At 37.9% G+C, this 72089-nt stretch overlaps 2 protein-coding genes across 2 annotated transcripts; one reads left to right on the top strand and one right to left on the bottom strand.

Moving 5' to 3' along the window:
• Positions 1–55511: 55511 nt before the first annotated feature.
• Positions 55512–56842, top strand: LOC137731864 (U-box domain-containing protein 26-like). The gene has a single exon (XM_068471110.1). It carries the CDS (start codon positions 55512–55514, stop codon positions 56763–56765), a length of 1254 nt encoding a protein of 417 aa, XP_068327211.1. The 3' UTR covers positions 56766–56842.
• A 2636-nt stretch (positions 56843–59478) lies between these two features.
• On the bottom strand, positions 59479–65297 carry LOC137740924 (ras-related protein RABC1-like). Its single transcript, XM_068480733.1, has 6 exons — positions 65077–65297; positions 64919–64987; positions 63820–63885; positions 60958–61079; positions 60121–60249; positions 59479–59809 (listed from the first exon to the last, which is right to left on the bottom strand). The coding sequence occupies exons 1-6, from the start codon at positions 65219–65221 to the stop codon at positions 59699–59701; spliced, it is 642 nt and encodes a 213-aa protein (XP_068336834.1). The 5' UTR covers positions 65222–65297; the 3' UTR covers positions 59479–59698.
• Positions 65298–72089: the final 6792 nt, after the last annotated feature.

The raw sequence follows: 72089 nt of genomic DNA, 5'->3' as shown, positions 1-72089 counted from the left end.
TAATCATTCACTTATCACTTAACATATCATACACTTATCACTTATCACTCATAATCACCTACAACATCCACCTACTTCACCTACAACATCCACCTACTCACCTACAACATCCACCTACTTCACCTACAACATCCACCTACTTCACCTACAAATGACATAGCCATATGTTCCCTCCACTACTCCTATAAATACCCTTGCATTCATTCATTCAGAAACATCTCATTTTTCATACACAACACACCACAAACACTTCCATCTTCTCCCTAGCCGTGAGTCTCTCCATTTTCTGCACCATTCCCTTCCCTTTCTCCTCCATTTCTTCCATTTCCATAATCCCCCAATCCATTCAACACACCAACAACATCCCTTAGTCCTTGTGCTACAACGAAGACGAAGAGAAGAGGGCCTAAACGTTCATACAATTCACGTTTGAGTTGTTGGAATGTTTACGCGTTTCTTTGATTTCAATGTTTAAATTCAATTCTCTTTGTTTTGTAATATGAGGAATGGAAGAGAAGAGTGCCTAAACGTTCATACAATTCAAGTTTGAGTTGTTGGAATGTTTAGGTGTTTCTTTGATTTCAAAGTTATGAGGAACTAAACCCTTTTTTTTGGCTAGGGGTGATTTCAATACCATGATTATTTATGTGATATGAATTGATGAATTCCGGTTATGAACTCTTGATTCGTGAATGCAATTGGCTTAACTATTTGATGATTAACTTATTTGTGTTTGTTGATTGAGGGTCGATACTTAATTAGCATGCATGAATATGTGGCTAAAGTTTAAGAAGGTTTCACATAATCGTTACTAACTTATACTTGAAAGTAGTAAAGGTCGCTTGTCACGATCGCGTTAAGTTTAATTCTTAGCATGAGTAACATGATGTCATAGTTGCAAATGCTTTGTCAATGCTTATGGTTTTCATTATTCTTAATGATCTTCGATTGTATCTCTATTATGATGACATGTAGGGAACTTTTGAGAATGTTTTGGGTTGTCGAATGATGCCATCCAATCCAATAATATAAGGAAAATCTGAGGGTTAACTAGTGATGTCACGGTTAATTTGGGGCATTGTCGTTCATAATTCAATGAAGGAATAACTGGAAATTGATTCATATGCATAAATATCATGTGTAGAGAAAGAACCCTTAGCTAGCTTCCCATCCATTCATTTCCGTCAAATCCATATTTACAATTTGTTTTGTTTCCAAGTATTCATTTTAGTTTAAATTCGTCCAAATCCAATTCCCCCCTATTTCGTTGAAATCTTAGTCTTAATCTTTCTTATTTTTAGTTTTGCTTTCTGCGAGCATTAAATAGTGTTTTATATTGTGTTTTTATGTTTTTAAGTCAATTTAGAAGGTTTTAGCAAGCCCTCCTAATCCCCGGTCTAGAACGATCCCTCACTTATCCATTCTACTACAATTGTCAAACGAGGGTTTAATTTGAGTGTCAAGTAATTCTCACATCAAATTTTGGCGTCGTTGCTAATCCCTTGGTTCTTTTCTTTTTTTTTTGGTTTAGTTGTTTTCGTTTTAGTTTCTAACTTAGTGTTGTTTTCTTTGTTTGTTGTTACTTTTGATATTTGATTTAGTTCTCTTTCTTTGATTTTAGGTACTAGAGAAGTAAGATATGGATTTTGCTAGCATTCAAGCTCAATTGGCAAATCTTACTTCTAAATTGTTGCCGTATGCCGAAAGGACCACAATGCAGAGTGTCCCTACATTTGGTGCTTCATATAGGCAAGGATTTCAAGCCAATCAATGTCCACAAAGAGATTGGAGGGATCATTCAAACTCTATATGGTGGGAAGATCAACAAGTTCAACGTGAAGCATATTGGCAACCATATGAGGAGTTCTATTCAAGACCTATGCAGCCACCACAACTTCATATGCAATATGCTCAATTAAATTCAAGTTCGCCAATAGATTATATTCAAATTCTTAATGAAATAAATTCTTTGGCGCAGGGGTCACAAAATCAAGCCAAGGAGGCTCAACAAGAAGCATATTGGCAACCATATGAGGAGTTCAATACAACACCTATGCAGCCACCACAACCTCCCCCACAACAATTCCAATCAAGTTCAAGTATGTCCATGGATAATGATAAAAATTTTCAATTACTAACCTCTTTGACGCAGGACGAACAAAATCAAGACAAGAAGTTGGGTAAATTGGACGAGCAATTTGGGCAGATTATGGAGTTCATGAAACAAATTCAAGAGCAAAGTGAACTTTCCAACTCAACTATTGAAAACTCGAAGGAAGATTTTGAAATCCATAATGCTATCACTTTGGGAAGTGCTATGGAGGTTGGAGCTGACCTAAAAATGTCCAAACATAGCCTAGAAGTGGATGAAGAGCTGCTAATTGAGGAGGAGGAAGAAGACATGCACACGGCAAGGGTAGAACAACCCTTGCCGCAGCCCCCTAAGCCCTCTAAACCACCCACCACCAGTAAGGACGTCCCAATTCCATGTTATTCTGATGTTATTCCACCCAATGTCCCTTTTCCTAGCGGGTTTTTGATTCCCAACCAAGAAGAGAGTAAAAAGGACATCGTGGAAGCCTTCCCAAAGGAGCAAAATGCTATTCAAATTCTTGGTGCAACACAGCAAGTTTTAGATGGTGTTGAATTCTTCAAAGGACTTTGTACACCAAGAAGAATGATTCAAGAGAAGGTAGTGGCTGGAGAAGATGTAGAAGGCATCAAAGAGGACATATTTGAAACCACAATTCCCAAGGAAGTTGGATTTTATGACACGGGACAAGTCATAACTTTCGAAGGGGTGTTTATTCTGGAGTTCATTTTGGAGCACACAGGTAAGCCGCCTCCCCGAATTTCAATTTTCTTTTATACTAACATGTGGTTAATGATTCAGGCACCCAATCTGGAATTTAAACTATTACCGGATCATTTCAAGTATCACCGCCCATTCAAAGATAAATTCCATGCCGTTTGATTTTATTTATGTAAAAAAAAAAAAAAAAAAAAAAAAAAAAAAAAAGATACTAAACATGGAGAAAGGTGGAGCTTCACAAAGGTTGTTTACGTGAAGCCCCACTACGAGGTGCAGAAGCGGAAGGCGCAGAAGCGGGAGGCATCGGAGCGGAAGCCATCGGAGCGGGAGGCATCGGAGCTAGAGCATTCCAGGCCTCAATACTTGGCCAAGCGCTGGATGACCCAGGAAAAAGGTGCCTCTGGAGATAAGACGCAAGCCTTTGACGGTCATTGTGAATTCGACCCTCAGATTCTTGCAGCTCATCAAGCTTCCTCTTCATGCCCGCCGAATAGTTATTTGCAAGCACATGCAAACTTCTATTCTTGTACTTAAGCTGTTTGATTTCCTGCTTAAGACTTTCCACCTCTGCCATCAACGATTCCACTTGGCGGGACCGAGCAAGCAAGCGTTGGCCCATGTTGGACACAGAGCTCGCACACTGAACACTAAGTACGAGGGACTCTTGAACGGCCAACTCATCGGACCGTCCTGACAGCAGCCTACTATCTTTTGGAGTGAGGAGGTTCCTAGCTACTATCGTAGCTGTTGTGGCGTCCTGCATCACAGAGTCTTCACCTGAAAGAGGACCGTTAGAAGATAAAAAAGAAGGACGCCATACATTACCTTGACGGGGCGCAACCGGATCGCTGCTGAGACTCAAATCTAAGCTAAGGTTCGATGAGTTTGCCATTTTTTTCAAAAGTGTTCAAAGAGAATGGGTGGATGGAGTTAAATTTCGAAGGGCCGGAGACGATTTTCAAGAATGGGAGATCTTCAGAGTGTGTATGTTGGCGGTGATCGATAGCTCTATAAAAAGCCAAGGCGACGCGTCCACCGGTTCAAAGAGCCGAATTTTCCGGCGTAAGTTAGGCGACGCTCCCTCGGCTTTTCAGAAAACGCGTTCAACTTTGTCAAAAGATTTCTGACAAAGCTGAAAACACGTGGAGGCCATCATCGCAACTACACATCTTTAGCCGACAAGCGCAAAGTTCGGCGACGCTTTCTCTGCTTTTCAGAAAACGCGTGCAGCTTTGTCAAAAGGAGCCGCATCCGCACTACTACGTGTCGTTCAGAAAGCAAAGGGGCGTCGTTCAGAAATCGAAGGGGCGCCTACTCAGAAATCGAAGGGGCGCCTGCTCAGAAATCGAAGAGGCGTATTCAAAGATCGAAGAGGCGCCACTATTTCAAAAAGCCGGAATTGCGGGATCAAAACGTTTGTCGACAAGGGTAAAAAGTACCACCACTTGATATTATCTCTATATATGTCGACCTTCGTCTTTTATGGCAGGGCAAACCTGAAGAAAATGCCCAACTCTCCCTCACCTCTGAGGGCGCACTCCCAGCAAAGCCTTTCGAAATACTCAATTCTTTCTTCTTCCCCAAAGATGATACCAGATGCCTGGAGTACAGATGACCCAGGAGGAAACAGCACAACAAATACATGTGCTGATTCATTCACCGCTTCTTCAAAAGCAAAGGTATCTCATATCATCAAGGTCAAAAGCAAAAGTATCTCATATCATGCTCTTTCCCTGTCTTTTTCTTTGTCCTTGTTCTTACTCGCATGGCAAAGTAAAAGAAGCAATCAGCCGGCACTTGGAGTCAGTCTTCCGATCTGGAGCCAACTGCCTGGAATCTATTCCTGATTGCTTACCTAGCGTTGCTCTCGAGTAGTCATCTTCAACGGTTGATACACTTCCAGAGAAGGGACCACTTCTGCAAAGGGGAGCGAGTAAGGCAAGTGAAAATGATACATTGAAGCATGTGGAGACAAACTTAGGCTGAGTTATCCTCCAACCCTTTTCAATACGAATTGGAAAGATTGAACAAAGAAACAGACCAAAGGAGTAAGCTCAGACCTTCGGAGGAGACCAAAAGAACCATCCTGCTGCCCAGTTCAAGAAGTAGCACAAAGGAAAATCAACGATGGGCAGAAACCAGTTCAAGAGTAAGCCTGTGGAATCACAAAGATCAAAGCCTCAATGCAATTACCAAGGAGAAGATGGAATTTACACTCTATAACCAGATTTGCGTCTCTAAACTCTTCTCTTTGTTAATTACATTATGCCATGTTTAATATGTTTAGTTGCTTTTTGTGTGTTTACTTATGTTTTGTGTGAATCTATGCTTAAAACATTGAGGACAATGTTTGATTTAAGTGTGGGGGGGTAACTAAACTAAAGTGTTTTGATAACTAAACTAAAGTGTTTTGATGCAAATTCGTAGGGTTTTATCCACCATAACTTCTAATGTTGTTCCTTGCTGTTTTAAGGTGTTTTTAAGTTGTTTTAGAGTGTTTTAGTGTGTTTTGTTTTATAATTCGAAAATCCCATAAAAATTTGAAAAATTGTTTTGAAAAACCCAAAAAGAGTTGTTTTAAAAGTCGTTTTTGTGTGTTTGTGTCTTAGGGTACCTTCCAACACAATGATAAGGATTTGGTTTATAATTGCATGACGGTTAGAAAGAGTTATAAACATAGAGAAAAGTTTGATTTACTCTTGGTATATGCTTGGTTATGGTTATAATGTATGACTTCACATGCAGTCATAAAAGAAAAATTCGTTTTTGTAACATGCTTGAAGGAAGAAACTCAAACAAACGCTACATCCCTGTGAGACTCGAGCCATTACTTTCTTTGGAGAGTTATTTTCTGTGATTCTTTAATTTCTAAAGTTGTTGCATGATCTCATTATTCCTTGCTTGGTTGCTACTTAGAATGCAATTGTATCATGATAGAACTAAATGCTAGAACTCATGCCCATTTCATTCAAAGCATGTTATTGATTTGCATAACACATATTCAAGAAGAAGTTGTGTAGTGACCACCACCATAGCCAAATAGCCTTACTTCCCATACTTCGTTTATGTTGTAAGTTTTAACCCCGTTGAGCCTTGTTTAGCCTTTATTCTTTGTTTACCCACATTTTCCTCACCTAGCCTAGTTTAGGACAATCCCCACCCTTGTTCTTAAAAGATAGTGAGCATGACTTAATTGAATTCCTTTTGAGTTACATTATGAAAGAAAATAAGTGTGGGGGAGAGAATGTTTAAGTGTTTATGTTTTGAGATTCAAAAGAAAAGAAAAAAAGAAAAAAAAAAAAAAGAGAAAAGAAAGAAAAAAGAAAAAAGAGTTTAAAAAAAAAAAATAAAAAATAAAAAAATGAAAGAATAAGTGATTGAAGAAAGGTTCCAAAACACCAATTCTGGGCGTAAATTGTCTAAATTCTCCCTTTTTGTTCAAAAGTTGAGTTTTCATTCAAAAGTGAATTCTAAGTTGATTCAAATGCTTTGCTCACTATTTCTTTAAAAACCTTTGTTTTCCATATCCCTTCTTTGTTATCCACATACCCCAAGCCCCGTTACAACCCTTGACTTCTATCTTGAGTGTTGTGTATTTCAATTTGTGGAGTTTGAACTTGGTATGAGCATATGGTATCACTGGTCCTCACGTCTAAGTAGTAGCATTCCATTCATGAGATCATATCTAAACATGCTTATTAACTCCAGAAATTGCTTCCTTTGAAATACATATATGTGAGTGTTCGTTTTTATGATTACATCAATCTTCTCACATATACCTAGTGTAGGGTGTGTAGTCAGAAAATCTGTGTGAAAAACGAGAGTACATCTAGTAAGAAATTGAGGGAATTCTCTAAGGCATGTTACTACATTCAAAACATGGTTTTAAATGCTTAATTGTGAACTAGTATGTGGTGACCATGAGTAAGAATGTACTTAAGTGTAAAGATGGCTCAAATCTGTGAGAATAATGATTTTTAATTTGTCATGTGCATTGAAAGTCCCTGATACGATTGTTGGAAGGTGTAGGTTGTGTTTTGTTCTTTTTGTTTTGTTTTTCTGTTTTGCTCGAGGACTAGCAAAAGCTAAGTGTGGGGGTATTTGATATGAGCATATTTATGCGACTTAAATGGCTTGTTCTCGTACATTTACGTTATGTTTCTTTAGTTATTTTAGTTCTTTATGCTTCTTTTGTGTGTTTTCAGGTTCTAAGGGCAAAGTATGCAAAAGGATGCCTTTTGGAGCCTTTTGGAGCAAATTAGAGATTGGAATGGATATCATATGCTTGGAGCCAAAAGGATGGACGAAATTGAAGACTTGAAGTAGGAAAGTTAAATCCTAAAAAGACCTCATGTTTGAGCATCATTGAAAACTCCTACGCATTTTAGAACACAAAAAAAAACAACATTCCTAGCAACCTTAGGACATTGTCGTGTGTTTCCTTGTGTCTCCCTTCCTTGCCATGCAAGGAAGGGCTTTGTTCCCTATTTTAAATACTTAAACACTACCACTTATCATTCACCACTTATCATATCATACATTCATTTATCACTTATCATAATCATTCACTTATCACTTAACATATCATACACTTATCACTTATCACTCATAATCACCTACAACATCCACCTACTTCACCTACAACATCCACCTACTCACCTACAACATCCACCTACTTCACCTACAACATCCACCTACTTCACCTACAAATGACATAGCCATATGTTCCCTCCACTACTCCTATAAATACCCTTGCATTCATTCATTCAGAAACATCTCATTTTTCATACACAACACACCACAAACACTTCCATCTTCTCCCTAGCCGTGAGTCTCTCCATTTTCTGCACCATTCCCTTCCCTTTCTCCTCCATTTCTTCCATTTCCATAATCCCCCAATCCATTCAACACACCAACAACATCCCTTAGTCCTTGTGCTACAACGAAGACGAAGAGAAGAGGGCCTAAACGTTCATACAATTCACGTTTGAGTTGTTGGAATGTTTACGCGTTTCTTTGATTTCAATGTTTAAATTCAATTCTCTTTGTTTTGTAATATGAGGAATGGAAGAGAAGAGTGCCTAAACGTTCATACAATTCAAGTTTGAGTTGTTGGAATGTTTAGGTGTTTCTTTGATTTCAAAGTTATGAGGAACTAAACCCTTTTTTTTGGCTAGGGGTGATTTCAATACCATGATTATTTATGTGATATGAATTGATGAATTCCGGTTATGAACTCTTGATTCGTGAATGCAATTGGCTTAACTATTTGATGATTAACTTATTTGTGTTTGTTGATTGAGGGTCGATACTTAATTAGCATGCATGAATATGTGGCTAAAGTTTAAGAAGGTTTCACATAATCGTTACTAACTTATACTTGAAAGTAGTAAAGGTCGCTTGTCACGATCGCGTTAAGTTTAATTCTTAGCATGAGTAACATGATGTCATAGTTGCAAATGCTTTGTCAATGCTTATGGTTTTCATTATTCTTAATGATCTTCGATTGTATCTCTATTATGATGACATGTAGGGAACTTTTGAGAATGTTTTGGGTTGTCGAATGATGCCATCCAATCCAATAATATAAGGAAAATCTGAGGGTTAACTAGTGATGTCACGGTTAATTTGGGGCATTGTCGTTCATAATTCAATGAAGGAATAACTGGAAATTGATTCATATGCATAAATATCATGTGTAGAGAAAGAACCCTTAGCTAGCTTCCCATCCATTCATTTCCGTCAAATCCATATTTACAATTTGTTTTGTTTCCAAGTATTCATTTTAGTTTAAATTCGTCCAAATCCAATTCCCCCCTATTTCGTTGAAATCTTAGTCTTAATCTTTCTTATTTTTAGTTTTGCTTTCTGCGAGCATTAAATAGTGTTTTATATTGTGTTTTTATGTTTTTAAGTCAATTTAGAAGGTTTTAGCAAGCCCTCCTAATCCCCGGTCTAGAACGATCCCTCACTTATCCATTCTACTACAATTGTCAAACGAGGGTTTAATTTGAGTGTCAAGTAATTCTCACATCAATCGACCAGATGCTCGAAAGGTTAGCCGGTCATGCCTTTTACTGTTTTCTTGATGGATACTCTGGATATAACCAAATTGTGATAGCCCCGGATGATCAAGAGAAGACCACATTCACATGTCCCTTTGGAACATTTGCTTATCGTCGCATGCCATTTGGCTTATGCAACGCACCGGCCACTTTCCAAAGGTGTATGGTAAGTATATTTTCCGATTTTGTTGAAAAGATCATTGAGGTTTTCATGGATGATTTCAGTGTGTTTGGGAGTTCATTTGATAATTGCTTGGATAATCTAACCTTAATTTTGAAACGATGTGTTGAAACTAACCTTGTCTTGAATTGGGAGAAATGTCACTTTATGGTGAAACAAGGTATAGTTTTAGGACATATTGTTTCAGAAAAAGGAATTGAAGTAGATAAATCGAAAATAGACCTTGTACGTCACTTACCCTCTCCTACTTCGGTTAGAGAGGTACGTTCGTTTCTTGGCCATGCAGGGTTCTATAGGCGTTTTATCAAGGACTTCTCCAAGATGTCCAACCCTCTTTGCCGATTGCTTCAAAAAGATGTGCCATTCAAGTTTGATGAAGAGTGTAATTCGGCATTTAACCAACTCAAGGAGAAGCTAGTCTCGGCCCCCATTATTGTACCTCCAGATTGGAGCCTTCCGTTCGAGCTCATGTGCAATGCATCCGACTATGCATTAGGAGCTGTCCTAGGACAAAGAAGAGACAAGCGGCCGCATGTCATATACTATGCGTCTCGGACTCTAAATGATGCCCAATTGAACTACTCCACGACGGAAAAAGAACTTCTAGCTGTGGTTTTTGCTTTAGATAAATTCCGATCATATTTAATTGGTACTAAAGTAATCGTTTATTCTGATCATGCAGCTTTGAGGTACTTGATCACGAAAAAGGAAGCAAAGCCGAGGCTTATCCGTTGGATTCTTCTTCTTCAAGAATTTGATATTGAAATCCGGGATAAGAAAGGAAGCGAGAATGTAGTGGCTGACCATTTAAGCCGAATGATCCACGAGGAGCATGAACATGCCATACCTATCCCTGAAACTTTTCTCGATGAGCAGCTGCTATCCATTGAGGTAAGTGAACCATGGTATGCAGATTTAGTGAATTACTTGGTGGCTAAACAATTTCCAAATGAACTAAACAAGCACCAACGTGATAAGCTTAAAAATGATGCACGTTTCTATGTTTGGGATGACCCTTATTTGTGGAAGTATTGCTCAGATCAAATTGTACGTAGATGTGTGCATGATTCTGAATTTCACTCAATTCTAAGCTTTTGTCACACATATGCATGTGGTGGTCATTTTGGCACACAACGCACTGCCCTCAAGGTTCTAGAGTGTGGTTTTTATTGGCCGACTATATTTAGGGATGCTAGAACCTTTTGTATGTCTTGTGATCGTTGCCAACGAATGGGTAACATAGGTACCAAGGACCAAATGCCACAAACCCCTGTCTTTAATGTTGAAATTTTTGATGTTTGGGGCATTGATTTCATGGGCCCTTTCCCTCCATCTTATGGTTTCACTTATATCTTGCTAGCCGTTGATTATGTTTCTAAATGGGTGGAAGCAAAAGCCACCCGTACTAACGATTCTAAGGTGGTTGCAGATTTTGTGAAAACTAACATTTTTGCTAGGTTTGGAATGCCGAGAGTAATCATAAGTGATGGAGGGTCTCACTTTTGCAATCGGACCATTGAGGCGTTGCTAAGAAAGTACCATGTCAACCATAAGGTCTCCACACCTTACCATCCTCAAACAAATGGCCAAGCCGAGGTGTCTAACCGAGAAATCAAACAAATTTTGGAGAAGACCGTTGGACCAACAAGGAGGGATTGGAGCTTACGTTTAGATGATGCACTGTGGGCATATCGTACGGCATACAAAACACCCATTGGGATGTCACCTTTTCGGCTCGTCTATGGTAAGCCATGTCATTTGCCCGTAGAGTTAGAGCACAAGGCACATTGGGCCGTGAAGACTTTCAACATGGACATAGATGCAGCGGGAGTTCATAGGAAGCTCCAATTGAATGAACTTGAGGAGATTCGGAATGAAGCCTATGAGAATGCCCGGATGTACAAAGCCAAGACCAAAGCATTCCATGATAAAATGATTCGAACCAAGACCTTCACAGTTGGGCAGAAAGTGTTACTTTTCAACTCTCGCCTACGTTTGTTTCCTGGTAAGTTGCGTTCTAAATGGATTGGCCCGTTTGTTGTTACTAACGTTTTACCTTATGGTGCAGTCCACATAAAAAGCTTAAGGAATGGCGTAGAGTTCAAGGTGAACGGGCATCGGTTGAAGCCATATTACGAGCAAAGTGTGGGGCAAGTGGTGGAAGACATTCATTTCCATTCCGTGGGCTCAAATGAAGATTGAAGAGAGTAACCGTCCGGCTGCAAGACGTAAAAGAAAGCGCTACTTGGGAGGCAACCCATGCATTCAACAAAGGAAGACTTAGAAAGCACTCCAATTCCAGATTCCTAAAAACTCTTCTCTTTGTTGCTATTTCGTTTCTGCCTTGTTAGGTTGTTTAGTTATTGTTGTTTGTTTATTAATTGTGTGAGTCTATGATTGTAACATTGAGAAAATGTTTGATTTATTGATAGGCACTGCTAAACAAAGAAAGATGGTGCTTCACAAAGGTTGTTTGCTTGAGGCCCCACTACGTGGCTTTACTCTTGAAGCGGAAGGCGTAGGAACAGAAGGCATCGGAGCAGAAGGCGTAGGAACAGAAGGCATCGGAGCGGAAGGCGTCGGAGCGGGAGGCATCGAAGATAGAGCATTCCAGGCCTCAATACTTGGCCAAGCGCTGGATGAGCCAGGAAAAAGGTGCCTCTGGAGGAAAGACGAAAACCTTTGACGGTCACTGTGAATCCGACCTTCAGACTCTTGCAGCTCATCAAGCTTCCTCTTCATGCCCGTCGAATAGTTGTTTGCAAGCACGTGCAAACTTCTATTCTCATACTTCAGCTGCTGGATCTCCTGCTTGAGACTTTCCACCTCTGCCATCAATGATTCCACCTGACGGGAGCGGGCAAGCAGGCGTTGGCCCATGTTGGACACAGAACTCGCACACTGAACACTAAGTGCGAGGGACTCTTGAACGGCCAACTCATCGGACCGTCCTGACAGCAGCCTACTATCTTTCGGAGTGAGGAGGTTCCTAGCTACTATTGTAGCTGTTGTGGCGTCCTGCATCACGGAGTCTTCACCTGTGAGAGGACCATTAGAAGAAAAGAAAGAAGGGCGCCATACGTTACCTTGACGCGGCGCGCCCGTATCACTGCAAAGGCTCAATTCCAAGCTAATGTTCGATGAGTTTGCCATTTTTCAAAAGTGTTCAAGGAGAAGGGATGGAGTTAAATTTCAAAGGGCCGGAGTCGATTTTCAAGAATGGGAAATCTTCAGAGTGTGTTTGTTGTGGTGATCGATAGCTCAATAAAAAAGCCAAGGCGACGCGTCCACCAATTCAAAAAGCCGGAATTTCCGGCATAATTTAGGCGACGCTTTCTCGGCTTTTCAGAAGGCGCGTTCAACTTTGTCAAAAGATTTCTTCTTTTCAGACAACACGTGGCGGCCATCATCACAACTACACATCTTTAGCCGACAAGCGCAAAGTTCGGCGACGCTTTCTCTGCTTTTCAGAAGACGCGTGCAGCTTTGTCAAAAGGAGCCGCATCTGCACTACCACGTGTCGCTCAGAAATCGAAGGGGCGCCTGCTCAGAAATCGAATAGGCGTATTCAAAAATCGAAGAGGCGCCACTATTTCAAAAAAGCCAGAGTTGCGGGATCAAAACGTTTGTCGACAAAGGTAAAAAGTACCACCACTTGCTATTATCTCTATATATGTCGACCTTCTTCTTTTATGGCAGGGCAAACCTGAAGAAAATGCCCAACTCTCCCTCACCTCTGAGGGTGCACTCCCAGCAAAGCCTTTCGAAATACTAAATTCTTTCTTCTTCCCCAAAGATGATACCAGATGTCTGGAGTACAGATGACCCAGGAGGAAACATCACAACAAATACATGTGCTGATTCATTCACCGCTTCTTCAAAAGCAAAGGTATCTCATATCATCAAGGTCAAAAGCAAAAGTATCTCATATCATGCTCTTTCCCTGTCTTTTTCTTTGTCCTTGTTCTTACTCGCATGGCAAAGTAAAAGAAGCAATCAGCCGGCACTTGGAGTCAGTCTTCCGATCTGGAGCCAACTGCCTGGAACCTATTCCTGATTGCTTACCTAGCGTTGCTCTCGAGTAGTCATCTTCAACGGTTGATACACTTCCAGAGAAGGGACCACTCCTGCACAGATTGAACAAAGAAACAGATAAAAGGGATAAGCTCAGACCTTCGGGGGAGACCAAAAGAACCATCCTGCTGCCCAGTTCAAGAAGTAGCACAAAGGAAAATCAACGATGGGCAGAAACCAGTTCAAGAGTAAGCCTGTGGAATCATCAAGATCAAGCCTCAATGCAATCAACAAAGAGAAGATGGAATTTACACTCCATAACCAGATTTGCGTCCCTAAACTCTTCTCTTTGTTAATTACATTTTGCCATGTTTAGTATGTTTAAGTGCTTTTTGTGTATTTACTTATGCTTTGTGTGAATCTATGCTTAAAACATTGAGGACAATGTTTGATTTAAGTGTGGGGGGGTAACTAAGTATATTTGATGCAAATTCGTGGGATTTTATCACCTATCACTTCACATGTTGTTTCTCACTGTTTTAAAACTGTTTTAGTGTGTTTTGTCTTAAAAATTCGAAAATCCCATAAAAATTTGAAAAAATTGTTTTGAAAAACCCAAAAAGAGTTGTTTTAAAGTTGTTTTTGTGTGTGTGTTTGTGTCTTAGGATACCTTCCAACACAATGATAAGGATTTGGTTTGTAATTGCATGACTGTTAAAAAGAGTTATAAACATAGAGAAAAGTTTGATTTACTCTTGGTATATGCTTGGTTATGGTTATAATGTATGACTTCACATGCAATCATAAAAGAAAATTTAGTTTTTGTAACATGCCTGAAGGAAGGAACTCAAACAAAGGCTACAACCCTGAGAGACTTGAGCCTATAACGTTCTTTGGAGAGTATAATCTGTGATTTCTTGTTTTCTAAAATCGTTGCATGATCTCATTATTCTTTGCTTGGTTACTACTTAGAAGGCGTTTCATCATATAGTTCCAAATGCTAGAACTCATGCCCATTTCATTCAAAGCATGTTATTGATTTGCATAACATATATCAAGATGAAGTTGTGCAGTTGCCACCATAGCCAAATAGCCTCGCTTCCCATATTTCGTATATGTTGTAAGTTTTACCCCCGTTGAGCCATGTTAACCCATGTTCTTTGTTAACCCACTTTATCTTCACCTAACCTAGAATATGACCGTCCTTATCCTTGTTCTTAAAAGATAGTGAGCATGACTTAAATAAATTCCTTTTGAGTTACATTATGCAAGAAAATAAGTGTGGGGGAAGGAATGCTTGTTCTTAAGTATGTTTTGAGTTTCAAAAAAAAAAAAAAAAAAACAAAAAAAAAAATTGAGTGATTGAAGAAAGGGCTCAAAACACCAATTCTGGCCCTAAATTGTCTCCCTTTTTGTTCCAAAGTTGAGTTTTCATTCAAAAGTGAATTCTAAGTTGATTCAATTGCCTTGCTCACTATTTCTTTAAGAACCTTTGTTTTCCATATCCCTTCGTTGTTATCCACACGCCCCAAGCCCCATTACAACCCGTGACTTCAATCTTGAGTGTTATGTGTTTCAATTTGTGGAGTTTGAACTTGGTATGAGCATATGGTGTCACTGGTTCTCGCGTCTAAGTAGTAGCATTCCATTCATGAGATCATATCTAAACTTGATTATTAACTCCAGAAATTGCGTTCTTTGTGATACATATATGTGAGTGTCGTTTTCATGTTTACATCAATCTTCTCACATATGACTAGATTAGGGTGTGTAGTTAGAAAATCTGAGTAAAAATTGAGTGCATATTTTAAATGCTTAATTGCGAACTAGTATGTGGTAACTATGATTAAGAATGTACTTAAGGGTAAAGATGGCTAAATTCTGTGGGAATAATAATTTTTAACTTGTCATGTGCATTGGAAATCCCTGAAACGATTGTTGGAAGGTGTAGGTTGTGTTTTACGTGTTTAGTGTCGTTTTGTTTATTTGTTTTTATTCTGTTTTGCTCGAGGACTAGCAAAAGATAAGTGTGGGGGAGTTTGATAGGAGCATATTCATGCGACTTAAATGGCTTGTTCTCGTGCATTTACGTTATGTTTCTCTAGTTATTTTAGTCCTTTATGCTTCTTTTGTGTGTTTTCAGGTTCTAAGGGCTTAGGGAGCAAGAAAGTGCATTTTGAGGCTATTTGGAGCATTTTTGTGCATGAATTGGATAGCTTAATCATGGAGCAAAGAGGATGGACGAAATTGAAGCCTTGTATGCTCTTTGGGGACATCAAACAAAGGGCCTAGCCCAAATCAAACAAATCCTTTGAGCCATGGAAAACCTCTAGCCCAATCAAACACATTATGCCATACAAACCAACCTATTTTAGGCCCATTCTATGTACTTAAACCCTAGCCCTTTAAACTAGTTCATTTATCACTTATCAAACCATCCACTTATCACTCACCACATATCATTCACTTATCACTTAACATATCATTCATTTATTTCACTTCCATACTCCTCTTAATTCCACATGCATTCTCACACATGCACATCATTCACTCACATTTCCACCATTCATTCTTTATTCCACAAACAAGTCACATGCATTCACACATCAACAAAACAACTTCAATGCCGTGGGTTCCCATTTCCTTTCCAAACATCTCACATGCATTTCCACCTTCCTACTTCATCATTTCACCACATTCTCCCTCTTTAACTCACATGCATTCATCATAATTCACAACACAAAACAGCCAACACATGCACCAAAACCTTCAATGCCGTGAGTTCTCTTTGAAATTCCAGCATCTTCACATGCTTTTCTAGCTTTCCCTTTCATTTCCACCACTCATTCTTCATCATTTCAGCCACCTACATGCATTAATTATTAATATCTTCATCATTGCATCCAGAAAATGAGCAAGAAAGCTTCCCAAACACATGCATACACACACTATTTTCAGCACACACATGCAATTCCAACATCAATGCCGTGCACTCCATTTGCTTTCCAGATTTTCACATGTGTCCTAGCTGTTTTCTCATCATTCCTCCACACAAACACATTAAACAAACAGCCATTTACACCTCCACTCCTCCTATAAATACCCTTGCATTCATTCATTTGGGGAGGATCTCATTTTCATACACAACACACCACAAACACTTCCATCTTCTCCCTAGCCGTGAGTCTCTCCATTTTCTGCACCATTCCCTTCCCTTTCTCCTCTATTTCTTCCATTTCCATAATCCCCCAATCCATTCAACACACCAACAACATCCCTTAGTCCTTGTGCTACAACGAAGACGAAGAGAAGAGGGCCTAAACGTTCATACAATTCACGTTTGAGTTGTTGGAATGTTTACGCGTTTCTTTGATTTCAATGTTTAAATTCAATTCTCTTTGTTTTGTAATATGAGGAATGGAAGAGAAGAGTGCCTAAACGTTCATACAATTCAAGTTTGAGTTGTTGGAATGTTTAGGTGTTTCTTTGATTTCAAAGATATGAGGAACTAAACCCTTTTTGGCTAGGGGTGATTTCAATACCATGATTATTTATGTGATATGAATTGATGAATTCCGGTTATGAACTCTTGATTCGTGAATGCAATTGGCTTAACTATTTGATGATTAACTTATTTGTGTTTGTTGATTGAGGGTCGACACTTAATTAGCATGCATGAATATGTGGCTAAAGTTTAAGGAGGTTTCACATAATCATTACTAACTTATACTTGAAAGTAGTAAAGGTCGCTTGTCACGATCGCGTTAAGTTTAATTCTTAGCATGAGTAACATGATGTCATAGTTGCAAATGCTTTGTCAATGCTTATGGTTTTCATTATTCTTAATGATCTTCGATTGTATCTCTATTATGATGACATGTAGGGAACTTTTGAGAATGTTTTGGGTTGTCGAATGATGCCATCCAATCCAATAATATAAGGAAAATCTGAGGGTTAACTAGTGATGTCACGGTTAATTTGGGGCATTGTCGTTCATAATTCAATGAAGGAATAACTGGAAATTTATTCATATGCATAAATATCATGTGTAGAGAAAGAACCCTTAGCTAGCTTCCCATCCATTCATTTCCGTCAAATCCATATTTACAATTTGTTTTGTTTCCAAGTATTCATTTTAGTTTAAATTCGTCCAAATCCAATTCCCCCCTATTTCGTTGAAGTCTTAGTCTTAATCTTTCTTATTTTTAGTTTTGCTTTCTTCGAGCATTAAATAGTGTTTTATATTGTGTTTTTATGTTTTTAAGTCAATTTAGAAGGTTTTAGCAAGCCCTCCTAATCCCCGGTCTAGAACGATCCCTCACTTATCCATTCTACTACAATTGTCAAACGAGGGTTTAATTTGAGTGTCAAGTAATTTTCGCATCAATCGGCATAGTGGCTGCGCAATCTTGGAGAAATCCTTTATGAAACGCCTATAAAAACCTGCATGACCAAGAAACGAACGAACCTCTCTAACCGAAGTTGGAGAGGGTAAGTGACGAACAAGGTCTACCTTAGATTTATCTACTTCAATGCCTTTTCAGAAATAATATGTCCTAGAACAATACCTTGCTTAACCATGAAGTGACATTTTTCCCAATTAAGCACAAGATTTGTTTCAACACAACGCTTCAAAATTAAGGTCAGATTATGTAAACAATGATCAAAAGAATCCCCAAACACACTAAAGTCATCCATGAATATTTCAATAATCTTTTCAACATAATCAGAAAATATGCTAACCATACACCTTTGGAACGTGGCAGGAGCATTGCACAAGCCGAATGGCATGCGTCGATATGCAAACGTTCCAAAGGGACAAGTAAAAATGGTCTTCTCTTGATCATCCGGGGCAATAACAATTTGATTATAACCAGAATATCCATCAAGAAAACAATAAAATAAATGACCCGCTAACCTCTCAAGCATTTGATCTAGGAACGGCAATAGGAAGTGGTCCTTCCTTGTGGTGGCGTTTATCTTCCTATAATCAGTGCATACACGCCAACCAGCTTGGATTCGGGTGGGCACCAGCTCGTTCTCCGCATTCTTCACAACCGTCTGGTGCGGGATTTATACGCACACAAATTAAACCCTCTTTTTGTCGATTTGTAGTATAAGTATAAGTAGGGATCGTTCTGGACCGGGGATTAGGAGGGATTGTTAATCACTTGGATTTGACTCAAAAACTTAAAAACACAGTTTAAAACACTAAACTAGACTCAAAGAATACAAAACTAAACTTTAAAACACTAAGACAAACCAAAGACTCAAAATGCTTTAAAACATAAAATAAATTGATTTCTAACTAAATTGGACAATAAAGTAAAGGGGGATTGAGTTTTGACGAAATTAAACTAAATGAACAAATTGCAATTAAAACAGAATGTAAATATGAAATTGATGAAATGGAATGAATGGATGCTAGCCAAGGGGTTCATCTCCACACATGTTACACTTGCATAATAAAATGATTTCCAATTGCATTTCAATAAACCATGAATTCTCAATGCTCCAAGTTAATTAGATCCGCTTAAATTAACCTTCAAATCTTCCTAACGTTATTGAATTGGATGATTGCATACGACAACCCAAAACATTCCCCACAAGTCCCCTACATGATTGCATAATAGAGATACAAGCAAGAATCATTACGCTCTATGAAAATTATAAGTGTTGACGAGGCATTCGTTACTATGGAATACACATGAAACTTATGCCAAGAATTCGTTTAACGCGATTGTTTATAAGCAACCTCCACTACTTGTGAATATAAGTTCGTAACTATTAGGTGAAACTCACTTATATTCTAGCGTCATATTCATGCATGAAAATTAAGTGTGCACTCTCAATAAACATACATAAATAAGTTATCAATTAAACGGTTAAACGAATTGAATCCACAACTTATGAAACGCAATTAGAAGTAATCAAATCAAAATGCAAGCATAAACATATATTTCGAATCCCTCCCTAGCCAAGGGGGGTTTAGTTCCTCATACGTACAAAACAAAGAGAATTGAAATTAAACATTGAATTCGAAGGAAAAGAAACACCTAAACATTCCAACAACTCAAACTTGAATTGTATGAACGTTTAGGCCCGCTTCTCTTCCTCTTTGTTGTAGCACAAGGTCTAAGGTGAGTTGTTGGTGTGTTGAATGGATTGGGGAATTATGGAAATGGATGAGGAGTGGTGTTTGGATTATAAGGGAATGGGAGCTCACGGCAAGGAAGAATGGATGTGTTTGTGGTGTGTTGTGTATGAAAATGAGATGTTTTTAGGTAATGGGAATGCAAGGGTTTTTATAGGAGGAATGGAGGTGTATATGGCTGTTTGTTTAGGATGCATGTGGCTAGTTAATGATGGAAAAACAGCTAGGAAAGCATGTGAAAGCTGGAACTGCATGTGGCAAGGTGTGTGTATGTGCTGGAATGGTGTGTGAAGGCCACGGCATTGAGTTTTCTTGCTGATTTTCTGGCTGCATGATGAAGGGTTAATAAATAATGCATGTAGGTGGCTGCAATGATGAAGAGTGAGAGCTGGAATGGTATGAAATGCACGGCAAAGATGTTAATGGTGCTGAAAATGCATGTGAATGCATGCTGGAATTGCATGTGAATGCTGGAAATGGGAGTGTCCCTCAATGCACGGCTTTGGGGGAAGTTTTTGATTATTTAAAATGTGGATGCATGATGAAGAGTGAATAAATAATGCATGTAGGGTTAGCTAGGTTGGAAAGGTGTGGAAGATGGCTGGAATGCACGGGTTAGGCTTTGTTTTCTGGTGGAAATGAATGTGAAAGCCACGGGTTGGATTGTGTGATGGTGTGTGTATGTGCTGGAGAGTTGCATGTGCTTTAATGATTAAAGAGTGAGGGGATTGTGGAGATGCACGACTCTAAAGGTTTGTGGATGCTGGAATTGAATGTGCAAAGCTGGAAAATGAAGGTAGGCCACGACATGGAATTGTTGTATGGTATGGATGGTTCTTTGCATGGCAAAGGATAGTGTGATGGTGTGTGTATGGGAATGACAGCTAGGGGGAGGAATATATGCATGATGATGGCTGAATTATATAATGAAAAGTGAATGATTAATGCTCTAGTGCTTAGGACAAAGGTGCGGCTAGGATATAGGAAAGGTTTAAATATCCTAAAACTAAAGGGATAGGAAAAGTTTAAATGTCCTAAAACTAAAGGGAGCAAGGTTCCAACACTTTGGTCTTCAATTAGGTCTTCAATTTCGTCCAACACTTTGGCTCCAAGCATAAGCTATCCATCCTTAGCCCAAAAGTGCTCCAAAAGTCTCCAAAATGCATCTTTTTGCTCCTTTAGCCCTTTGGACCTACAAACACACGAAAATAGCTTAAAGTACTAAAATAACTAAAGAAACATAACGTAAATGCACGAGAACAAGCCATTTAAGTCGCATGAATATGCTCCTATCACCGTCACTCCAGATTTCTTGGGAACACATTGGATAGGTGAAACCCAACGGCTATTGGAGATGGGGTAAATCACTCCACAATCAAGGAGTTTGATTATCTCCTTCTTCACTACTTCCATCATCGGAGGGTTGAGACGGCGTTGAGCCTCTCTAGTTGGTTTGGCCCCCTCCTCAAGAAATATGTGATGCATACACGTGGCGGGACTAATACCTTTTATATCGGCCAAGGTCCACCCTAGGGCAGATTTGAACTCCTTCAAAACACGCACTAATTTCTCTTCTTCTTGTGCCGTGAGTGATGAAGAAATAATGGCAGGTAAGGTCTCCTCTTCCCCCAAGAAAATGTACTTCAAATGGCTAGGTAGTGGTTTGAGATCAAGGGTAGGTGCCTGAACTATGGATGGAAGCAACTTGTTAGTCGAAATGGGAATTGACTCAAAGTTAGAAAACTTACCCTCGTGCTTAGGCAATGACTCAAGGGCAGCAACCAACTCGATACACTCTTCACTAGGATGCACGGCATGCAATGGAGTGTGTATGCCGTGGCCTAGCAACAATCCCCCTCCCTTGTTTTGAGTTCCATGCTTTTTGTAATGACGTTTTCAAGCGCATCGGCGTTCAAATCCTCAAGGTATCCCTGCGCCAAAGAGTCAATTATATCAATGGAGAAACATGAATGATCCTCACTATGATACTTAATAGAATCAGAAAGACTAAAATTCACAACTTCCCCATCAAATTCCATGGACAAGGTTCCATTGAACACATAGATTTTCGTCCGAGCCGTCTTCATGAATGGTCGTCCAAGGAGGATTGGCAACGTAGGGGCATGGTCAGATTCATCCATCTCGAGCACATAGAAGTCTGCCGGAAAGATTAAATGATTTACCTGCACTAACACATCTTCCAAAACTCCCTTTGGATAGGTGAAATTGCTAGGAGGTTTTTCTCCACACATGGCATACTTGCATACAAAATAATCTCCAGTTGCTTATTCAATGAATTTATGAACCTCAACACCCCAAGTTAATTAGGTACGCTTAAATTAACTCTCAGATTTCCCTTAGGTCATTGAATTGAATGGGATTAGCGCATTGCAATCAAATTATTCCTTAAAAGTTTTCTATATGAAAGCACATGATAGAAAGACAATCAAAGATCATTAGGTTCTATGGAAATCATAGGTGTTGACGAGGTATTCGTAACTATGAAAGCGCATGATAGTTATGCCAAGAATTCACTTATCATAATTGTGACCAACAATCTTAACTACTCATTAATATAAGTTCCCAACGATTAGGTGAAGTTCCCTCATACCCTAGCATCATGTTTATGCATGCAAATTAAGCGTGCACTCTCAATTCATATACATAAGCAAGTTTTAATTAAAACAGATAAGCAAATTGAATTCATCATTCATGAAATCACAACTAAAAGTAATCAAATCATCATGCAAATATAACCATGGTTTCGAAATTCCCCCCTAGCCAAAGGGGGGATTAGTTCCTCATGCTTGCACAACAAAAAGTATTGAATTTAAACATTGAAATCATAAGAAAGAATACACCTAAATGCTCAGCAATTCCAAGATGGATTCGATGCACAGATTGGCTCCTCTTCCTCCTCCTTGCTGCGGCACAAAGTGTGGGTGCTGGAATTGGTGGTTTTGGATGGTGTTTCCTTGTTTAGAGGAATGGAGGATGGTTGATTATGGTGGGGAAGGGTGCGGCAGATGTGTATGGATGTGTAGGGAGATGTATGGAGGCTTAGAATGGAGAATGGAGGTGCGGCACAAGGGTTTTCTGTCTAGCATAAGGGTGGTAAAGCCTTCTAGAAAGGTTGGGGCGCCACTTTTCTAGGGTTTCTAGAAAGAATAGGTTTTGTGGCAGATTTGGGCCTTCTAGACTAGGGTGCTTCTAGAAATAGGTTCTAGAATGATCCATCTAGGTCCCCATGCAATTAGGAGTAAGACATGATAAGGTTTGGATAGGATAAGATGAGATAAGGTTTGGATAATGTTTTGGATAATTGGATAATGTTGGATAAGGTTGGATAATGTTTTGGATAATGTTTCCTCTTTTCTTGCACTTTCCTTATCCACTTTGTCCTTAGCTTAGTTCCTTCCTCTTCTTATCACATTTCCACCTTCTTGAAGTCCAAATTCGTCCATCCATGTTAGCCCACATGCAAGCTCACCAAATAGTGTCCAAAATAGCTCCAAAATGCACCAAAATGCACTTTCTTGATACTTTAACCCATAGGACCTACAAACACACGAAATTGAGTTGTAACACGACATTAACTAAGAAATAATAGCACAAATGCACTAGAATAAGCTAGTTAAGTCGCCTAAATATGCTCCTATCAAATTCCCCCACACTTATCTTTTGCTAGTCCTCGAGCAAAACAAATAAACAAAAGAAACAAAACATAACTCTAAACCTTCCAACGTTGCCTCAGGGATTTCCAATGAAACATAACATGTTAAAGATCACTACTCACATAGATTTAAGCAATCCTTACCCTCGAGCATACTTAATCATAGTCACCATTCACTAGCTCACATTTAATCAATTAAAACAACATTTTGAATGTAGTAACATGCCTTAGAGAATTCCCTCAATTCCTTACTAGGTGTACTCTCAATTTTCACACAGATTTTCTAACTACACTCCCTACACTAGGTATATGTGAGAAGATTGATGTAAACATGTAGACGAGCACTCACATATGTTATAACAAGGAAAGCATTTTCTGGAATTAATAATATGTATATATATGATCTCATGAATAGAATGCCACTACTTAGACGCGAGAACCAGGGATACCATATGCTCAAACCCACTTTAAACTCCACATATTGAAACACATAACAATCAAGATAGAAGTCAAAGGGTTGTAACGTGGCTAGGGTATTGGCTAACAACGAAAGGTGAAGGATAAACAAACATTCTTAAAGCAATAGTGAGCAAAGTATTGAATTAGGCACTTAGAATTCCCTTTAGAACGCGGAAGTCAACTTTGAACACCCAAGGGGAAGTCACACAACACTTAGGGCCATATTCAAACTTTTTGGACCCTTTCTTCAACAATCACACTAGTGAGTTCATTCTCACTTATTCTCACTCCTTTTCTTTCTTTTCTTCTTCTTTTTCTTCTTTTTCACAATTTTTTTTTCTTTTCATTTTTTTTTCTCGTGCCACTTTTAAGACTTTGGCACACACATACTCACAAAATCCCTTCCCCCACACTTGTTTTCTGCACAAATGTCACTCAAAAGGAATTCCTTCTAAGTTATGCTCCACTATACTTCAAGAACAAGGGTATGGAAAGTCCTATTCTAGGCTAGGTAAGGGTGATGTGGTTAACAAAGAAAATAGGCTAAATAAGGCTCAAAGGGCTAATCCTACAATACAAATGACAAGGGTGGATTCGGCTATTTGGCTGTGGTGGTGACTACTACACAACTTCATCTTGTTATTTGTTATGCTAATCAATTTCATGCTTTGAATAAAACGGGTATGAGTTCTAGTATTTGGAACTATAGTGATGAAACGCATTCTAAGTAGCAACCAAGCAAAGAATAATGAGATCATGCAACGACTTTAGAAAACAAGAATGCACAGATTAATAACTCTCCAAATAAACGTTTAGGCTCAAGTCTCTCAGGGATGTAGCGTTTGTTTGAGTTCCTTCCTTCAAGCATGTTACAAAAACTGATTTTATCCCTTGTGATTACATGTGAATTCGTAAACTATAACTACAACCAAGCATAAACCAAGGAGCAAATCAAACTTCCATCATTGTTTGTAACTCTCTTTAACAGTCATGCATTAAAAACCAAATCCTCATCATTGTGTTGGAAGGTACCCTAAGACATAAACAAACACACAAAAACAACTCTTTTTGGCTTTTTCAAAACACTTTTTTCGATTTTTTTCAAATTTTCGGATTTTTACTTCAACACACACCAAAACAGCTAAAAACGCACTAAAAACACTTAAAAACAGTGAGAAACAACATTGGAAGTGATAGGTGATAGAATCCCACGAATTTTTGCATAAAAACACGTGTTTACCCCCCCCCCCCCCCACACTTAAATCAAACATTGTCCTCAATGTTGCACACAAAGACTCACATAAAAGCAAACAAATAATAAGCAACTAAGCATGATAAAATAAACAGCAAGGAGAAGGGTTTAGAAACGCAAATCTAGGTTTGGAATGGAAGTTCCATCTTCTCCTTGTCGAATACATGGGTTGCCTCCCAAGAAGCACTTGCTTTAATGTCTTCCAGCCGGACGAATACATGGGTTGCCTCCCAAGAAGCGCTTGCTTTAACGTCTTCCAGCCGGACGAATACGCCATGCTAGGCTTCACTAGTAGTACCCACGGCATGGAGGGGTACATCATCCACCACATGCTCCTCGAAGTTCTCGTAGTAAGGCTTTAGTCGATGGCCATTCACCTTGAACTCTTGTCCTGTTTTCAAGCTTTGAACTTGGACTGCACCATAAGGAAAGACATTAGTAATAACAAACGGGCCAACCCACTTAGAACGCAACTTACTAGGAAACAAGCGAAGGCGGGAATTAAAGAGTAGCACTTTCTGCCCAATGGAGAATGATTTTCCTTGAATCATCTTATCATGGAAAGCCTTGGTCTTCTCCTTGTAAATTCGAGCGTTTTCATACGCCTCGTTCCTAATCTCTTCTAATTCATTCAATTGGAGCTTCCTGTGAATTCCAGCGGCATCAATGTCCATGTTGAATGTCTTGATGGCCCAATGCGCCTTGTGCTCCAATTCCACGGGATGATGGCATGGTTTGCCATAAATGAGCCGAAATGGGGACATGCCCAGGGGGGTCTTGTATGCCGTGCGATATGCCCACAACGCATTCTCCAATCGTACACTCCAATCCTTCCTTGTAGGGCCCACGGTTTTTTCTAGAATTTGCTTAATCTCCCTATTGGAAACCTCGGCTTGCCCATTGGTCTGAGGATGATAAGGTGTTGAAACCTTATGCGTGACGTTGTACTTCTTGAGCAAAGCCTCAATGGTTCGATTGCAAAAGTGAGATCCTCCATCACTTATGATCACTCGTGGCATTCCAAACCTTGCAAATAGGTTAGTTCTAATGAAATCTGCAACCACTCGAGAATCATTAGTTTGGGTGGCTTTTGCTTCCACCCATTTCGACACATAATCCATAGCAAGTAAGATATACAAGAAACCATGTGAGGAAGGAAAAGGACCCATAAAATCAATACCCCAAACATCAAAAATTTCAACAGGGAGTATAACATTTTGCGGCATTTGATCCTTTGCACTAATGTTGCCCATTCTTTGGCAACGATCACAAGACATACAAAAGGTTCTAGCATCCTTAAATAAAGTTGGCCAATAGAATCCACATTCTAAAACCTTAAGGGCTGTGCGTTGTGTCCCAAAGTGTCCCCCACATGCATAAGTGTGACAAAATGTTAAAATAGAAGTGAATTCCATGTCATGCACACACTTACGTATAATCTGATCCGAGCAATATTTCCACAAGTATGGATCATCCCAAACATAAAACCTAGCATCTTTTTTCAATTTATCACGTTGGTGTCTATTTAAAGTGTTAGGAACTTGTTTAGTCACCAAATAATTTACCAAATTCGCATACCAAGGCTCACTTACCTTAATGGATAACAATTGCTCGTCGGGAAAGGTTTCTACAATAGGGTACGGCTCCTCCTCATGTGTCATGCGGCTTAGGTGGTCAGCCACCACATTTTCACTTCCCTTTTTGTCCTTGATTTCGATGTCAAACTCTTGAAGAAGTAGCATCCATCGAATTAGCTGCGGTTTGGCTTCTTTCTTCGTGAACAAGTACTTTAAAGCTGCATGATCAGTGAAAATAATAACCTTAGTACCAAGTAAATATGATCGAAATTTATCTAAAGCAAAGACAATGGCAAGAAGTTCTTTTTCAGTAGTTGAATAGTTCAATTGAGCGTCATTCAACGTCCGAGATGCGTAGTAGATGACATGCTGCTTCTTGTCCTTCCTTTGGCCCAAAACAGCTCCTAACGTGTAGTCGGATGCATCACACATTAGCTCGAAAGGAAGGCTCCAATCCGGTGGCACAATGATGGGTGCCGTGGTTAGCATGTCCTTAAGGAGTTGGAAGGCTGCCGTGCATTCCTTGGTGAAGTTGAAAGGTGCATCTTTTTGTAGGAGGCGGCATAAAGGTTGGGAGACCTTCGAGAAATCCTTGATGAACCTCCTATAAAAACCTGCATGTCCAAGGAACGAACAAACCTCTCTAACCGAAGTAGGAGAGGGTAAGTGACGCACAAGATCTATTTTTGATTTATCTACCTCAATACCTTTTTCAGAAATAATATGACCTAAAACTATGCCTTGTTTCACCATGAAATGACATTTCTCCCAATTTAACACAAGGTTAGTTTCAATGCATCGTTTTAAAATCAAACTAAGATTATTCAAACAACCATCAAATGAATCATCAAAAACGCTGAAATCATCCATAAAAACTTCAATAATTTTCTCAACATAATCTGAAAATATGCTCATCATGCATCTTTGAAATGTGGCAGGTGCATTACATAAAACCCTCTTTTGACAATTGTAGTATATGTATAAGTAGGGATCGTTCTAAACCGGGGATTAGGAGGGATTGCTAAATCACTTGGAAACTAACTCAAAAACGTAAAACAAAGGTTAAAACATTAAACTAGACTCAAAGAATGCAAAACTAAACAATAAAAACACTAAAACAAACCAAAACACTCAAAACAGCACCAAAACACTCAAAACTGCCGTAAAAACACTTTCAGGGCAGTTTTGAGCACTTTCACTAATTTGGACGAATTTGGGTAATAACTTGAATCAAAACACTTAGAAACACAAACTAAGACACTTTCTAACTAAATTGGACACTAAAGTAAAGGGGGATTTAGTTTTTGATGAAATTAAATAAAATGCACAGATTGTAATTAAAACAGATTGTAAAGATGAATTTGATGAAAATATGGATGGAATGCTAGCTAGAAGGTTCTTCGCCACACATGTCACACTTGCATACAAGATGATTTTCAGTTGGTCTTTCGATGAATTATGAAACTCAACACCCAGGGTTAATTAGGTCCGCTTAAATTAACCTTCAAGTTCTCCTTAAGTTAATGAATTGAATGGGACAGCGCATACACAATTCAAAACATTCTCCAAAAGTCCTTTACGTGAAAAGCACAATAAAGATACAATCAAAGATCATTAAGCAACATGAAAACTATAAGTGTTGACGAGGCATTCGTTACTATGATGAGCATGAAACTAGTGCCAAGAATTCATTTAACGCGATTGTTTATAAGCAACCTCCACTACTTATGAATATAAGTTTGTAACTATTAGGTGAAACTCACTTATATTCTAGCGTCATATTCATGCATGAAAACTAAGCGTGCACTCCCAATAAACATACACAAATAAGTTATCAATCAAACAGTTAAACGAATTGAATCCACAACTCATGAAATTCCAACCAAAGGTAATCAATTCATATTGCAAGCATAAACATAGTTTCCAATCACCCCCTAGCTAACTAGGGATTTAGCCTCTCATGTTCACAGAAAGAGAAATAAAATTGAAATTAAACATAAAGAACAAAAGATTGATTACACCTAGAACGCCCAACGAATCCACTTGAATTTCTGCTCATTTAAGCTCCTCTTTCTCCTTTCTTCTTGCTGCGGTAGAGAGGTTTTATGGTGTTTTTGGATGGTTTTCTGGGTTATAGATGGGTTTAGGGTGGTATGGTGGTGCGGCAAGGAGGTGGGAAGGTGTATGGAGGTTGGGAATGGAGTGGGGAATGGATGGAGTGGCTGCGGCAAGGTTGGATAATGGCTGGAATGGAGGGGGAAGGCTGCGGCAGAGAAGAATAGGGTGAATGGTGGCTGCGGCTGATAGGTTTTTGAATGAATGGTTGAATGATAATTAAACCTAGGGTGCGGCATTAGATGTAGAATATATAGGGTTTCAGAAAATAAAACCCTAAGTTATTTTGGTTAATTAAAATTAAGTTAAAAGCTTCTAGAATTAGGAAATAAAATCAGAAATTAAAAGGGACATGGCTGCAAGGTGCGGCTAGGGTTTAGTTTAGGAAGGGAAATAGGGTTTAAGTGCATAACTTTGGACCTAAATACCCCTCCTTGCATGGCAAGGGAAGGAAAGAAGGGGAAAGGCACGACAAGGGCTTTAAAGTGGGCTAGGGCCTTTGTTTTGTGTCCTAAAGTGCATACAAGGCCTTCAAAGTGGCTAGAAAATACGGACGTTTAAGATTAGGAAAGGTTACCAAAACGGGAAACCTAGGGTTAACTTTCCTACTTCAAGTAGGAAACCTTATTTGAGTAGGAATCCTCGTTTGAGTAGGAATTCATCGTTGGAGTAGGAATTCATAGTTTCTTCAAGTCTTCAACTCATTCATTCCTCTTTTGCTCCAAAAGACTCCAATTTGCATCTTCTTGCACACTTTGGCCTTATAATCTGAAAATACACAAAAGTGACTTTAAACACTAAAATAACTAAGGAAACACAACATAAATGCACAAGAACAAGCTAAATAAGTCGCATGAATATGCTCCTATCAAAGTATGCCATGTGTGGAGAAAAATCTCCTAGCTATCCCATCATCCACTTAATTCCATCAAATTCGTCCAAATCTGCATAGCTTAATTTCTTGCTTTGTTTGTTTGATTTTCATCCAAAACCAAATCCCCATGTGTTTTAGAGTGTCTAATTAGTTCAAATATGTTTTAGATTGTGTTTTTAAGAGTTTTGAGTCAAGTTAGAACCAAATTTCGTCCAAGTTGTGTTTAGAGTCAAAACTGTCCAGTTTGTGTTCTTAGGCAGTTTTGAGTGTTTTTAGCTTATTTTGAGTTGTCCAAGCATTAAATGAACATCAATCTGGTGGTGATGAAGATGAAGAGCCTTAAAGAAAGCTTGTTGTGCATATTTCCATTAGGTTCTTGAGCTTTACGAATATGAAGAGCCTTACACTCCTCCCAAGCCATATGTTCCACCAATTCCTTTTCCAGGGAGATTTGTCAAACAAAAGCATGATGAGCCACCCATAGATGTGTTTGAAGAAATTATGCCAAACAAGTGTTTGAAGCTCTTCCTCTATCTTTTAATTCAATTGATTGTTTTTTAAAATCTGTGTCAGATTCTTCATGTTGTTTTACATCTTTACAGGTGCCATCTTTGGAGTCTTTTGGAGATGATTTGCTGCCTTATCAAGAGAAAAACAAATTGAAGTTGGATGACGAATCATTACTGCCCATTCACCATAGGAAAGAAGATTCAGAGCTAGATGATGAGATTGCTGCCTTGAACGAATTTCATTCATCCATTGAAATCATTACTCCTGCCACATCTTTAACAATTTTCGAGGATATGCTTCTTCGCAAGGAGAGACGAAAACACCATCATAATCAAGTCTTTGCGGAAATTCAACACACTATATTCAAAATCCCTCAAAAGAAACCACTTCTTCCGACCAAGGTTCCGAGGTACCTTGACATCCTGCCACCCTAGGCATTCATCTATCATGGTACCATGTCTCGCCTAGACATTGAATAAAGCGCTTGCTAGGAGGCAACCTAGTTGAGTTTGTGTTCTTTCCTTTTATTTTGGGTCTTTTAGTTTTTGTTTTATTTCATTCCATGCTTACTCTGCCTTCCTGCATTGCTTTCATTCATTTTTTTTTTTTTTTTACACATAAAGGACAATGCTTAGTTTAGGTTTGGGGGTGTTGGATTGAAATTTTCTATTTGCTTTTAGTTTTGGCTAAAGTTTGCTTTTGCTTTCTAATGTGAATGTATATGGTGGCTGGTATACAATCTGGCTATGGTGCTGTCATGAAAAGTTCCATATCATAATTTTTGTAGTTCACAAAGTTATTACTCTTGAATTATGGTGATTAAAGTATCATGCTCAAATTATTGAAGAAGAATAGTGAAGACTACCCTAATGAGTTATTTTGAGCCTATTTGCTTCTTTGAGAGGGTTTAAAGTGTTTCTACTCCTATCTTTTTCTTTCAATTTCATTTTAAATGATCTCATTATTTCTCTTCGATTGAATGATAAGAATAATCATATGTTGTAGATACCATGTGCTTGTTATCACTTATGAATGAACTCATCGAGACGATGTTAGGCTATGCATGTTTTAACAACTAAAATGCCTAATTCCTATCCCTTCGTGTGCTCCATTCACCCTTGTTGCAACCAAACACTTTTAGCCTAGTTCATTCATCACCTACACCAAACTCTACCCATCTTAGCCCATTACAGCCATACTTTATAGTTTGGGGAATACCAAAGTGATGAAGACAAAGATAGTTTGAGCTCTAGACCAAGAATGTGGTGTGTATCGAGGTAACATGTGCTGGAATTGCAAAGCAAGAAGAAAAAAAGGTTTTTTTTTTTTTAAAAAAAAGAAAAGAAAAGAAAAAAATGAATAAAGAAGATGCAATTTCCAAATCCTTCACTATCACACGTGTGTCCTGGACGCCAAGAACAAACAACGAAGATACAAGAGGAGAGAGATTGCTAGTTTCACAACAAAGACAATTTAGCATGTCCCAAGCTCTAGTGTTTCCTGTCCATTCTTTCGTAGCCCCTACCCTAAGCCTTACATTACAACCTTGTGAAAGACCGAGCTTATCTTTAGGGATATATTCATAGGTGCTGGTAAGTATGTTTGCTGTCTATATTCTTAGTATTTGATTCCTTTCATGAGATTTGTTCAGAAAATTGTGTTGTTATTTCATGTTTCATATGTGAGAATGTTGATTCCCTTTACGTAACTTTACTCATATATGTTTGATGAGAGACTAAACCTTTGGATCTAAGTGAAAATTTGAGCGACAATCTGTGAGAATTAGAGTTGATGCGAATTTTATCTTCCGTCTTTGAGTATGGTGCTTTTGAAGTCATGAGTCATGGAGTAATACTTTTACACTACACACATGATATGATTCTTTGAAGTGGCAGTGTTTTGTTTGATGGTATGACTAAGCATTCATTGGTTCTTATTAGTTTGTTTCAAGTGAGTTTTAACCAATTTATTTGTCGAGTTTGTAGATGTTTGTGGGCGTCATTGCAGTGAACCTTCAGGAGACACAATTCCTCCAACTAGGGACACCTAGAGGTTTAAAGGCTTGTTGCACATGCTCAGTGCAATCATTTTGCCAGCAAAAGTGGTCTCATTAGATTTTTCTTTGTTTTGTTTGTTTTCAGTTTTAGTTTTGCTCAAAGACTAGCAAAAACCAGGTTTGGGGGTATTTGATAACTCATATATTTGATACATTTATACCATTCATTCCTAGTCCCTTTGTGATATTTTTGAGTTAAACTAGTTGCATTTTACCCTCTTTTGTGTTAGTGTGTAGCTAATCATATTTTGGAGCTCAGTTGAGGACAAATGAGGAAAAATGGTGCTAAAAGTGGAGAATTGAATAAGGATGCTGGTGTAGACAAAGAATTAAAAGTGAAAATTGAATATGGTGATGAATATGGCTCTTTATAAGACCAATAACAGCAAAAAAAAGTGGAAATTAAATGCCCAATTACTGGGATGTATTGGCAATCTGTAACAGCCTCTTTAACCTTATAAAACTAAGAGTTTCAGCCACTTTTACATAAGCTTCCCCTTCAGGTTGCCCAGAGCTCTCTCTCTTCTCTTTCTTTGACCTTTCTTCCAGAAACAAAGGCCTATGTCCATTCACCATCCGCAACCACCAAAGAAACCACGCAGCCGCGCTGTTCTTGGAGAAGTTCAACATCAGAATTGCTTCAAGGGGGTTTCTTCTCTATTTGATTTATTTTCACTTATGTTGTGTATTTCCAATTTCATCTTTGTGAACATGATGCGTAACTAAATTCATAACTAGGGATTTCGATGTAGCTTTGCACAATTGACCCATGCTTTTATGTTAAAGTATTCAATTCATCAATTTTTCTCTTGTTTCATTCACTGAATCGTTTGTTAAATTTGTTTGTTAATTTTAATGATTGATCACCATTAAGATTTCTTACATATCATTTGATCAAATTATAGTAAACATCATGCTTAATCTTGGTAGACATGTGAATGAATGAAGAGAATGCTATGCAAACATCCTGCCATGTATTTTCTTTGGTTCTGTAACGTTTTCTTGCATGCTAAAGACTCTTAATTTGGAACCAAAGTTGAACATCTCAATGAGGTTGTAGATTAGGAGAATTTGATCAAAACCACACATCATATGGCTGATCATATATATGTAAAACAAACTCTGGAAACAGTTGGTAATTGGATACAGTTTAATTTTATAGACATGGAATTGCTTTTGTAATAGTGAACTCGAAATCCCTGGACCAATCCTCATCATTTCTCAATCAACTTATCATTCATTCTTACATTTTTCTTGCATTTCTAGTTATTCTCATTCACTGCACACAACCTACATTTATAGAGGTCTAATCAGTCTCTGTGGTTCGACACCCTTACTTGTGCCATTATACTAACCATATATTGCACTTGGAAGGAACACAACAGGTACTTGTAGTGTGTCATATGTATTTAGTTTCTTTAAGTTCCAAAGGTTATCAAATGCACACTCATTTTTTCCCTTGAATGCCGAAAACAGTCCAAGTACAATTTATAAGAAAAATTGTGTACTTTTCCAATCACATATTCTTATGGACCTAGTACAGTGTTATATGTATTTATTTGCTTAATTTCCAATGGATGTCAAACACACGCTCATTTTTCCAACGAATGGCTAAAATAGTCCAAATACACTTTTAAGGAAAAATGTGTAGTTTTGACACCCAATAAGCTTTTGATCTTTGGAGTACACATTCGTACGGTCTTAGTAGTGTGTTATACATATTTATTTGCTTAAGTTCCAAAGGGTGTCAAACGCACACTTGTTTTTCTCATGAATGCTGAAAACAGTCCAAATACACTTTCGTAAGAAAAACTGCGTACTTTTTGACACCCAACAAGCTTTTAATGTTTTGAGTGCACATTATTAAGGTCCTATTAGTGTGTTATATGTATTAATTTGCTTGACTTCCAAATGGTGTCAAAGGAATGCTAAATTTTTCCCCAAATGTTGAAAATCGTCCACATACACTTGATAAGGAAAAACTGTGTACATTTGACACCCAATAAGCTTTTGATCTTTTGAGTACAAATTCTTTTGGTCCTAGTAGTGTGTTATATGTACTTATTTGCTTAAGTCTCAAGGGGTGTCAAACGCACGCTCGTTTTTTTGCCATGAATGCCAAAAACATTCCAAATACAATTTATTAGGAAAAACTATGTACTTTTGACACCCAATAAGCTTTTGATGTTTTGAGTACACATTCCTATGGGCTTAGTTGTGTGTTATACATTTTTATTTGCTTAAGTTCCAAACCGTGTCAAACGCATGCTCGTTTTTTCCCATGAATGCTAAAAACAGTCCAAATATACTTTATTAGGAAAAATTGTGTACTTTTGATACCAAACAAGCATTTGATCTTTCGATTACACATTCTTATGGTCTTACTTGTTTGTTTTATGTATTTATTTACTTAAGTTCCAAAGGGTGTCGAACGCATGCTTTTTTTCCCATTAATGCTGAAAACTGTCCAAATGCACTTTGTAAGGAAAAACTGTGTACTTTTTAGACCAAATAAGCGTTTGATATTTTGAGTACACACTATTATAGTCCTAGATGTGTGTTATATGCATTTATTTGCTTAAGTTCCAAAGGGTGTCAACACACATTCTCGTTTTTTTCCCAAGAATGCCTAAGACAATCCAAATACACTTTATAAGGAAAAAACTGTGTAGTTTTGGCACCGAATAAGTTTTTAATATTTTGAGTACACATTCTTATGGTCCTAGAGGTGTGTTATATGCATTTATTTTCTTAAGTTCCATGGGATGTCAACACGCACGCGCATTTTTTCCCAACAATGCCTATAACAAACAATGTGACATCCCACATCGCCCAGGGGAGTGATCCTTATATGTATATTCCCATCTCTACCTAGCACGAGGCCTTTTGGGAACTCACTGGCTTCAGATTCCATCGGAACTCCCAAGTTAAGCGAATAACGTGCAAGAGCATTCCCAGGATGGGTGACCTACTGGGAAGTTCTCATGTGAGTTCCCAGAAACAAAACCGTAAGGGTGTGGTGGGGGCCCAAAGCGGACAATATCGTGCTACGGTGAAGTTGAGCCCGGGATGTGGTGGGGGCTTGGGTCGGGATGTGACAATTTTGTATTAGAGCATAAGTTAGGCAGTATTGTGTTCATCACACGCGTGATGTGAGCATTCTTGGTTTTGTGTCTAATGTTCAAATCTTGCCACCTCGTCGAATACGGAAAAATATGTTAACTTTTCTTCAGTTTTGGGCAGTTTTGTGGTCTTGACGACATTTTAGAAAATCATTTTGGTGTTTGTCATTAAAATTAAAACGAAGTTATTCCATGTGGAAGAAATGTGTAGATTTGAGGCAAGTTGATGGCCTAAGTTAATGTATTGATAACCGTGTATCATCGGAGATTTTACCAACCAACTCCATCATCATTATTCCGTTGTTAGAATTGATCCTTCTGAGATTGCGAAATTACTTTTGGTCCCTGGTAGTTTAATATTTTGTGATGTTACATTTCGATCATCAAGAAATCTTATTGGATTATTCTTAAATTTTACCTCTCTATTTTTGGCTTGGGACAACGTCAAAATTGTTTAGTTTTTTTTTTTTAATTTTTTTTTTATCATAATTCATCACTTTTGAAATTGTTCGACTTTTTGATATTAGTCTGCATCAGCTCTGTTCGTACCCTCAACTTCACCTCCTGGTATTAAAGGTAATTGGGTTGATTAGAGTCACTAGTCTGTTTCCCATATCATTTCGGACAGGGACAAACTGTCCAGGAGGACCACTTAGACATTGAAATTCTACATTTGGTCCAGATATCTTGTACTCTAGATTTCGTGAACTTGTTTTGACCCTCAAATTCTTGAGTATTCTTTTAACCTTCTCGACATAGTTTCTCGCTCGGTTAGTGAGGAATTCATGATAGATTGACTTAGCGGGTGCTTAAGCCACTTCATATCGATGCTAGCAGGAACCATTGAAATATAATCTTATTGCGAGTTTAGCAAACTTATAAAAAAGTATTCTAAACAACTTTGAGTTGTGGGAACGTGAACGCCGAAACACTTTTAGCAGCTGAAATGGTGCACCTTGGGATAATATGGTATCGTGATCGATTTATGAGTTAGACAAGACATATCCCGGCCCAGTCCCCCACCACATCTAGGGCTCGACTCCACCATAGCACGATATTGTCCGCTTTTGGCCCCTACCACACCCTCACGCTTTTGTTTCTGGGAACTCACATGAGAACTTCCCAATAGGTCACCCATCCTGGGAATGCTCTCACGTGCTACTCGCTTAACTTCAGAGTTCCGGTGGAATCCGAAGCCAGTGAGTTCATAAAAAGCCTCCTGCTAGGTAGAGATAGGAATATACATATAAGGATCACTCCCCTTGGCAATGTGCGATGTCACAATCCACCCTCCTTAGGGGCCTGACATCCTCGTCGGCACACACGCGGCCAGGGTTAGGCTCTGATACCAAATTGTCACATCTCGGCCTAAGCCCCCATCAAATCCCAGGCTCGACTCCATCGTAGCATGATATTGTTTGCTTTGGGCCCCTACCACACCCTTATAGTTTTGTTTCTAGGAACTCAGTTGAGAACTTCCCAGTGGGTCACCCATCCTGGGAATGCTCTCGCACGCTACTTGCTTAACTTCGGAGTTCTGATGGAATCCAAAGCCAGTGAGTTCCCAAAAGGCCTCGTGCTAGGTAGAGATGGAAATATACATATAAGGATCACTCCCCTGGGCGATGTGGGATGTCACAATCCACCCCCTTAGGGGCCCGACATCCTCGTCGGCATAGGGGCCCGACATCCTCGTCGGCACACACGTGGCCATGGTTAGGCTCTGATACCAAATTGACACATCCCGGCCCAAGCCCCCACCACATCCCAGGCTTGACTCCATCGTAGCACAATATTGTCCGCTTTGGGCCCCTACCACACCCTCACGGTTTTGTTTCTGGGAACTCACATGAGAACTTCCTAATGGGTCACCCATCCTGGGATATATACATATAAGGATCACTCCCCTGGGCAATGTGGGATATCACAAACAAAATACACTTTATAAGGAAAAATTGTGTACTTTTGACACCAAATAAGCTCTTGATCTTTTGAGTACACATTCTTGTGGTCCTAGTAGTGTGTTATATGTATTTATTTGCGTAAGTTCCAAAGGGTGTCAACACACACGCTCTTTTTTTCCCAAGAATGCCTAAAACTGTCAAAATATAATTTATGAGGAAAAAACTGTGTAGTTTTGACACCGAATAAGCTTTTGATCATTTGACTACACGTTCTTATGGTTGTAGTAGTGTGTTATATGTATTTACTTGCTTAAGTTCCAAAGGGTGTCAACACGCACGCTTGTTTTTTCACAAGAATTCCTAGAAAAAACCAAATACACTTTATAAGGAAAAATTGTGCACTTTTGACACCATAAAAGCTTTTGATCTTTTCTAGTAAACATTCTTATGGTCTTAGTACTGTCTTATATGTATTTATTTTCTTGAGTTCCAAAAGTTGGAAAACGCACACTCGTTTTTTCCCAAGAATGCTGAAAATAGTGCAAATACACTTTATTTTGCACTTTTGTTAGCTTTTGAACTTTTGAGTACACATCCTTATGGTCCTAGTAGAGTGTTACATGTATTTAGTTTCTTATGTTCCAAATGGTGTAAAACGCACGCTCATTTAATCACATGAATGCCGAAAACAGTCCAAATACACTATATAAGGAAATACAATGTACTTTTGACCCCAAATAAGCTTTTGATCTTTTAAGTCTTCATATGGATCTAGCATTGTGTTCTATATATTTATTTTCTTAAGTTCCAAAGGGTGTCGAACGCGCGCTCGTTTTTTTCCAAAGAATGCTGAAAACAATGCAAATACACTTTATAAAGAAAAACTAGGTACTTTTGACATCAAATAAGCTTTTGATCATTTGAATACACAATCTTATGGCCCTAATAGTGTGTTATATGTATTTATTTATTTACTTTCCAAAGGTTATCAAATGCACGCTCATTTTTTCCCAGGAATGCCAAAAACAGTCAAAATACGCTTTATGAGGAAAAGTTGTGCACTTTTGACACCTAATAAGGTATTGATAATTTGGAAACACATTCTTATGGTCCTAGTAGTGTGCTATATTTTTTTAAATGCTTAAGTTCTAAATGATGCTGAACGCACGTTCGTTTTTTTCTTGTGAATGGCGACGACAGTCCAAGTGCACTGCATGAAGAAAAACTTTGTACTTTTGCCACCAAATAAGCTTTCGATATTTTGAATACATGTTCTTATGGTCCTTTTAAAGTGTTATATGTATTTATTTGTTTAATTTTCAAAGGGTGTCAAACGCACGCTCGTTTCTTCCCAAGAATGTAGTAAACATTCCAAATACACTTTATAAGGAAAAACTGTGTACTCTTGACACCAAATAAGTTTTTTGTCTTTTGTGTACACATTCTTATGGTCCTAGTAGTGTGTTATATGTTTTTATTTGCTTAAATTCCAATGGGTGTGAAACGCGCACTCGTTTTTTTTCCCAAGAATGCCAAAAACAATCCAAATACACTTTATAAGGAAAAAAATGTGTACTTTTGACCCCTAATAAGCTTTTGATCTTTTTAGTACACATTCTTATGGTCCTGGTAGTGTTTTATATATTTATTTTCTTAAGTTCGAAAGGGTGTCAAACGAACGCTTATTTTTTCCCAAGAATGCCGAAGACACTCCAAATACACTTTATAAAGGAAAAACTGTGTACTTTTGACACCAAAAAAGCTTTTGATCTTTTCAATACACATTCTTATGGTCCCTGTACTGTGTTATATGTATTTATTTGCTTAAGTTCCATAAGGTGTCAAACGCACGCTTGTTTTTTTCTCAAAAATGCCGAAAGCAGTCCAAATACACTTTATAAGGAAAAAAAACTGTGTACTTTTGACAGCAAATAAGTTTTTGATCTTTTGAGTACACATTCCTATGGTCCTACTTGTCCGTTATATGTATTTATTTGCTTAATTTCCAAAGGGTGTCAAATGCACGCTCTTCTTTTCCCAAGAAAGCTGAAAATATCCCAAGTACACTTTGTAAGGAAAAATATGTGTACTTTCTACTCCAAATAAGCCTTTGAACTTTTGAGTACACATTCGCGTGGTCCCACTAGTGTGTTATATGTATTTGTTTATTTAAGTTCCAAAGGATGTCAAACACATCCTCGTTTTTTCCCAAGATTGCTGAAAACAGTCTAAATACAATTTATAAGGAAAAAACGTGTACTATTGACACCAAATAAACTTTTGATCTTTTGAGTACACATTCTTATGGTCCTAGTAGTGTGTTATATGTAGCTATTTTCTTAAATTCCCAAAGTTGTCAAACGCACGGTCGTTTTTTTTCCAAGAATGCCGAAAATAGTCCAAATACACTTTATACGGAAAAAATTGTGTACTTTTTACATCAAATAAGCTTTTGATATTTTGAATGCACATTATTCTGGTCTTAGTAGTGTGTTATTGGTCTTTATTTGCTAATAAGGCTTTGATATTTTGTGTACACATTCTTATGGTCCTAGTAGTGTGCTATATGTTTTTATTTGCTTAAGTTCCAAATGGTGTCGCACGCATGCTTGTTTTTTTTCCCATGAATGGTGAAGACAGTCTAAATACATTTTTTGAAGAAAAACTGTGTACTTTTGACACCAAATAAGCTTTTGATCTTTTGAATACACAGTTTTATAGTGCTAGTAGTGTTTTATATGTATTTATTTGATTATGTTCCATAGGGTGTCAAACACATAACTGTTTGATCACATGAATGCCGAAAATAGTCCAATTATACTTAAGAAAAAACTGTGTACTTTTGACACCAAATAAGCTTTTGATTTTTTTAGTACACATTCTTATGGCCTTAGTAGTGTGTTATATGTATTTATTTGTTTAAGTTCCAAAGGGTATCAACACACGCTCGTTTGTTTCCCAAGATGTTCCAAAAGAAATTCCCAAATGTTTTGCGTTCGTCAATCTCCATCGTGAAAGAAAATGAATCCTTTTTCTTGATAGGAGCATATTTATGCGACTTTGTTATCTTATTTCTTTGCATTTACTTAGTTAATTTTCATTTATTATCGTAATTTGAGTTATTTTCGTATTATTGTAGGTCCAATTGGTAAAGATGACAATAAATGGCAAAAAGGAGCAATTTGGAGTAGTTTTGGACTTGGATTGGATAGCATACGTGGAGTGCATATGGGCTGGACGTTTTTGGTGTTTAAATGGTGCTAGACATGTGTTAAAATCTGGAGAAATTAAAGTTGAGGCTTAGAAGACAAGGAATTACACAAGAAAAAGGAATCCTAGTTGGAGAGGAACATTATCTTATCCAACCTTATCCAAACTTATCTCATCTTATCCAGTCTTATCTTATCTTATATAACCTTATCCAACATTATCTCATCTTATTTCCAGCTACAAAAAGAGTCTTTATCCTATTCTAAATACTTCCCATCTGATTCTAGGAGTCATAATCCATTCAAACACCCTAATCCTTTTTCTCCTTGGATTCAGCCGTGCCCTTTGCCCTATATAAACAAGTTGTGCAGCAAATATTAAAGGGGGAGAGTGTGCCGCAACCTGCCATTCAACCATTGGAGTTTTCAGAGTTTTTTCTATCCTTATTTTATTTTCAATGTTTATTTTAGATTGTTTTTCAGTTATGTTGAACATGTGTAACTAAATTTGTTTTTAGCTAGAGGTGAATTCAAAGCCATGATCATATGTTTTATATAAATTGATTACATCCATTTATTGTTTCATAAAACATGAATGCGATTTACGTATCTATTTTATAGAAAACTTATTCTTGTATGTTTATTAAGGATGCATACTTAGTTTGCATGCAAGGATTTGATGCTAGAATATAAGGGAATTTCACCTAATCGTTATGAACTTATATTTGCAAGTAGTAAAAGTCACTAGTCATGATTGAGTTAAGTAAATTCTTGGCAGGAGTATCATGTTTTTCATAGTTACGAATGCTTTGTCAATGCTTATGATTTTCACAGAACTTAATGATCTTTGATATGTATCTCTACCATGTTGTTCATATAGGGAACTTGATAAGAATAATTTGATTGCGTCGATGAGTCTAATTGAATGAAATTAGGAAAATCTGAGAGTTAATTAGTGCTGTTCACGATTAATTTGGGGCATTGTCATTCATGGTTTATAGGAATAATAACTGGAAATTGATTTTATGCATATGTTTCATGTGTGGAGAACAATCCTCTAGCTAGCCTTTCACCTATGTCTCGTACAAGACCCAATTTTTGTGCTAATTCACTTTGTTTCTGCAATTTAGTTGTTTCAGTGCAAAATTTGTCCAAAAACTCCCTTAGTTCTTATTTGTGTTAGTTTCGCCTAGTTTACAGTTTTTAAGTCCAGTTTGTGTTGCTTAGCATCCCTTTTAGTCCCTGGTTTAGAACGATCCTTACGTACTCGTACTACAATTGTCTAAAAAGGGTTTAATTTGTGTGTTAGTTTCTACCACATCATTTCTCTTTCTCATCCTCCAAATGGTCTTTCAACATTTCCGCACCCGATTAGATGAGCTCAATTATTGTTCAAAAGGATACATATCCTTGGGATGCAACCAATATTTCCAATTCCTCCACTTTGTACCCCCAATATAGCCACTTGTTATAAATATTGGTCTGCGTGCCTTGTTCAATCATCGCCTTCTTTGCCTCTGAAACTCGACGGTGTGATCTAAATCAGTGTGATGCACTTGACATAGGGTGGTTGTGTGCTTCATTGAAATATGTTACAACAAACTTTTCACAACCACTGCCCTTATTCAGTGCAAGTTTCACCTTGCACTCAGTTCTAGCATCTCCCCCCTTTTCCTTTCTTATTAGGTTTGGGATTACCATCCTCCTTCTTCTTCCCTTGTTTGCAATAAACAAATTATTTCCTTAACCAACATTTACTGTCGATGGACTTTCTACTACTGTGCTCCTGAATCCCTAACACCGTTGCAAGTGCGATTGTTTAAAAGGTATATACCCTTCATATAACGAATTAAACTCCATTCTCAATTTGGGTTTCAACTTTTCGTCTACTCTTAGTACCACAATTCAACTCTCTCTGCACCTAATTCATTCATGCATCTATATCCTCTTTCTCAACAACAATTTCTTCTACTTCTAACTCATCCTGCATTGAATTATACTTCAATGCCTACTTGTAACAAAGTTACACAAGTACAGCACAACTTATCACAACCCAGCACAACTTTTACACATATATATCTAAAATCCAATTTCACGATTTCAACCAAATCCACTGGTAACCACCCACCATTATGGATTCAAATCATGAATTTTAAAAAAGCCACACTAGAATGGAAATGGATTATAACATAGGTTCTACATTTATTCAAAGATACACCTTTACGATCTGGGTTTCTTCAAAGGTTGTGAATGAACTAACCGTGTCAACTACAATCCAAGCACAGCTTCAATCCGCAATTCATTGAGCGTTCAAAGACACCCTTCAACACCTCCCTCTATGTGCCTCTCTTCCTCGCCCACCCCCCCCCCCCTAAATACAACCTTCTATCTTCGACAAAAAAATACCCACTGAACAAACAAAAAACAATATTTACAGGTATGGGATTTATCGTCTCCCAATCAATCCACACTGCCCTCTTCACCACCTCTGTCTCTCTACCTTTCTTTTCCTATGGAGACAACCCTAATCACCCTCTCCCTCACCGTAAAACACACCCACTGAACAAAATCAAAAAATTAAAGCTATAGGATTACCAGGTCGCAGCTGCATTCCAGTTTCAATCCACCTCAAATCTGTTCCAAACTCCAACTCCTTTCTTTCCTTCTTCAACGCAATCAACAACCATTTTCCTTCTTGCTCCCTGTTTGCCTCCCTCAAACAAAAGATACCAACTCAATAAAAAACATTTAAAAGTTTTTAATTGCACTGGGTCACAACAACCTGGTTCTACTCGTGAGCTCGTTCCTTCTCAGCAGTTACATCGTTGCCCCACGTTTCGTCCGCACCTTAGAATCTCCCAAACCATAATTGCAAACGGCAAGGCAATACGACAAAAAAAGAAAGAAAGATAGAAACGACAAGACCAACAAACCAAAAGGACACAAGGCAACAAACCAGCAAGAATAATATATCTATATAAGAGCAATGGTTAATATTCTAACCAAACTAAAAAAAGATAAAGTTGAAGCTCATTGTAGCTTAATATTCTAACCAAAATAAAAAAAGATAAAGTTGAAGCTCATCTTAATAACCAATTAATGGTTAATATATATAGTTAGTTCCATAGATTACGTTTGCCCTTCGGCTATTATAGATGCTAATTTAATCTTATTAATTTTGACGTTTGGGATTGTTTGTTATTATATTTATTTATGTAAACATGATCAAGGATGTCTAGTCTACTGTTAGTGGAATTTGAATGAACTGTCCTAAATTCTAATGGCAGACAAGATAATGTTCAAAACCCAACATTTTCTTTTAATTTGAATTGTATCTTTGTTTCTTGGCTCTCTCCCCCTCTCTCTACAACTTTTTCCCCAACATTTACCTACTGTAGTCTCTAGTGTTGGGGGACTCTTATATATACACCCACATTGTCTATATAATGTTAGTTAATTACCCTTATGTTAGGTGTACTAGCTGATAATCCACCAGCATTGCAAAGCCTAAGAACTTCATAGTCAAATAACTTATCCTTGATTGGTGCGGACATTGACAAAGAAAATTTTGTTATAGTAGTGTGCTCTCTTTTTACACCCAATTTTAAATCTCTTCTTTCATCATACTGGTTTGGATTGATTAATTAATTAAAATAATTTAGGATATTGCATTCCAGATTGTGAGGTTTATCAAGTCTACACCAAGTCAATGCTTGTTTTTCCCCATCAAATAATGAGTTAACTTTGAAAGCTTTTTGTGATTCTGATTGGACCGGATCGCTAATGACCCGTCGTTCTACAACCAGGAATTGTATATTTTTGGGAAATTCATTGATTTCATGGAGAACTAATAGGCAGAAGCCAGTCTCTCCATCTAGCGCCGAACCCAAGTATTGAGCAATGAAGGGCACGTTTTGTGAACTCACTTTGTTGCGGTTTCCATTAACATATTTGGATATAGCTATTTCAGGACCTACTATTATGTATTGTGATAATCAAGCAGCAATACACATTGCATCCAATCTAGTTTTTCATGATAGAACATATCACATGGAGATGAATTATCATTTGTTCGAGATAAACTTTTGGATGGTTCCGTTACAACTCAGCATATTGGCACTTCTCAGCAATTGACGGACATGTTTACAAAGGCGATGAGAAAAGAAAAATTCTAACATTCACTCTCCAACTTAAGAGGGAGTATTAAAAAGAGGGCGTGTTGGGGTTCGAGCAAATCATATTTTAAGGGTTAATAAATCTAATTCGACTTCCATTTATGTGTTGTAGTTCCCATACTCCGTGACCCGACAATCATGAAACGGGGGAAGGGGGAAGGCCTACCTGCTGAAAGAATTTGACTAATTAGAATTAGAACAAGAGCAATGTTTGCTAGAAAGTTTGGCTAGTCAAGAGTCAAAGCATAGAGCCACTAAATGGATTCATTATACAGGAGTAAAATTCTCCCTCCTCACGCTTTTTGTTTACCTTTTTTTTTTTTTTATTAAAAAGTTAATATAAAATGTTGACGTAATTTAATCGTAAACATTTAAATAGAATGAGACTTAAAAGAAGAAAAAATACGAGAGGATAGAATCCAGATCCTTCTCCATTTCACGTCTAAGGAATCCAGTAATAACTAATAAGAATGATTATAAATTATGAATGCATGCCCATGTAGGCATTCAAAATTAAGTGATATTCTACTACCCTGCGAGTGGGAAATTAATTAGCTTCCACTGCCACGTATATTAGAGAGCTTTCATACAATTTCTTGATAACATGACAGTTTAAACAGTCGTTATAGCACTTAGTACTATGGTCTAATGGTATTCTTCTTCATTTGCAAGTGAGAGGTCTTAAGTTCGATTATCGCCAAAGGCAAAATTGAACCGCATTATTATGGCAAGCCCATTGTAAGACTTAACCCACTCTCCCACCCTTGTTGTGTTCCTTCCTAGTGCAAAAATATGGTTAGTATAATGGCACAAGTAAGGGTGTCGAACCGCAGGAACTGATTGCACCTCTATAAATTACTAACTTTGAAAGAACCCTAACTAAAGAATGAAAGTAACCAATTGAGAATAGTTTTTGTGCTGTAAGGTTAATTAAATTAAAATGCAAGAATGTAGCAGCAAATAATATATTGATGTAGAAGCAATGAAGATGAGGCCAGAGATTCAAATTCACCATTACAAAACCAATTCCATGTTTATAAAGTTATGTCGTATTCAACTACCAACCTATTTCCTGAGTTCGTTTTACATATATATGATCAGCCATATGATGTGTGGTTTTGATCAAATTCTCCTAATCTGCAACCTAATTGGGATTTCAACTTCGGTTCCTAATTAAGAGTCTTTAGCATGCAAGAAAACGTTAAAGAACCAAAGAAAATACATGGAAGGATGTTTGCATAGCATTCTCTTCGTTCATTCACATGTCTACCAAGATTAAGCATGATGTTTACTCTAATCTTGATTCAATGATCTGTAGTTAACCCTAATGGTGATCAAACATTAAAATCAACAAACAAATTTAACAATCGATTTAATGAATGAAACAGGAAGCAGATTGATAAACTGAATACTGAACTTAAAAGCATGGATCAATTTTACAAGGCTACATTGAAATCCCTAGCTATGAACTTAGTTACACATCATGTTCACAGAAATTAAAACGAAAATGCAGAACATGAGTGAAAATAAATTCAGGAGAGGAAACCCCTGAAGCAATTCTGATGTAGAACTTCTCCAAGAACAGACTTTTGTGATGAATATTCAGTAGTGGTGGAACTATATGGAACGGCTAGGGTTTTTTCTTAGAAGTGAATGAAAAGTGAGGAAAAATAGGTCATCAGAATTGTGTAATTCGCCTAGACTAAAAAGGGCTTGTAAAAGTGGCTAGAAGGCAAGTTTTTATGGGGTACAAAAAGCTGGAAGATATTCCAAAGTGATCCCAACAACTTGATAGGAGCATATTTATGCGACTTTGTTAGCCTGTTTCTTTGCATTTAGTAAGTTAGTTTCTATTTATTAGAGTGTTTTAAGCCATTTTCGTGTGTTTGTAGGTCCAAATGGCAAAAGTGGCAAGAAAAGGCAATTTAGAGCATTTTAGAGCAGTTTTGGGCTTGGAATGGATAACACATGCATGGAGAAAGGTGGATGGACGTTTTTTAAGATCAAAAGAAGATAAGGAATCAGCTAAAGAGAAGGAACATTATTCAAAACCTTATCCAGTCCTATTTTATCTCAACCTTACCCAATCTTATCTTATCTAACATTATCCAAACTAATCTTATCCTATCCTACCTTATTTCCAACTGCATGGGGGAATTATTTTCACATTAGAACACCTAATATCAGAATTCTAGAAGCCTAAAAAGGTGCCACACCACCCTCTCCTTATTCTCCCTGGTTTCTGCCATGAAATTAGCCTTTTCCTTGTGGGATTGGAGTGTGTAATCCGTCTCCAACACAACCTTGCCGCATAATTACCCACATCTGCCGCATAATTGAGAAGGGGCCTTAGAGAGAAATTCAGAGAAATTAAACACTTTGTGCTGCAACTTTGTAAGGAATGAGAGCTTGGAATCGTGCCTGCCATCCAAAGCCTTTGGGATTGCTGAAGCATTTCTAGGTGTATTCTATCCTTAGTTTTAGTCCAATGTTTGTTTTAATTTGGTTTTCAGTTATGATGAACATGAGGAACTAATTTCGTTTTAGCTAGAGGTGAATTCAAAGCCATGAACATATATGTGATATGAAGTAATTACATCCAGTTATTGTTTCATAAATCGTGAATGCAATTTACTTAACTGTTTGATTGATAACTTATTCTTGTATATTGATTAAGGATGCACACTTAGTTTGCATGCATGAATTTGATGCTAAAATATAAGGGAATTTCACCTAATAGTTATGAACTTATATTAACAAGTAGTGGAGGTTGCTAGTCGTGATCATGTTAAGTAAATTCCTGGTAGAAGTATCATGCAGTTCATAGTTACGAATGCCATGTCAATGCTTATGATTTTCATAGAACTTAATGATCTTTGATATGTATCTCTATCATGCAGTTCATATAGGGAACTTGATAAGAATAATTTGATTGCATCGTTGAGTCCAATTCAATGAATTTAGGAAAATATGATGGTTAATTTGTGCAGTTCACGGTTAACTTGGGGCATTGTCATTCATGGTTTATAGGAATAATAACTGGAAATTGATTTGTATGCATATGCATCATGTGTGGAGAAGAACCCTCTAGCTAGCCTTTCACCCCTTAAGTCACCTTAATTTCGTGCAACCTTTACTTAGTTCTGCAACTTATTAGTTTTAAGTCAATTTTCGTCCAAACAAACCCCCCTTCATGTTTTGAGTCAATTTAGTTAGATTTTAGTCCAAATCACCCCTTAGTGCTTATTTTGAGTTATTTGAGTCAGTTTAGTTTGTTTTGAGTCAATTTAGGTTAGTTTTATGTTTTTTAGTCTAATTAGTGTAGATTAGCATCCCTCCTAATCCCCGGCCTAGAACGATTCCTACTTACGCATACTACAATTGTCTAAAAGAGGGTTTAAGTTTGTGTGCTATTTTATATCACATCAAATTTTAGCGCCGTTGCTGAGGATTAGCAAAATTGCTAATCTCCCCTTTGTTTCTGTTTTTGCTTTTCTTGTGTTTTTTATTTTGTTTTGTTTTGTTTACTTTGTTTGAGGTACTAGTTTATGACTTGATGTTCTCAACCTATTCGTGCACATATATTGGAGTTTGACGACGATTTTGAACGAACTTTGAGAAGGAAGAGGAAGCAACCAGAACCCAATCCATCTAGTTCTAGCTCGGAACCCGAGTTTGAAGAAGAAGAGGAAGAGGAACAAGACATGGCTGTGCACAATCGAACATTCAAGGAACTTTCAGCCTCAGGATTGGACAATGCCGTCCCTCTTTGCATTTAATACCCTAGAGCAGCTCAAGGCAAGACCGATGAGTTTGAATTGAAGTCTAGTTTGCTGCATCACATTGCCAAATACCATGGGTTGTCCATGGAAGATCCAAACAAGCATCTTAAGGAATTTGAAGTGGTGTGCTCGAGCATGACACCAATCAACGTGGATGGGAATATTTTGAAGATGAAAGCCTTTCCATTCTCTCTTATGGACAAGGCTAAAGATTGGCTCTTTGAATTGGCACCTGGAACCGTCACTTTTTTGGGAAAGCACGAAGAGAGCATTCTTAGAGAAATTCTTCCCAACTTCGAGAGTCATTCTTTTAAGGAAGAGAATTAGCGGAATTCAACAAAGCCAAGGAGAATTCTTTCCAGCGTATTATGAGCGTTTCAAGACTCTATTTGCATTATGCCCATAACATCAAATGAAGGAAGGACTTTTAATTCAATATTTCTACGAAAGACTTCTTCCAATTGAGAGACAAATGTTAGATGCCTCGGCAGGAGGTGCCATGGTTGATAAAACACCAGTTGATGCAAAGATCTTAATTGCAAATCGAGGCTTGAATGCACAACAATACGAAGGAGTTGGACAGAGAGACCCCCCACGGCAACACCAAGTTAATGAGGTAAGTTCAATGGCCGAAATTCAATCTCAATTGGCAAATCTCACTGTTCTTGTGTCACAGGTTGTTGAAGGATCCAAAATGCAAGGAACAAGCACTTGTGGCGTGTGCTCTATGCAAGGACACCCTTCTAATCAATGCCCTCAATTGATAGAGAGTGGGGGATGGGAAAGTGACAATGCCATTGGTTATCAAGGCCAAAATCAGCCAAAATATGATCCATACTCCAACAATTACAATCCGAGCTGGAGAAATCACCCAAACATGAAGTGGAGGGAGCCTCAACAACCTCAACAACAAGGCGGATTTAGACAGCCACCCCCCGTGATATTTCAAAGGCCATTCGCACCAACACAACCTCAACCACAATCTACCCAACCAAATTCAGGTTCGTCAATGGATAACGATACAATTCTTCAAATACTAACTTCGTTGACGCAGGGATTACAAAATCAAGCCAAAGAGATGGGTGAGGTGAAGAAGCAAATTGGGCAGATGGCAGAATTCATGGGACAGTTTAGAGAACAAGGAAGACTGCCTAGTTCAACCATTGTCAATCCAAAGGTAGGTTTTGAAATCGCCAACACCATCACTTTGAAAAGTGGCAAGGAGATTGGAAAAATTTAAAAAACATCAAAACCAACCCAAGAGGAGGACAAAAAGTTGTTGCAACAAGAAGAAAGGGTCACGGCAAGGGAAGAACACCCCTTGCCGCAGCCCCTTAAGCACCCTATGCCGTCTAACTCAACTAAGGTAGGTCCAAATTCAATTCCTTCTAATGTTATTCCACCAAATGTGTGTTTCCCTAGCAGGTTTATGCAATCTAGGAATGAAGAGAATGAAGAAGACATTCTAGAGACCTTCAGGAAGGTGCAAGTCAATATCCCGCTCCTTGATGCGATAAAGTAAATTCCGAAGTATGCTAAGTTTTTGAAGAAACTTTGTACAACGAAGAAACGAATTCGGGAGAAAGAGGTGGTACATGTAAGTGAAAATGTCTTTGCAATGTTGCAAAGGAAGCTGCCACCTAAATGCAAAAATCCAAGTAGTTTCACTATCCCTTGTGTAATTGGTAATACAAGGTTTGAACATGCTATGCTAGATTTAGGTGCTTCCATTAATGTCATGCCATATTCTGTTTATACATCTATGAATCTAGGAGAGCTTAAAAATGATGGAGTTATTATCCAATTAGCCGATCGTTCTAATGCATATCTGAAAGGAGTTTTGGAAGATGTTTTGGTGCAAGTTAACCATTTGATCTTTCCAGCCGATTTCTATGTGCTTGAGATGGAAGATTCAGCCCACTCTCCACCATTGCCAATCTTACTTGGACGACCTTTCATAAAAACAGCCTAAACCAAGATTGATGTAGCCAAGGGAGCGTTAACTATGGAGTTTGGTGGCGATATGATTAAATTCAATGTTTCTGAATCTGTTAAGAATCCTAATGATGTTCGTTCTTGTTTTGCCATAGATGTGATTAAAAATTTAGGGCAACAACGTTCAGCAGCACCAATCAAGAAGGATGTATCTAGAACCACCATCGAAGAGGGAATTGGAGTGGAGCCAAAGAACACGCCATTACCTTCAAAATACCCAATCTGGTCGAGAGCATCCCTAGTGAATTTGTTGACAGTGCTGCTACTTTTGAGCCTTCGTCGCAGTATATTGGTGAACCACCTATTCCAATTCCAATTCCCATTTCAAGTAATAGGTTGTTACCTTCTTTGGTGTAGGTACCCAATCGAATCCAACGTGGTGGGATAGTTTACGTTGACTTTTGGAAACGTAATGCCAAAATCAAGAAGGATCAATATCCCCTGCCGTTCATAGATCCAATGCATGAGTATTTTAAGGAGCATGTCGTGGAGGATATACCCCTCCATGTTGTGGACCTTAATGGAGTTTAAAAGGAATTATCGTCCGGCTAGAAGACGTTAAAGCAAGCACTTCTTAGGAGGCAACCCATGCGTTCAAATAGAGAAGACCTAGGAATCTTCGGCTCCAAAACCAGATTTCCGTTCCTTAACCATACTCTTTATTGCTTTTACTTTGCCATAATTGTCATGTTTGTTAGTTATGTTGTTTGATTGTTTGCGTGTGAGTCTATGTTTGAAACATTGAGGACAATGTTTGGTTTAAGTGTGGGGGGGGGGGGTAAACAAAGTGTTTTTCATGAATGTTCGTTAGATTTTATCACCTATCACTTCTAAGGTTGTTACTCACTGTGTTTTGAAAGGAAAATACGAAAATTTGAAGTGTTTTAATGTGTTTTGAAAGGAAAATTTGAAAATTTGAAAAAAAAAAAAAACAAAAAAAATCGAAAAAAGTTTTGAAAAACCCAAAAAGAGTCGTTTTTGTGTGTTTGTGTCTTAGGGTGCCTTCCAACACAATGATGAGGATTTGGTTTTTAATTGCATGATTGTTAAAGAAAGTTACAAACATGGGTGGAAGTTTGATATGCTCTTTGGTTTATGCTTAGTTGTAGTTGACGTTTGCGAAAAGAAAAAAAAATCAGTTTTTGTAACATGCTTAAAGGAAGGAACTCAAACTAATGCTACAACCCTGAGAAACTTGAGGCTATTCTTTGTTTGGAGAGTTATTAATTTTGATATTCTTGTTTTCTAAAGTCGTTGCATGATCTCATTATTTCTTTGCTTGGTTGCTACTTAGAATGCTTTTTCATCATTTTAGTTCCAAATACTAGAACTCATGCCTGTTTCATTCAAAGCATAAAATTGATTGCATAACAAATAACAAGATGAAGTTGTTTAGTTAAAACAGAGCCAAAAAGCCTTGTCCCTTTGCATTTGTATTGTAGGTTTAACCCCTTTGAGCCTTATTTAGCCTATTTTTCTTTGTTAGCTTGCATTATCCCTACTTAGCCTAGTATAGGACTATCCATACCCTTGTTCTTAAAGAATAGTGGAGCATGACTTGTTGGGAATTCCTTGTGATCTACAATTTGTAAAAAAACAAGTGTGGGGGAAGAATTTGTCTTTATGAATTGGTGAAGTAGTACGTTTTGTGTTTCACAAAAAAAAAAGGAAAAAAAACACCGTAAAAAAAGAACGAGAAAAGAAAAAGTTGTGCAGAAAAAGAAAAAAAAAGGATGAAAAAAAGTGAGAATGAGCTCAGAAGTATTAGTTGTTGAAGAAAGGGTCCAAAAGTTTAAATTTGGCTCTAAGTGATATGTGAATCTTCCCTTCGTGGTTAAAGTTGATTTCTGCAATCAAAAGTTGAATTCTAAGCGTTGATTTCATTATTTTGCTTACTATCGCTTTAAGAACCTTTGTTTATGTAGTCTGCTCATCATTGCTACACCAGGTGCTAGTGCTCGCCAAGGGCCAGGGCCAATCATTCAATTGTATGTTCACATCCACACCGCACGCTTGACTTGGATCCAAGTAGGTGCTAGTCATGTCGTACAAGTTGCAATAGGAAACTCTGACTCGTATGTGACCGCGAATAGCGCCAATCTTCACGTGATTGTAGCATTAGAGCGTGTATTATGATTACATCCAGTCTTGTTGTACAGGTTGCATTAGGCAACTTCAACTTGTGTGCTAGCATAGATTGATGAGCATCAGTCCAGTCGTACAGGTTGTATTAGGCAACTTCGACTTGTGTGCTAGCATAAATCGATGAGCATCTGATTTTATTATGCTACTGTTAAGGTATTGTGATGGGCATATTTCTAGAATTATTGTTGATTTGCATTTGATTTCATACTTATACGTAGTATGTATATCTTGGAAACTATACATGTTTTACGACGAGGGGTTATAACGTTTTCAAAGTTTTTATTAAAACTTTATTTTCAGGCCCACTCACCCTTGTTTTTCGCCCCTCCAGGTTTTAGTAGCTGAGCTTTCTTATCGACGAGGATTCTTGGAAAATCTTGGTGTACAAGATTACCTTCGATGGTATAATTCTCACCCCATCTTACTGTACTGTACTTATGCTCTGACATCATGTGTTAAATGGGTTCATTCCCGTTCACAGCGAACTCTTATATATTTACTCACTTTTAGGTTTAATTATTCACATTTTCCACATCACTACACTATATGGCTTCATCACCTTCCAAGTGTTGGCCAGCACAACTCGATTCGGAGTCCTAGCAAACATGTCAGGTCGGGGTGTGTCAGTATTTGGTGTGAAGCCAAGTTCAAATTTGTTGTTATTAACTTCATAACCATGCTCCTTCAACTTCTTTTGAGTCTTGGAGAGGTCATGTTCTTTGTCGTTGACGGGGTTGCATTCTTTTTTCCAAGATTTGAAGATGAGGCGCAATCGTACCCAGCCTTTAACATGAGTTTGTAGGTGTTTGGGTCAAAACCTTCTTCAGTCCTCTTAGTTGGAAAAGAGATTGGTTCCGCCCCGTTTGGCAGGGGCCTTACGAAACCTTGTGGTGGTTTTGAAATTTTAGCATTACCTAGCCATGTCAGAGGTAAAACCGCATTTATCTTGAGCAGCTTTACATCATCATTGTGCAGCTGTGTGTCGGCATTACATGTTCCAGTTTTGAATGGGGATTACCCATTCTTTCTTCTCAACAGGGGGATGTATTGGAAGATGGGTGTATTTAATCCTTTTGAGGACATCACACTCCCTTTAGTTGTTGCGGGTTTAACAGGCTCATTGTCATTTTTGCTTGAAGATGGTACGGCTTTCCCTTCTTGTTTCTTGGGCACGACTTGCCACTCTTGTTTCTTAGGTGAGGCTTTGCCTGTGGATTTGATTTCTTTTGGAAGAGCTTCGAGCACCATGTCTTCATCCATGTAGAACTTAGCGTCCGCGAAATGTGATTCAACTTCTGTGAATGGCTTCGTGTCACCTTGTATCACCTTTACTCCTTCTCGGTAGAACTTCAAGCATTGGTGAAGGGTGGACAACACCACTCCATTCTCGTGGATCAAAGGCCTTCCTAAGAGCGAGCTGTATGAAGTTCTTGCATCAATCACATGGAATATCGTGCTTGATTTAAGTTCGCCAATGGTCATCTCCACTTGAATCATGCCTATTGCTCTTTGTCCTCCTTGGTTAAAACCTTGGATTAGGAGACAACTTCGGGATAGTTCATCCACCTTGATGCCGATTGTGGTCATTGTTGACTTTGGCATGATGTTTATGGCCGACCCACCATCCACAAGTATGCAGTTGATTTTGTTCTCTCTTACATACCCAGAGATGAAGAAAGGACGGTTGTGAGGCTTTTATCCTAGTAGCAAGTCATTGTCAGTGAAGTTGATTGCTTCATGGGCGAAACAACATATGGCATATTCATGTGGTCGAAGCTTTAAGCCTTCGTCCTTGCTTTCTTGCACCTCGTTGTTGTCGGGATTCGCTAAGACCGTTACTAGTGCTTTTCGCATTTCCTAGGGCAATAGTAGTGCTTCCTCAATGCTGAAGTATGTTGGCAGGTCTTCTTTGGGCATGAGGGTCTTCTCTTCCTCGATGGCGATAACTTTGCCTTTTGAGGGCTCTTCTATCTCTACTTCAACCATGTGACAGGCAATAGTAATGCACTGTTGGAAGAAGTCCTTCAGGAAGTACTCGTGCAAGGAGACGGGAATGCGTGGCTCTTGCTCCATAGGTTCCCCAGCGTACGTTGGCTTAGCAGCTCTTACGCTCCTTTTAGGCTTTCTATAGTTGCGGCAGCGGTGCTTTCTCCCTTGTTCAACCTTTGGCCGTGTGGCTTATGGTCTTGGCTTCTTTGTCTTTTTGTAGGTCACCAGTGTCCACCCTTCTTCATCGTCGGTAGGTGCATTTTGGTCGCTTGCCCCCAGCAATTGTTGTGCAGAAGGTGTTATGTAGCTTGAGCATAGACGGGGGTGGTCAGGCGTAACTTGGAGTGGCATGGGGTCGAAGGATCTAAGCGCAATTGTAGTAGTATGTGTTGCACCCGTGTCTCCAAGGTCAAGCTCGATCTACCCTTGTTGTGCTAGCTTCATGATGAGCTCCTTGAGGATGAAGTACTTACAAACAGGATGACTTACGATACGATGATATTTGTAGTACCTAGGATCGTTAACGCGATTCATCTCTGCAGGGGCGCTTGTATTCAGGAAACTCAATCACCTTTTTTTTTCTAGCAAGTTGTCTAGCATTGCAGTCATGTCAGAGTCAGAAAAAGGGTTTGACATTGTTGTTTATTTCAAGAAAAATTATTATTGTCTAGAAGAGATAAAAACATAATAATATAGGGAGTCGGGCATTTTGGAATAGTTCAAATCGAACTGAATCGAAGGTTTGAAGGTTGGTTTGTTCACCCATGAGACGAGGGAGACCAAAATTATGCTAATTATTGTCGTCATTTTGCGTTTGACTATGACTATGAATAACAAAAGGCTAGCAAATGAAACTTAAGTTTTGCTGAATTTTATTACTTTGACGTTCTTAGTGGTGTGGAACGACTTACATCAGGTTCGCTGTTACTGTACTACTCTCAATAATGTCATGTGTAAATTCTTTTTCATATCCACATAGTATTTAGTAGAAAAAATTGGCATGCTATCGTGATTGTCTGATATAATAATGAACAATATTATCTCTAAGTTTTTCTGGCGCGCAATATTATGTTAATAGATCACAATGTCACGCGAGGATAAAGTCATTCATTTTAAGTTAAGTTTGTCTAATGTTGGTGGACGCATACTTTGAATGACATAACAATTCCAATGGCTGGTCAGTTTGACTGAAGTAATAATCAATGGAGAGAGAGACGTGGGGTGGGGGGGGGACCATTTGCCCAATTATTCTATATTCTTCGTTGAAATCAAATACTCTTTATTTCACAATTCACAACCACAAGATAAAACCACCTCTCTTCTCCCTCCTCTTTCTGTTTTGCATGTTGGTAATGTTATTCTTCCCCCCACCCCTCACCCACCCACACACACACACACTCATGCATTTGTAAATTTGTTTGAGTTGGGTTTTCATCCGTTGTCCATATATGAAAGAACAAGTTGAAGAAATGAGAATTCCCCATCTGTTCAAATGCCCAATCAGTCTGGACTTGTTCAAAGATCCAGTCACTCTCTGCACAGGCCAAACCTACGACAGGTCGAGCATCGAAAAATGGCTTTCCTCAGGTAATCTCTCATGTCCTGTCACAATGCAGAAGCTTCACGATCCATCCATGGTGCCAAATCATACTCTTCGCCATTTCATCAATCAGTGGCTGGAGATGGACAACCAATTTGATCCTCATTACTTGCAGACAATTGATTATTTATCTTCACTCAAATGTGGCCTCAAATCTCGTGATGAGGGTACCTTAGAAAGCAAGGTTCAAGTGCTCAAAGAGATTCGAGCTTTCTCCCAGCTGGAATCGCCATTCAGAAATAATTTGTTGCTTCAGCTGGGATTCCTGCCTTTACTATTGGAGCTTGTGTTTGGAGGAGGAGAAGCCGAACTGAAAGAGAAACAGAAACTCCATGAAGAGTGCTACTACTATATAGATTTTGTGGAGCAAGCGCTTTGTTGCATCATAACACTGCTGCCTCTCAGCGAGTTCGAGTCACTCAATATGCTTAGAGAAGAGAATAACTTAGCATCCTTCCAAGCTTTATTCGCAAACAGCACCACCTCAATCAGGATGAGTTTGTGCCGTCTCATAGAGGCAGCATCAACGTCTCCAGAGACAAAAGGACTGTGTTCTATGTTGGGAAAGAACAACCAACTCTTGCATCAGATATTGGCTCAGCTGCTTCACCAGAACTTGAATTCGGAGGAGGATGGAGATGCTGAAATTAAAGCTGTATCAGCATTGTCTTCACTGGAAGAGAACAGAGAGTTTCTGGTCGAACAAGGCGTGGTGAATGGGCTCACTTCCTACATGATTTCTACTGTGGAAGGACACAAAAGAAACTTGGCACCGTTGGCAGTGGCCACGCTTGAGAAGCTTTTAGGACTAGAGAGTGCAAGAGAGGCAGTGATTAGTAATCCGAACGGCATTCAAGCTGTTGTTAAGATGGTTTTCAGGGTATCAGATGATCACGGAGGCAGTGATAGTGCCGTTGGCTCGCTCATAATTCTATGCAATGACTCTTTACTGGCACGGGAAGAAGCGATTAGTGGCGGAGTGTTGACTCAGTTGCTATTGCTTCTGCAGAGCCAGTGCAGTGGTCAAACAAAAACAAAGGCGAGAATGTTGCTCAAGCTCCTCAGAATCAAGTGGTCTCAGGAAGCAAACCAGCTTCTATAGCTTATGTATTACTTTCCATATGCAGACGTCAAACTATTAGATTATCAATGTGTGTAGTTCATAAAGCATTGAGATTAATGCAGGCCAACAATTTTTCTTGTTGCTAAATGATAATAGCATACAGTTTCTTGTTGTTGATGAATACGGGTTTAGTTATCGATTAAGAAAACCGAACGCTTGAATCTGTCATTTCCCTTCAGTTGGTCACAAATTCAGTAGATTTTCCGGAAAATAAATCATATGGGGGAAGAACAATCTACTTCCAGAATTATGATTCGTCAATGGATATTCGCTCCAACGCATGATGATTCATTTGCAAAGATGCGTTACGTAAGAAACTGGTGCAGGAGAAAAACAAGGGATTCTCTGTTGTTCCTGCTACAATATTTTTCTTTTGTTTTTCATATTTATGTTATTTAGGGGAGACTTTCAGAATAGTATTATTGATTCTTGCTCTTTCAGCGGCTGAAAGCTCCTTGCACTTCTCGTTTGCTCATTTAGTGCGAAGTTTTTGATGTGAGCGCTTATGGATCCGCAACAAAATCCCAATTGTTAGGCACAGGCACAAAGAATTTTTAACATGTGGAAGGCCATGGTCAAACAAAAACACTCAAGGGTAGGTAAGGTCCACATTTTACATGATGAGATGAGATGAGATGAGATGGGTGCCCCTTTTGACACAAAAGAAGGTGTTGCTACATTACCTACCAATACCAATTGCTAAACAGAAGCACTCCGTGCTTCTTTCACGAGAGTCAAAAGTTCTCCACCTCCATTTTGGGGTTCTTTTTTCACAATGACTTATAAAGTCTTTATTTTAATCTATAGAAAGGTTACTGGGCTCGTAAAGTACAATAATCCATCTTTTGTCCTCTAGATGGTCATAATTTTATAATTTTTCCATTTAACATACCTTTAATTGGTAAGTTATCCATTTCAATCCAATTATTTATATTAGACGAGCCCGTAATGTTATAATACAATCCTTATCCATTTCAATCCAATTATTTATGTCAGACGAGCCCGTAATGTTATAATACAATCCCAAACCAAACAATTTAATATGATAAGTTGAGAGAAATGATCGAAGAGCAATGATCTCAACACAACCCCTTTGTTACTTTTGGTGTTTTGATCGAATAAAGCAAAGCAGACTTTCTAGTTTTCACATACCCTTTTAGTTTTCGTTGTACAATTCCACTTATGAATGTCTGCACTTTGTACACTGACAACAAAGATGTAACAACAGTATTTAGTATTTGGTACTTGATACATAATCAAAAAGGAACGAAATGTGTGCGTAGTAAGAGCCGTAATGCTTCGGAGAGTAGAAAATAAGCGTAGATCCGGAGATTCCCAAATAGGTTAACCTTTCGAATTGCTGCGTAATTCATGGGCAGGCAAGAGACAACCTGGTGAACTAAAACATCTTTGTAGCCAGAGGAAAAGAAAGAAAAAGCGATTCCCGTGGTAGTGGCGAAAGGAATGAAAGCACCATGGCCATGGCAGGAGCTGCATTTTCTCGTATCCAGCTCAGACCACATGAAAGTATGGCCGTCCCTACACACCTGCAGTTAAATATTTGAACTACTTTGATCAAGCCTCGTTTGGTTCAATCATTCGAGTGACCCAATAAAATTTGGTAGAGTTCACAATAATACAGGAGACGGCACATTATGCAGCTTCACAAAAGACCTTACATCTTCCTAGCTCAAGTAATGCGGACCATATTACAATCTATTGCTAAATTAAAAGTTAACGGTTCCCTTATCATTAACAGTCATATTTTGATTCCGATGTGTTTATAAAAATTGTAAGTAGAGAGTGAGTGAGAGAAATGATATGATAGGCATAGCATAGCAGCTTGTTTTCAGAGTGAGTTAATAAATTATACACGCTGAGCCTGCAGTTCCCTCCCTTTCAACAACTCCAAGGCATCCGATGTTCTATGAGAAATCGCATCCCTTGCGTCTCTCTCAGCAGCGCTCATCGGGTTGAATCTTGTGAGAGCAGAAGAAGTGACACCAGAAGGGGTTGCTGAATTTACATTCATACTGTTGGAATAACTACAACTAGCTTTACTTGGGAGCAGAAAAGTAGCTAAGGGAGAGACGAGAACCTGGCGCCTGCTCAGCAATGGCAACCTTAGGTTTGCTGATTGAGTTGAGGAGGAGGAAGAAGAAGAAGTGGATGCCTTAAATCAGGATAGGGATCGGACACCATCGTACCGATAAAATTATGGCTTGTTTGGAACAGCTTATTTAAGAAGCACTTATGTTTAAATGCACTTTCAGTTGAAGCACTTTTATTAGAAGCACATTGAAATTTTTAATAAAAATGCAAATGCTTTGGGAAAGATACTTAAAAAGTGTTTTTTTGATCCTAGGAACACTTCAATTTCTTTTATGTCAAACCGCCATGCATTTTTACTGATCTGAAAGTACTTTTAATTATTTTAAAATGTACTTTCAAACAGGCCCCTAGACTAGGATACTTAGTGCAAAGTTCTTTCGAGACAACTGCCAAATGAACAACACTGATCTCTACTTACATTTTGTTATTACAAACAATATTATTACTCTAAGCTACACTGAAAAAAGGAAGAGAGAGAGAGTTTATACTCGGAATGGTATGAGTTGAAGAGAAATTGCCCCATATGCCTTACAATTTTTATTTTAGTTTTGTATGCTTCGTTCATGTTGCCACAATCAGGTAATATCAAAGTGGGAATATATTAAATATGAATTGTGTTTGTACGCACAAATTAGTCCCATAGGAAACAAAAAAAAATGCGGAAGAAATCAGATGAGCTATATTTTACAAGAGATTTGCACTTCATAGAATGAGAATAATTCCTTCTGGAGTGACAAAGGGACCAATTTAGTGCCAATTAGAGATCTGAAATGCACTAGTTTGAGACAAGTGAGTAAGCTTCAGCAACATCCGCTCGTCGATGCGTCAGCCTGCGGCAGTTTCTCCTTAAAGATGTTATTCTTCTTCACCCCTTTAGACCCCTCGGCTAAGAGACTGGGAGTATCCAGAATCTGCATATACATAGTTACAATTATCAGGCCATCATTTAATTTGAGCTACCATTCTTTTTGGATAGTAAGATTATCAGGCATTCAACCTACGTCTAATTAATCTACCATAATTCTTTTAAGCAAGTTCTATCAAAGTTTCCTTTCCATTGTTACAATGCAAACAGTTGCATATTCAGTCTTATTTTTTTCTTTTCCTAGATATTTATTCTCAACGCATGAGTTCCACGGGTTAGTGCAGACACAATAAATGGGACTACAAATTCAAAGGTCTTGTTAGCAAAAAGAAATAGTAACTGAAAAGGTCTCTGAACCTTTAAAACAAGCTCTTCAAAGCACTGCTGCACATTAACTCGAGTTTTAGCACTGCATTCAATAAAGAGGCACCCAGATTCCCTGGCGAAATTTATTCCCTCTTTCTTTGTTACAACCCTGTCACTTTCCTGGAAAATAAGGACCGATCTGAATAAGTATTAAATAAGCAAAAGGCGTCAAAACAAGATAGTATAATGGTCCAAGGCCATCGACAATTTGGTGCTTGGAAAAATAAGGACCTCAGATCAACTTGATCTGCAATCTTGCCTGTCTTTATTTACTTATATGTCCACCAAACTTGCATACCAAGTGCCTAACAAGTAAGGGAAATCCAAAATAGAAAACCAGACAGCTTGTGGTAATCTAACAATAGCACGAGACATAATAGGGATTGAAAAAAAAATACACAGAGAATTTAAAATCAAAATCAAACGACGAGGTGGAACAGCCTCTAAAACCCTCATTTTGCATGTAAAAGTAGCACACGACAGAATAGGTTGCAGTTCATAAACCAGAAAATGAATACGTTATTTCCAACTAGAACTACCATGAAAATCTGATTTAAAGAGTTCCAGTAATCTGTTTATCCTCTTAGAGAGAATGACCATGTTTTGAACCTTTACCCCTTCTTTAACTACAAACTAATATGCAAGGTACAAGCAAATTTAATATGTTAACAATGTGAGCATATGAAACAGATATCTGCAATGCCTACTTATGAAAGCGTGCACTGTAATTGCACTCACAATGAACCAACAAATATTTCATGGCCCCCCAAAATGATTGAACAATAAGCTTACTTCTCCAGAGAAATTTAAATTGGAACCTTGGAATACCTTATCAACTTTGTTCCCAACAAGCATCTTGATGCAGTCTTGATTTGTTGAGTAGAGTTCTATTTCTTTTGCCCATACATCACAAAGGTTTGTAAATGTTTCTCGCCTTGTTACATCATAAACTGTTGGAGTAATAAAAACCAAATGAATACTTTTAAGAAAATAATTCCTTAATCAGACCCTAGCAAGTTCCAAATAATTTTAGACTTAATGAGCCACTCTAACATGGGCATCGGTATAACCTTATAGGTTACTATTACCCTTGAATCACCACAAATGACTAATGCGTTAAAGTTCTTTAGGAGATACAAATGATAAACACGCTATGTTTCATCTAAAATTCTAAATGCAATTCGAGCCCAAACAAAATTTGTTCGAATAACTACATTTAAATGATAAATATGCTACCTTTCATCTAAATGCAATTTTTTTAATACAATCCAAATGCAATTAGAAGATAAACATTCACTTTGGTAGCACAAGACTAAGACCATTTGCCCAAATCTTACAATACAGACTTTTAATTCTAGAACAAAACATCCACCATGGTGAAAACAATCAGTATATAATAAAATAAATAAATATAACGTGAAAGTGTTAATGTCAAAGAGTCAATTTAGGAATCAATTCTTTTATTTCTTAGCAACTCAAGGTCTTTAAGTTTTCTAAAAGAGTCGTATTACGTAATGTGTCCTTTAGGATTTTAATGAGTCTTGAGTGTTCTATTTGAAGCCTCTAACTAAAGGGTATTTCTTGCAACCATATTAGGCTTGAAGGAGTGCTTGGCATAGGTGCTTTATATTTGAACCCTAAAAGAAGGTATTTCTTGTAAAGAAAATCAGAATACAACAACAACAACAAAGCCTTATCCCACTAAGTGGGGTCGACTATATGAATCCTAGAACGCCACTGCACTTGGTTTTGTTCCAAGTCTTCCATTAGATCCAAGTACTCCAAGTCTTTTCTTAGAGTCTCTTTCCAAGTCTTTCTAGGTCCTCTACCCCTTTGGCCCTAAGCCTTTGCCTCGTAACCGCATCTTCTAACCAGAGTGTTTGTAGGTCTTCGTTTCACATGTCCAAACCACCGTGACTGATTTTCTCTCATCTTATCTTCAATTTCAGTTACTGCTACTTTACCTCGGATATCCTCATTCCTAATCCTATCATTTCTCGTGTTCCCACATATCCACAAGGCATTCTCATCTCCGCTACAGACTTACGCTTTTATTAAGCTTTAATACTCTTTGTCTTAGGCATTCCCTTGAGCTTTAGTGCATACGACAGTTGCACAACATAGTCGATGTCCTCTTTCACTTCATCCATTCAGTTTGTATTCTATGGTTGAGGTCTCCATCCAATTCTCAATTTTTCTGCAAGATAGATCCAAGACAGCGAAAGCATTCGCTCTTTGGTACTTTCTGATCTCTAGTACTCACCCCTAACGCATTTGAACCTTTGTTCCCACTGAACTTGCACTCTATATACTTTGTCTTTGACCTACTTAGGCGAAGAACTTTAGATTCGAACACTTACCGCCAAAGGTTAAGCTTCGCATTTACTCCCTCCTGAGTTTCATCTATCAACACTATATAGTCTAGAAAAAGCATACACCAAAGAATATCATCTTGAAGATGTCTCGTTAACTCATCCATTACCAATGTAAAATGGTAAGGACTTAAAGATGAGCCTTGATGTAACCCTACAGTTATGGGAAAGTTTTCAGTTTGTCTTTCATGAGTTCTTATGGCAGTCCTTATTCTATCATACATATCCTTTACAGCTTGGATATATGCTACTCATACTCCTTTCTTCTCTAAAATCCTCCAAAGAATTGGAATGGGATATGGAAATTGTGCTGTTAAAAGCTTGGTTCCTTGAAATCTTTCATTTTGTATGTATTGGTTCCTTGAAATCGCCTCCTTAACTATCTTCTCCATTTGTACTCTCCATTCTCAAATTTATCGACCTTTATGTAACTCCAAAACTTTCTTTTCTCCAAATCTTTCCTGGTTACTAATATCTTCAAAGCACACTATGATTGTAGGCAGCGCCCACCATGCAATGTCCTACATAAGAAAGAGCACCAGAACTCTCACATGCACTATATATACGAAATTGCACAGATCTGTTGCATTTTTTTGTTTTTCAAGATAAACCTCTATAGCACCCTCTTAAAACTTGTTGGGTTTGGAAGTTAGATACTACTAGCCTCTTGCCACACACGTACACTGCAATTGGCCTTTCTATGTTAGATTATGTCTTTTAGATTTTTTATTTAAAAAACTGATTTATATTTTTTTTATTACAAAACTATTCAAAAAAAAGGAAATGAAGCAAAGCCATGAACTACCCACTATGTGGATTGGTTTTTATTTTAAATGTTTTCATTCAAAATGTCATGAATTTATTATTTTGTCCCTCATTAATTAGATGATAATGTATTGAATTTTTAATTTGTGGAGGGTATTTTCTGGTATTTCAAATGCTTCACCATTTTGCTGCTCTCACTTTATATACAGAGAAGAAGCACCCTCTTTTTGCTAAAAAATAATCGTAGTGAAAATTTAGTCATGTTTGATCAACAACAGTGCCTCACTTATTTTCTCACATTCAACATAAACAATATGATAACCATTAAATCGCCATATATTACATTAAAATCCGCTAATCAACATTTTCAAACAAGATTTTGATTTATCAATTTTGAACATAATTAGATCACTCAGACAAATAGTATCCTATTTGCAACACACACATCAAAATTCAAGAACAGAGGCAGTATCCTATTTGCAACAATGCAATAAATCGTTATCTGCAGTTTTCACTTGAAAGAATAATAAAACCAGGCGTAGGTAACACTTACCCATAATGATTCCTTGTGCACCTCTGTAATATGAACTTGTCAAGGTTCTAAATCTCTCCTGACCAGCTGAGTAAATAAACATTTAGAACATGTTAGAAATAGCAGTTCAAACGCTCCTCTTTACTTAAAAAAGTGGTGAAGGATAGCTATGAAAATCCAATTTACAATAAAATTGAACGCTAAGCAAAAGAAGCAATGAAGGATATCGAATGTCAAGTTAAATATTGCTTTGATAACAAAATGATGACATGGAGAAAGTCTCAATGTCAAGCAGAATACAAAGGTGAACTGTGGCAAAACTCCAGTAATTTTTATCACATCAATTAAATGGAGTTCAACCATTTATATTAAATCTTCAGCCACTCTTCTGATTCATTCCCAACTCGAAATAATCTTATTTGTGCTTTGAAACCACATGTGGTTGCACAAGAACGCTTGAACAACTTAAGTTCAAAGTAATAACAATATTCACATAAAACAAAACGCTTGCTTCTACAGTTATGCCAAGAAATAAAATATTAACAAATGGGGGGAAGGAGGGAATGATAATAAAAGTACTCCCAATCAAAACTAGGTTGGTTTGATCAAAAATACACTAAGAAAAATAAAAATTAACCAACAGAAATTTACAAATGACAATATAGATATAGCGACTTAGTTACTATGACAGCCATATTATCTTTAAGATGATGAGTAACAACAACCGGCAATCAATACTATCACTGGCAACACAGCAGAAAAAAGAATAACCAGAAGTGTATCGAAGTTCTTATATCATTATTTACATTCTGAAACTTTGATCCCTTGAACAAGAAAGGACTAGACGGGCCTGTGCTCAACAAATAAAGACCAGTAAAACGATGAATCACATTACAGTGATCTACATATATCCTAAATCCTTTAGAAACACTACATTTTCGACTTAATTCAATCGTTTCTTTTTGTAAATAATCCAAAATTTCCAAAAGTTATCCTCCAAAATGTGGGTAAATGACACATTCAAAGGGCCCCAAATCAAATCACAAGAAGGGGCATCTAGAAATATAAAAATCTCCAAAACAAAATTAGCAAGAAAAGCAGCGAGTGAATTGGGATTTACCTGTATCCCAAATTGCAAGCTTGAGTTTTTTGCCTCCGAGAGTAACATATTTGACCTTAAAATCAACACCTGCAACCACCAAAAGGAAACAATGAAGAATCTGCGAAGAAAAACAATACGACGGAAGAAATTGAAACGAAGAAATTGGGAATGCAAACCGATGGTAGGCGAAAGGTCTTCGAAGGAATCGGAGGTGAAGCTGAGGAGAAGACTGCTCTTGCCGACGCCTGAGTCGCCGATCATCAAGAGCTTGAACAAGTAATCGAACTCCGCCGCTTGATTCGAAACCACCGCCGACTCCATTTCTCTCTCTCTCTCTCTCTCTCTCTCTCTCTCTCTATTCAATGTTCTATTTCCACATTCAATGCTGCAATGCAATGCCAAGATCCAATGATCTATCAATCGAACAATCGAACAACCGAGGATGCAACCGTAATTCCGCACTTAATACATACATACTAATTGGTCATTATGGCCTAAGAATAAAATATTACTGCTGTATGCTTATTTAACACAAGAATTAAAAATAGAGGTGCATTTCATATTACGGTTTAGTGGTATTTTTTTAATTTATAAGTGACTTGGGGACACATGTCAAGGGATACAATCTCATTATTATCATATCAATCAAGAGCTACTAGCAGTCGATAAATAGTTACACAAATTAAGTGTAGTGCTTTGCACAATCAAGACATCATTATTACAACTAGACAAAATAGCAGAAAAAGGAACAACATAATCCGTAGGTGAATAGCCTAACTACCATGTCCACTTATCTGGCCCAAAAGTTACCTTTGGTCTCACTATGTCCTCAATGGATTGAAAAACAAAGTGTGAGTGGATCGAACATTTATCTAGTTAAAAACATTTTGAACACAATAACCCTTGTTTTGGAAAACAAATATAATTTGAAAACTACATATGGTATCTACTAATATATAGTATTCACAACAAGAATTCCAAAGTAATCACATCATCACAATCATCGATCAATACACGTAACATAAACACCTCATATCTATATCAAAACAATAATACTAGCATCAACCAGTATAGTATAGTCGTATAGTATAGCAAGCAGGTGGAAAGGCATTAGTCAATCATTAGCTAGCATCAACTAGCCATCTAGTATCTACTAGAAACATCAGTATTTGCAAATAACCGACGACCTTAGCTAGCTATACGAAACATATGTGCATGTGCATGATAAGCATGTATTCATAGGTATAGAAAGCACGACACATCGCTAGACTCATTGCCTATCTCTAGTTTAACCTCTTTGGGACTTGTGAACACAATACCTTAACTTAATTAAGCATTTCTTGATATTTAACCAAACTATGTCTGAAACTACTATTTAGACAACGAATTTGCACAAACGGATAACACCATGTGATTCAAGACGTCGAAAAACCTTATGTAGGTCTTGGGTCCCTCACACGCCGTCACATGTGGAGGTGTAAGAACTACAGGCCCAAACCGATGCCTTATATCGCACTATTCCATTCTTCTCATTACATTTCCTTACAAAAACCCGCTTGTAGCAAACAAACGTCACATGTGGAGGTGTAGGAACTACAGGCCCAAACGATTTACGTTTCTCAAGTTCAACTTGGATTGCTTCTTTCCAGTTTGACCAATCAGGTCTATGTTGACATTCACCAATGGAGCGTTGTTCAATGCCATCGCTCAGCATCATATTAGTAGCTAATCTGTATGCAAATGCATCGTCAACTATCATCATATTCGTCTCTTCCAAGATGCTTTTGTAATCTAGAATAACCTCATGTGTTGGAATGGTTGAGTAAGCGATGGTCAGATTCAAACTAGTTTCACTAGTTGAAGTCGTGGGCTTCCTCTTTCGGGGTTGTAAATCCTTTGAACTAATAGGTATGCCACGCTTCAAGGTATAAGTAAATGATTAGTTAGCTGTCAATGTACTGGGCTATGCAACCAATTATCCTTCGAGGACAGCTTGTCATTCAGGCACAATGCTTAACATACGTTAAGTACACCTATCCTTCCATGCGTGTTTGCAATGGGTATATGTGATATCATCACCTTTGCTAGATCAGTAAAAACAACAGGTATGCTTTAAGCAACCCTCTGTTGATCTAAATATGATGCATCAATTTCAAATTGTGCAGTGCAGGGATCCACGACAATTCATGGTGTTGCTCAGGAACGTTAACATTCTTATCTCCCCCTATTAACGAGAAGACTATCTTATCAAAGTGACAATTCGCAAAATGCGTGCAAAATTGCATAGCCTTCAGCAAATACTGAAAACTTGGTATTCATGACCAAGGTCCGAGCAATCACTTGAAGGCGCTTAATGAACACTTTTGCGAAGCCATTTTTGATGTGAACATAGGATATTGGATGTCTAACTTCAATCCTAATTGACATGCAATCATTGTCGAAAGTCTGCAAACTAAACTCTTCAGCATCATGCAGTCGAATCGACTTAATTTGTGCTAGACGTTTCGCAAATGTAGCAATGCGTGTGAATAGTAGGCAAACATATGACCAACGTGTCGATGTATCAACCAACATCATAAATATTTAAATGGTCTACATGTTGGCTGGATAGGTCCACAAATATCCTCTTGAATCCTTTGAAGAAACTTCAGGGGGTTGTGACTAAGCTTTGTTTTGGCAGGTTGAGTAATCAATTTCCCCAAAAAGCAAGTTTGACATGATGTATGTCCAGGAATGAGTTTCAAACTTCTGGTAAGCGGGTACTCGAGTGATACTTTGAGGATACAACACATCATATATCTTCCTAAATGTCCCAAATGGCCATGCCAAAACAAGGAAATACTTTGGAACCTGGGCTCCTAGCCGACCACGTGGTGGGCCACTGGCCTTCACAGCTCATATGGTTGTAATATACAATCCATTCGGAAAGAGTTCCATCTTCTCATGAATATTGTGAAGTCTAAACTTAGTTCATGTACGCTTATTAGATCTTTGTTGCTTAGATTTCTTATGCATTTTGACAATGAAGTTGTCCTGTCAGAATTGCTAGCTATTTTTATGCGAGCTAAGCATGAAATTTAAGGCAGCCCACATGGGCTAATATACACCTTTTATACGGGATTAAGCTTTTGCCATTAAGATGCTTAGATTGTTTTTACATTTGACAAGTGTCTTTTTATACTCTTGTCTACAACAATCAAAGGTTTTTTGTTATAAGGTTAGAGGATTTCATTTCCTCATTTAGACATATTAGGTTTTAAAGAATGCTTTTAAGCTCCCCAACCTCCTCTCTTATTCTTCATCTAAAACCCTAGTTGCATACTTTTTTCATGCCTTTAATCTTGTGCTAACTCACCCACATCATCATTGAAAATAGATGTGTGTATGGATTCTTTGTTAGTTTCTTCTTCCAACTGTTTGAACGGAGAAACTTACTTATCATATTTGAATCCATAGTTTCATATTATCTTTCTCTCATCGCATCGTTTGAAAGTTCGTGCTTCGTCTCGGTGCCACAAGGTGATCAGCTCAACGAATTGAGCTGCCCTCTGAAGGAATAATTTGTGAAAAAAGGTTCATTTGAGCAACATCTATGCATGCAATTAACAATTAAAGGCAGAATCATGCTTGTATGCACTCAAAAATAAAACTTTACCCATGAAATTCAAGGCCTAGTATTTATGGTGAACCAAGACTTAACTCAAATCTTAAATAAAAGAGTTGAGAAACTTTTATATCTTTGAAGCACCTCTTTGCTTAGCAAAGGACATTCACCCATGTGAGGGCCTTCTTTCCGTAGTCTCCTTGCTCCTTGGCTCCATGGATGTGGATGGAGGAACTTTGCTTCTTAGCTCCATGACTTCTTGGATATGGATGAAGGAATGGATTCTCCAAGTTCCCAAGAAAGGGAACCTCTAAGTTTCCACACCAAGGAGAGCATTGAGGAAGAGATGAGTGACCTAGGAAGAAATGGATGCTAGTCCATTCTTCCTAGGGTGGCCGGCCTCCTAAGAGAAGAGAGAGTTTTTGGTGTTTTTCTATTCTTTCTAGAAAACCCTTATGAGGGAATAGTTATAATTTCCTTTCTATAGCCACTTACTTTGAGTGGCATAGTTGAAATTAAAACCAATTCTCCCTCACACTCTTTATGACCGGCCATGTAGGTTCATCGGACTTTCATGCCCTTTGTGTTTTCAAGTTGTCATGCAACTTCAGTTATTGGACTTGAAATTTGAAGCCCATTGGGCTTTAAGGCCCAAAACTAACTCGAGTTCTAAAACGAACGTATTCGTTTGATTAATTAACATATTAATTAATACTAACCATAAATAATTAAACCATTTTAAAAATGGCTGAGTAGTAAGCATAGACAATGGATATCTTTATGTTATCCATAGAAGCAACCTTGAGAATAATGACATCACCATTGTACATGATTCTCAATCATGTGGTTCGATCTCTCATTTGAGTTCGGATCTTGATGAGACCTTGATTCCCTGGCTTGAGCTATCGCCCCATTAGTGTCATAGTGTGGGTACACTAGGGACACTTTATGGTTGAAACCTAATGGAGAGTGATAGGAGCATATTTATGCGACTTAGTTAGCTTGTTTTCTTGCATTTACATAGTTAGTTTCTATTTATTATAGTGATTTAAGCTATTTTCGTGTGTTTGTAGGTTTAAATGGCAAAAAATTGAATTTTGGTGCATTTTAGAGCAATTTTGGGCTAGAATAGATAGCTTGCATATGGAGAAAGGTGGATGGACGAATTTGAAATCAAAAGAGGCTAGGAACATGCTACAAATCTAGAGAAACAAATTCAAGACAAATAAGATAAGGAAAGAGCAAGAAACATGGAACCTTATCTAAACTATCTTATCGTATCCAAACCTTATTCAACCTTATCTTATCTTATCCTATCCTAATCTTTTGCTACTTTAATTCCAGCTACAAGGGGGAGTTCTTTTCAAACTTGGACACATAAAAACCTATTTCTAGAAGACCTATCTCTTTCTATAAGCCTTGCCACACCCCCTATCCTTATTCTCTTTGGTTTTTGATTTCTAGATGGCCTTTTCCTTGTGGATTTGGAGTGTTTAATTCTTCTCCAAAACAATGACTCTATGCCCTGTGTTTTAGCCCTATAAATACTACATTCTACCACAACCCATCTCTCACCACAATTGACACCACACAACCATCAATCACAGAAATCACCCTTATGCCGCAGCATAGCAAGGAGAAAGGAGAATAGAGCCTTAGCCGTGCCATCACATTCAAGCTTAGAGTGCTGGAACGTTCTTAGGTGTATTCTATCTTTTGCTTTCAATGTTTAATTTAATTTATCTTTGTTTAAGTGCAAACATGAGGAACTAAACTTGTTTTAGCTAGAGGTGGATTCAAAGCCATGAACATATATGTGATATGAATTGATTTCCTCCTGTTATTGTTTCATAAAACATGAATACGATTTACTTATCTGTTTGATTGATAACATATTCTTTTATGTTGATTAAGGATGCATACTTAGTTTGCATGCATGAATTTGATGCTAAAATATAAGGGAATTTCACCTAATAGTTATGAACTTATATTTACAAGTAGTGGAGGTTGCTAGTCACAATCGTGTTAAGTAAATCCATGGCAGGAGTATCATGCAGTTCATAGTTACGAATGCCTTGTCAATGCTTATGATTTTCACAAGCTTAATGATCTTTGATTGTATCTCTATTATGATGTTCATGTAGGGAACTATTGAAGAATAATTTGGTTGCCGATGCGTTGTCCATCCAATTCAATGACTTAAGGAAAATCTGAGGGGTTAATTAGTGTTGTTGACGATTAATCTGGGGCATTGTTATTCATGGTTTATAGGAATAATAACTGGAAATCGATTTGTGTGCATATGTGTCATGTGTGGAGATGAACCCTCTAGCTAGCCATTCACTCATATTTCACCCAATTTTGTCCAAATTGTTTAGAGTCTTTAAATCTATTTGTTTTTACTTCAATTTCGTCAAAAACCCAATCCCCTTTACTTTGTTGTGTCAAATTAGTTAGAATCTGTCCCCATTTAGTATTTTGAATCTTTTTAGTTTAATTTTCATCCAAATCACTTTCTAGTACCTGTTTTGAGTCAATTTAACTTAGTTTGTGTGTTTTGAGTCTATTTAGCTTGTTTTGAGTTGTTAGAGTCAAGTTTTCTGTTTTTGAGTCTAGTTTAGTGTTTTAGAGTTTAAATTGTGTAGATTAGCATCCCTTTTAATCCCCGGCCTAGAACGATCCCTACTTACACATACTACAATTATAGGGTTTAATTTGTGTGCTATCTTTTACCACCAGAGAGTTCATAAATGAACTTTCCCATCCAAATAACATTGTTGTAAGCTTCTATATGGCGATATATTTTGCATGCATTATGGAACACACTAAAGTCATTATTTATAACGTTTCCACCCAAATATCTTTTTAGTCATAATAAAGAGATATCCAATTATCTCTTCATTCATTATGAAGAGTTCATTGTGAAGAGACATCCAATGATGGATACAATATTAGATTCATAATCTAATACATTTACGCTTCCATTGCGTTACTTTAATTCTTCCTCATTCTTAAGGAATATATCCTTTAATATTTCTTAAATACTTAAAGATTTACTTGACAGTTGCCATGGTTCTGATCTTGGGCTTGCACTGATACTGTCTTGTACCGATCTTGGTACAACTCATATCAACGTTTTTCATACAATATGAAATATGTAAATCACCTTTCTATGTATGTATAAAGGATTCTATTTACGCATTATGCTTCTTTGGGAGTCAAAAGGGTACATTCTATCATATCCCAGTCGACTCCACCGTAGCACAATGTTATTCGCTTTGGGCTTACCATTCCCTCACGGTTTTGTTTATAGGAACTCACGAGCAACTTCCCAGTGGGTCACCTACTGGAACTCCGAAGTTAAGCGAGTTTGGGCGAGAGCAATCCTAGGATAGGTGACCCACTAAGAAGTTGCTCGTGAGTTCCCAGAAACAAAACCATCAGGGAATGGTAAGCCCAAAGCGGACAATATCGTGCTATGGCGGAGTCGAGATTGGGATGTGACAGAATGGTATCAGAGTGACTCTGCCGTTCGATGCAGATGTGAAGATGAGGATGTCGGGTTCCCCTTAAGTGAGGTGGATT

This window comes from Pyrus communis, chromosome 1, assembly GCF_963583255.1.
Source record: "Pyrus communis chromosome 1, drPyrComm1.1, whole genome shotgun sequence".
Taxonomy (NCBI): Eukaryota; Viridiplantae; Streptophyta; class Magnoliopsida; order Rosales; family Rosaceae; genus Pyrus; species Pyrus communis.
Note: the sequence above shows the minus strand (reverse complement) of the source record. Positions and strands in the feature narration are given on the sequence as shown.

Bases quoted from the DNA above. Each gene is read 5' to 3' on its own strand.
- LOC137731864 (XM_068471110.1), top strand. From the start codon at position 55,512: ATGAAAGAACAAGTTGAAGAAATGAGAATTCCCCATCTGTTCAAATGC.
- LOC137740924 (XM_068480733.1), bottom strand. From the start codon at position 65,221: ATGGAGTCGGCGGTGGTTTCGAATCAAGCGGCGGAGTTCGATTACTTG. The intron at 61,080-63,819 runs GTAAGTGTTACC...TTACTCCAACAG, and splicing joins TGCACAAGGAATCATTATGG to TTTATGATGTAACAAGGCGA. The intron at 60,250-60,957 runs GTATTCCAAGGT...CTTATTTTCCAG, and splicing joins TTGGGAACAAAGTTGATAAG to GAAAGTGACAGGGTTGTAAC.